Genomic DNA, 72,089 nt, shown 5'->3' with positions numbered 1-72,089 from the left:
GATAAATCCATGCACCTATGGACAACTTATCTTTGACAAAGGAGGCAAGAATATACAATGGAGAAAAGACAATCTCTTTAACAAGTGGTGCTGGGAAAACTGGTCAACCACTTGTAAAAGAATGAAACTAGAACACTTTCTAACACCATACACAAAAATAAACTCAAAGTGGATTAAAGATCTAAATGTAAGACCAGAAACTATAAAACTCCCAGAGGAGAACATAGGCAAAACACTCTCCGACATAAATCACAGCAGGATCCTCTAGAACCCACCTCCCAGCATATTGGAAATAAAAGCAAAAGTAAAGAAACAGGACCTAATTAAAAGCTTCTGCACAACAAAGGAAACTATAAGCAAGGTGAAAAGACAGCCTTCAGGATGAGAGAAAATAATAGCAAATGAAGCAACTGACAAAGAATTAATCTCAAAAATATACAAGCAACTCCTGCAGTTCAATTCCAGAAAAATAGACGACCCAATCAAAAAATGGGCCAAAGACCCAGAGAGATGTTGTGGGGAGGGAGGTGGGAGGGGGGTTCATGTTTGGGAACACATGTAAGAATTAAAGATTTTAAAATTTAAAAAATAAAAAAATAAAAATTAAAAAAAAAAAGAACTAAATAGACATTTCTCCAAAGAAGACATACTGATGGCTAACAAACACATGAAAAGATGCTCAACATCACTCATTATCAGATAAATGAAAATCAAAACTACAGTGAGGTACCATTTCACACCGGTCAGAATGGCTGCTATGCAAAAGTCTGCAAGCAATAAATGCTGGACAGGGTATGGAGAAAAGAGAACCCTCTTACACTGTTGTTGGGAATGCAAACTAGTAGAGCCACTATGGAGAACAGTGTGGAGATTCCTTTACAAACTGGAAATAGAATTGTCATATGACCCAGCAAACCCACTGCTGGGCATTCACACTGAGGAAACCAGAATTGAAAGAGACACATGTATCCCAATGTTCATCACAGCACTGTTTATAATAGCCAGGACATGGAAGCAACCTAGATGTCCATCAGCAGATGAATGGATAAGAAAGCTGTGGTACATATACACAATGGAGTATTACTCAGCCATTAAAAAGAATACATTTGAATCAGTTCTAATGAGGTGGATGAAACTGGGACTGATTATACAGAGTGAAGTAATCCAGAAAGAAAAAAACACCAATACAGTATACTAATGCATATATATGGAATTTAGAAAGATGGTAATGATAACCCTGTATCAAGACAGCAAAAGAACACAGATGTATAGAACAGTCTTATGGACTCTGTGGGAGAGGGCGAGGGAGTGATGATTTGGGAGAATGGCATTGAAACATGTATAATATGATATGTGAAACGAATCACCAGTCCAGGTTCGATGTATGATACAGGATGCTCAGGGCTGGTGCACTGGGATGACCCAGAGGGATGGTATGGGGAGGGAGGAGAGAGGGAGGGAGTTTCAGGATGGGGAACATGTGTACACCTGTGGCAGATTCATGTCAATGTATGGCAAAACCAATACAATATTGTAAAATAATTAGCCTCCAATTAAATAAATTTTTAAAATAAATAAATAAATATATGTGCATAGTCATCTATAGATATGCATCCATAACTATCTATCAAACTTTAAAAAACATCTTTACAGTTAGAAGAACAGAATTTGTTTTACACATTTACTAATGGGTTCATAAAATACTCATGAAATATGAGTTATAGACTATACATTGAGATGGTTACTGGTAGGTACAAAGGTAACCTACAATACATTTTAGGAAAAGATTATCAACTACACTTACTGACCTGAGATATTTCTTTATGTATTATATCTGGCAATGACTAAGGGACCTACTTTATTAATGTAGCTTGTCTTTTTTTCTTGTTTTTGAACAAACAGTCCTAAATATGGAAATAAGAGAGAAAAAAACCCATATATCCTTTATTGCACAAAAATCTCAAGATGTTTCACAATGAGTACTCCCTACAATAAAAACAAATTGACTCAAGCTAAGTTATAATATCGATTATACTCCTTTATTTTTATACAGTTAACACTTCTTTAACTCTAGAGTCAAGCTATTGAAATAACTAATCAAAATATTATTAAATTGGGTCAGTAAGGAATGGTATATAGATCTAATTGACTTTTAATAATCTTGGATTTTTGTTTTATTTTCTTGAGCAATAAAAAGTGAAAATGTGAATTAAATTAAGTGTACTCATACACTCTACAGTGCAGAGAGCTGGGATTAGATAAGTTATGAAAGCAATCTAACTTTATATAAATAAAAACAATAACAATGATGAGTTCTTTAAAAAGAATGAATCAGACAGATAATCACAATTTAGTATTCAGAAATGTAAGCCATAAAAGGAATCAAGTGGATAAAATAGTCTCCCCACTGAGCATCATATTTTGTATTATCTTGTACTGGAGATGAAATTTACAGAAGAAACATTTTACCTTTAATGAACTCTAATTTTGATAATCGAGTTGCCAATTAACAGAGTAATTGCACGGGTAGATTAATGTCACAATTCTCATTCAGTTATCTCACAGCCACTCTCTATGTATGTACGTTGTAAATATTCAGAGCACTCTTTTTTTTCCTTTAGCATTTCTTCAACTCAGATTTTACCTCAACATAATTGACAAATTTAGAGAGCACATTTTACTACAAGAGCCTGAGGACCTGATCCTATCATTAAAAGCACCCCAGGAAGAAAAATTCAAATGCAAATTTCAACTGACCTTTGCAGAAACAACTCATATTATTTTGCATCAGTAGCCACTAGAGATTTGTCTGGCTATATATGGATTTCCACATCTGTCAGCTATAAGTGCACTTCATCTGTCTGCTAAATCAGAGAGCCAGAAATAGATGACAGTGATCAAGCCTTTGAGCTTCTCCTAAATTAGCCACATCATGAGGTAAAGTTAGTTTCTCCATTGGGCTTTCATTCTAAAGGTTTACTGGTAAGAAAGTTGGAGAAAAGACTACATTAGGAAATAAATGGAGTCTTACCTCTTCCTTTCTGTGATTTTTTTTTCTTGGAATGGAGTACTGACCAGACAGTCTGTCTCAGGGTAGGTCTTGCTGGGAGAACTGAACATAAATTACTCTTGTTTGCAGCTACCTAAGCTCTGCTACAAAAAAAAAAAAAAAAAGCACAGAGCAGCAAGGAGCTATAATGAACTTCACCTGTGCCCAGGTTCCCCCTACAGACCCCTGTTTCTAACCCCTTACTGTTCCCTTCCTTTGTGAACTGATTAAAAATAATAACAATAAATAAATAAATAAAACCTTACCCAATGTTGGACATGAGTCCAGGTAATATGCATACCAGTTGCTGGTGTGGAAAATGCATTGATTTCTTTCCCTTCTTCCTTTCCATCTCCACTCTTCATTAAATCCAGGGTCATTGTGGTGAGATAGTAATGTACAACTGCCTGTATAAGAGAGCACACTTATGCTTGATATTTGGCCTCCCACTTTGACACTATTAGATTTAAGCAAATATTTTCTAAGCTAAGGTTAAGGAAAAGCAAGACATCCCTGAATCATTCTTGGTATCATCCGTGTATTATTTTCCAGTGTGTTCACATGGAAAGAGATGATAGGAAGAAAAGTATGTAGAGAAATATCTTTCTGTAGAAATTAAAGGGTTTTGCCCTTAGCCTGATAACTAGATTCCTCTTCCCCTCTCTGAAACTATTAACAAGGTAGAGCTGTTATTATCAGACACAGATGAAAGCAAAATAATTTTAAAATGTGCATCCATGATTCAAAACTCCATCCCTACCAATGGGTTCCCAGTTGCTCAGGTACAGGAACAGCACCCCAACAGCGAGAGTGTGTTCCCTTGTGTCATGTGACACCTAGAGGTGCTCAGTGTTAAATAATACTTGGTCAATTATGTACAGGACATTTTTGCTAGAAGCTCCACATTTTATCCTATGTGTATGGAACTGGAAATTACAGTACATAAAGAGTTTGATCTTCAGTCTCCCAAAGATGTTAAAGATATTCCTAATGGGCTTGATTTTATGGTTCGTTTGAGGAGTTTCAAGTAGAAATATGGGCATGTAGCACATAACCAGCTTATTATAATTCATTATATGGGTGTTAACATTGCACTTCTTGGCAGACCATGGAGTTCCTGATGCATGCCAAGTGTCATTTTCTAGCCAAAAACTTTTAAGGTAATATCATCAACTCCTCTATTAAGGTTAATAATTAAGTAGGGCTTCCAGACTCATGCTAATGTATTTAATATGAGTAATCAGAGCAATTGAATATGAACTACAACTCGGTACCTATTGCCCTTACAAAGTTAATATCTATATTAGTAATATTTCTACCATTCCTCTAGCTGTGAAATAATCCAATTTTAGTCTAGTTTCTAAGAAATATAATGTAGTTTCCAAAAGTCCAAGAGACACTGTTCAGTTTCTTATACAAGTCTGTCTTTACCTAGGAGAGCTGGCAACAGGTGATTAGTTGTCCTAGAATAATCAAGAAGGACCTGATTACAATTTCATTTACTTTAGTTACATGAGTGAGAAAAGCATAGACATATACCATAATTCTGACAAACACATTTTACACTTAAATTTAAATAAAATATATGCTTTATAGCTTCATTTTGTACTTAATAAACAATATGTTCAAAATTAATATCACCAGGTAGAGTCAGGCTGACTATGGAAGAGTCTATTTTTCAAGATCATAGACAGGAAACGAAGGTATCTCTGTGACTTTTAGCAAATTATTTTAACTGTGTTTCTCGCCTATAGAACAGAGAAGTGATATCTTTTCCATATTACTATGGAAATGAAATAAAGCTTATAAGTACTTAGCATACTGTGGGCAATTAATATGAGCAAGTATGTAAAAAGCAAAGCCTATGAATAATTATTTTCCAGTTCATTAATTTCTTCTCTTTTTCCTAATTATATACTGTATTCTTCCTAGCTACAGATTTTTCTCAGGTGGCCCCATCATTTTCAGTGTGCATTGCTGTTATTGTCACAAGCATTATCTACTTATCACTGTCACTTACTCTGACTGCTGTGTCAAAAAGCAGTTGCAACCTCCCTTCCCTTGCATTGACATTTCTCTCCTGTCGCCTCTCTTTTTGTGGATTCTTATGGTCTGATACATTTATTTTTCTAAGGTTAAAATATAAATTTCTTTTTAAAGTAGACTTGTATTATTTTTGAATAGCATATTTATAGGAGGGAAAACACAGCATCTCTTAATTTTCCAAGAAAAACAAAAAACCCTGAGAATCCAGAAAGAAAGTTAAATGCATACTTTTAAAACTGTGTTAACACTTATGTTCCGAGGAGATGGATGAAACATCTAATGCCACAATCTGGAGCAATTGTAGAACTGTATCTAAACCCACCTATATTCATCATTTCAGAGTCTCTGGAGGTAACTCCAAGGGTGAGATGGAGAAAAAGTACTGGGAATCCCAAACTGCATCCTCTGAGGGTGCTTCTCATGGAGACCAACAGTAAAGAAAGCTTATGGTAGAATGGAGCTGCCTTGAATGCAGTGCATTCTGGGAGTAGACCAAGACCTGTGCACATTACACTCTATTCCGACTCTTAATCCTAAAATATATGACAGCCACTCAAGTCAACAAACCAGACAGTATACCACATCTGGTTCAAGTACCTAGCTGACACAAAAATTATTTACCTACGAACTTATAAACAGAAAAATAAAGTGAAGCAAATATTAACAAACATAGAAAGAAACATAACTTTTATAACTAAGCCCACAGAAAATAGATTGTTCATATACATTTCTTTAAAACAATTTCTTAAAATTACAATAGAAGCTAAGCTAACAAGATGTAGAGTAAAATTAGTAGTTCAAAAGTGAGGAACATGTATTCACCACTGGTAAGCACTGAAACCAAGTTTTACATTTTAATACTGAATAGGAATCAGACTCGGAGAAGGCAATGTCACCCCACTCCTGGAAAATCCCATGGACAGAGGAGCCTGGTGGGCTGCAGTCTATGAGGTCGCCAAGAGTCTGACACGACTGAGCGACTTAGCTTTCACTTTTCAATTTCATGCATTGGAGAAGGAAATGGCAACCCACTCCAGTGTTCTTGCCTGGAGAATCCCAGGGACTGGGGAGCCTGGTGGGCTGCTGTCTATGGGGTCACTCAGAGTCGGACACGACTGAAGAGACTTAGCAGCAGCAGCAACAGCGACCACTTATAGATTTTAAATAGGACCTAGAACTTCCAGAGCATTACAAAATATAAAAGTGAAAAAGAGGAGTAATTTTTTCAAAAGATAAAGCTAAATAATAGAAATCAAAAGGAAAGTTAAAATAAAAAAAATATGCTAGGAAAATGTAAACTAAAATAAATCAGGAATTACTACTGAACAAAATACTATTAAGCAGTTAAGCAGACAAGAAAAAACAGGCTAATATACACCAAAAATAAAATAATCATAAACAACTTGAATGTATCAAATAACAACACAGCACTGGAAGACATAAAGGCAAAGCTGTCAGGAGGGAGAAAATATGGAATAAAGATTAGAAGCAGAATAAGCATAGAGGGTTTTAATAAGTTCAGTCCTAAGCAGGTTAAGCTAGTAGAAGTAATTAAGGATATCCAGGATTTGGAAAATAACATTATTAGTTCTATTTTAACAGTCAAAAATTAAAATCTTTGCTCCTAAGTCTAAAAAAAAATTACTTATTTAAAATATGAAGGCCGTTTAGTTTGAAGTATAAACTCATAAATTCACAAAAGGAATGTAAAACCCAATGGTTTATCCCACATCCATGGCACCAGGGCCAGGCTAAACAGTATAAGCTTCTTAGTACCCCTGAAGCCCATTTATGTTGCCCTGTAGTCATTACTTTCTTTTTCCTCCCCAAGTAGAACTATTATTATGACTTCAAATACTATTGATCTATTTTCCTTGTTTTTGAATAGCAAAAATCCACCATAACAGCACAAAAAAATGAAAAAAAGTATACAACCTTAACCAAATTAAAAATGTGTAAGCACAAACATGAAAACAAAATCCTAGTAGTCAAGTTTTGGTGAAGAGGGACAAGCCTTTGTGTGAGAAATGCACAAATAATGGGGTGAAGGAAAATCCTAGCAAACTGCCATTGTTCCTCCCCACCCCCTGCCCTGCAAGGCAACAGAAAGTGAATTTATACTTACACCTGCTCCTTCCCAAACAATATTTTAATACAGCTCTTACATGATATAGGTCAAAGAAAATCCACAAATATCTCTGTGAAAAAATAAAGATTTTAGCATATCTGCTTATCAAGCAAAATAAGGAATGGGAGAAACATGATGTTGCAGTTTTATAAATATATGGAATATACAAAGAAAAAATCTTAAAAATATAATGCAAATAACAGAAAAGTAAGCTTCTATAACCTTTGTGCTAAGAAGAGTCTAATTTTAAAGATGGAAATTCAATAAAACAGGAAGATTACAAAGCAACTAATCTTGATGAAAAATTAGAATACAACACTCTGATTATAAAACTAATTAATAATTGGAGACAGAACTAGAATAGATATGGTTAAAAATCAAATTATACAAGTAGGTGAAAGGCTTGAGGTAATCACAATGAGCGTAGAAGAAAAATAAAAATAAATATTTTCAGACAATCATTGACACATTCATATGTATATTGTTCATGTGCATATGTATGAACATTTGCATGTATATAAATATGTTTAAATGTGGAGAGAAAAAGACAGATATAATGATAAAATCAACAGGAAACAGCATTTTGAACAGAAAATATATTTAGAGACATAATAAGGTGACATTTCTCTTAAACAGATAAAGAATGAAATATGCCAATTTGAACATGTAAAGAATACCTTGCATTCAAGCAGAAATGAAAAAATATAAAACTATTAATGAGAGATAACCTGTTTCTTTTTCAAATTCAACACTGAAGAAAATTACCTAGAGATCTGAGTAGAAAGAATAAAGATCAACTACAAGAAGGAGAAAAATAAAGAAAGCTTCATACTTTGGTATAGGAGCTCTGTATGCCAAAGAAAATTGAACAATGTCTCCCAGTTTTGAGAAGAAGACAATTTGATCCATGAGTATTATAGTCAAATTGTCACTCAGGATATAAATCAACAGATAGACATTCTAAAGTTGAAATAACTCGAAGAAATACGACCCAGGGGTCCCTACTGAAAAATCACTTGGCAAAAATAAGTCAGTTAAATAGATGAATCAAAGTATATAATTCAGGAAAGAAGAAACCATGGTATAAAAGCTGAGTGTGAAACCAGGAACCATTTTAAAATAGAACTTAAATAAAACTACAGATGTTTGTGTTTGAATAATAAAATCTAGATGTGATATATTTTGAAATATTGTGCTATACCTGGAGTGAGGAATGATGGAGGGAAATGTGTCTGAGAACTACTTTGGGAACAAGTAGAAAAAGTATGTTAAAAGGGTACATGTAATAAAGTGAAAACCAGAATGATCTCAAATTCTTTATGTTCTTAATATTATTTTACTTACCCTAAGATAAATATTTTAGACAGCAATATATTTCCTTGGTAAAACACAGTCTAGGTTGTTTGTTTGAAGATTTGATGCTTTTGAGTTGTGGTGCTGGAGAGGATTCCTGAGGCTCTCTTGGACTGCAGGGAGATTGGGCTGGTCAATCCTAGGGGAGATCGGCCCTGAATGTTTACTGGAGGGTCTGAGTGAGGCTGAAGCTTCAGTGCTTTGTCCACCTGATGCAAAGAGCCAACTCACTGGAAAGGTCCCTGAAGCTGGAGAAGATTGAAGGCAAAAGGAGAAGGGGGCAGCAGAGGATGTGATGGTTAGATAGCATCACCAATTCAATGGACATGAATTTGAGCAAACTTGGGAGATAGTGAAGGACAGAGGAACATGGTGTCCTACAGTCTTTGGGGCTGCAGAGTCAGACAAAGCTTAGCAACTAAACAACAACAGGTTCTTTGAGTTTCACATCTGCATGTTTTTCTCTTTCAAATACAAATTAAATTTAATAATATTTTCATTAAAATCCATTAAAGCATGCTCTCATTTTTATGTTGTTAACTTGGTTTTCATGTCTGCCTGTCTGTACTTCAGTGTGTAAGTTGTGGAGATAAGCGAGGGAAACATTGCTTCACTAAATATTAGGCATGGTTATTATTTGTGGTAAGGTAGTAATGTCTGCCTTTGCTTTTTAACACTTTTCCTGCATTGTTTAAATTTTAATAGTGCGCATTTGTCACTTCATAAAAATACCTTTAGGATAATATATCCAAAAACATTTGGTCATAAAGAATGATATAAAATTGTTAGTGACATGAAAAATATTTTTTAAAAAGTAGAATTTTACCATAGAAAAAAAACACAAAGAAGCATATCATTTTATCAGATGGGAAGGCTTAAAATGCAATAGCTTAGAGAGCTTCCCTAGAAAGATGTAGTGATCAGTACCATATTCCCAGATGATAATGAGGCTGAACACTGAGGAAATCTTGAATATTTCCAGTCCAAAGACTGGCAGGTCTTGGAAGACAGAAAAAAAGTTTCACCAATTTGTTCGAAGTGGAAGTGAGATTCTAGGAATCTGAGAGTTAATTAATGAAGAAGCAAATGTAGTAGTAGGTTTCACTCCTGACATGTGACCAGGTTATAAGCTGCTTGGGAACAGATATTGTCTTATTCACTAAGAATTTAGTTCTTAGCCATTTCCTGGCACATAGCAAATTCTCAGTAATATTTTATGAATTAATCAATTTAAAGAAATAAAAGAAGATTATCTGTACTTACTTTCTTTTTCTCTGCAGCTCATTCTTTTGCCTCCATCAACAGTTTTTTGCCCAACCAATCTTCTGTACCAGTGGGCTTCCCTGGTGACTCAGTTGGTAAAGAACCTGCCTGCAATGCAGGAGACCTGGGTTCGATCCCTGGGTTGGGAAGATCCCCTGGTGAAGGGAATGGCAACCCACTCCTGTATTCTTGCCTGGAGAATCCCATGGATAGAGGAGCCTGGCAGGCTACAGTCCATGGGGTTACAAAGAGTCAGACATGACTGAGCAACTTTCACAACCTTCTGTACCAAGATTTTGCTATAGCTTCCATTGACTCTCAGATCTCTCCAATGTATTGTTCCATCTTTTTCTCAACCTTTCAGCAGCTTGCCAACCTTTGAACACTCACTCCTTGACACAACCTCTTTTCTTGGTTTTCAAGGTACAACGCTCTCTTAGTTTTCTTCTTCTGATCATTTTTTCTGTTTCCTTCACATGACCAACCTCCTCTTCTAAACTGTTAAATTTGCAGTTCCTCAAGTCTATGGTGCTAAACTTTACACTAAGCCCTAGATCAACTCTTTATTTGATATCTCATTTGGGATTATATAAAAGAACTTCAAAAATATATTAAAATTTGAACTTTAGTGCAATACAAACTGTTTCTCTTCCAGAGGTCCTTATCCCAGTGAATGGCATAATCTTTGTCAAGCAACTGAGTAAGACAGAAACTTGAATATGTCCCTGTCAACTCTCACTATTACAACCATGTCAATCCTTCTCAAGCCCTTTGAATTTTGCTTCCCAAATATCTCTCTATTACTTCCACTTCACTCCAACTTTACCAGCTCCATATAGGTTCAAGATAATATCTTCTCTCAGCCTAGACTGGTGCATGTTGTTGTTGTTTAGTTGCTAGGTTATGTCCAACTCTTTCCAATCCTATGGACTGTAGCCCACCAGGCTTTTCTGTCCCTGGGATTTCCCAGGCAAGAATACTGGAATGGGTTGCCGTTTCCTTCTCTAGAGGTTCTTTCCAGTGCAGGGATTGAACTCGAGCCTCCTGCATTGCAGGTAGATTCCTCAGCTCCTGCACTGCAGGTAGATTCTTTATTGCTGAGCCACAGGGCCAGCCCCAGGCTGTTGCATGTGCTTGTGCTCGTGCTCAGTCACATTAGTTGTGTCCAACTATTTGTGACTCTAAGGACTACAGCCCACCAGACTCCTCTGTCCATAGGATTCTCCAGGCAAGAATACTGCAGTGGGTTGCCATGGGGTCTTCCTGACCCAGGGATTGAACTCGCATCTCCTAAGTCTCCTGCATTGCAGGCATATTGCACAGTATCTCCTAATCATTCTAACTGATCTATCTGCCACACACTCTAATCCATTCTTTCCATTATAATCACAGTGAATCTTTTCTAAAAATACAAATCTAATCAGCTTATCTATATACAATATTTCAGTGGCTTCCTCCAATCTGTTTTAACAACAATGAAAAAAAAAGGTAATAGATTTTTAACTGAACTGAGCTTTGTGGTCTCTTTCTCAGTTTAGTCTCATCTGTTCTTTCTGTCCATTCTTTATATTCTCCACACTTGGTCACATTTGCCCATATGTTGAAGGGCTCTTTCTGATAGATCAATTTTTTTTCTTTAATCATTGAGGTCATATCTTCCATCAGCTATTATTTCAACCTTTATTTCTCATTTTATAGGTGCTCAGAGTACACAAATTCTCAATTGAAGTGAACATAGTTATAATATGTCATTGGCTTATATAATTATCTAATTACACAGTTGTTCAATTAGACCATAAATTCCATGAGGGCAGAAGCAGCATTTATTTGCTCACCACTATATCTCTAGTACCTGGAACAAAATATATATTTGATAAGTGTTCATTGAGTGAATATGATATTTGCTAAATGAAATAAAAGTTGCTTTAAAAAATCAATTGGGCAGCTGAAGGATTAATCACTATGTAAAAAACATACACAAGTTAGTAGAAAGACAAAAAGATTATGTGAGAAGATGTTAAAGAAGACCAAGACAGAGACAGGGAACACAGGAGGAAGGCACGAATGAACAAATCATAGAAGGGAGGCACACACAGTGCGTGGCACACTGTGTTAATTCAACGCCTCTTTGAAGATCAAATGAATGCCAGCATTGGAGACTAGAAATAGTGCATTTTTCTTTGGAGATAAGATGAAAGAATAATTATCAAGACAATTTCTAGTTTGAAGTTTAACAAATTACTTTAGCATGGTTTTGTCTTTAGAAGTAAAAAGTCTTGCTGTCCTAATAGCAGGGCTATCCTCTGCTATTTATCCTCACAAAATAATTAGTCTAAAATGTTAGCAATTTTAAAACTCCATTATGTGTAGACTGATTGTTACTCCTGGTTTGCCCAGGACTGTCCTAGTTTAAGATTCTTATTTCTGTATAATTATGAAAGGTGTCTTCTACCCTCAAAAGGTTGCATGATAAGTTGTACGGTCACCTAGTTATGAGCCTTAGATGACTAGCACAAATGTAGCAAAGCAACTTGCAGGAACAGTGCTCTAAAACCCATATGTTTAAAAGTACAATATTTACCTATCTCAAGGCATGCAATGTGTTTGTCTACTCAAAGAACACTTTTAAAAGGAAAAAAAAAAAAGTCTCCCAGCAGAGGCCCTGGGTATGAATATTTAGAATCCATGATTAGATTCCTTTGAAAATGTCACATTAGTTATTACCACTGCACTGTGCAAATTGCATTCATCTCCCTAGTGGTCATGAAACAAGAGGAACAATAGTTTATCATTCACTTCACAAATAGATGTAGTACCCAGCTAACAATTTCCTAGGGAATCTTTTCACATACTTGGTGTGGAAAGGACTGACGCATGTCAACCCTTGTCACCTCTCTTGTGTTTGAGAACAAAGTGTAGCAAACTAAATCTTTATTTTTTCTAGGGACAAATAAATAGTGCATTTGTAGATTAATGAAAAGACATTTAACTTCTAGTTAAATGACAAAAAAAATATATCTGTAGCAAATTCTACCACAATGATATTTAAACCATATGTTAATGGCTTGAAACATCTGTAATACTGTAACTAGTTCTAACAACCCTGCTGGTTTTAAGCACTGATGGGAAACAGCACATAAGCTCCAGGGAATACTGCTCTTTGACAAATATCACCTCTCCCTCGTACCAGTTCACCCACTCCCCACTTCAGAAAACCCATTCAAAGTACTGCTAGAGAGGAAAGCCTGACTCTTCTCAGAGTTTTCAACTCATTAAGGATCTAATTTGTACCAGCTAGTCACTAAAATGAAAAAAAAGTCTAACACAAGGAATTCAGTTCAGTTCAGTTCAGTTGCTCAGTCATGCCCAACTCTTTGTGACCCCGTGGACTGTAGCATGCCAGGCTTCCCTGTCCATCAACAACTCCTGAAGGTTGCTCAACCTCATGTCCATCAAGTCAGTGATGCCATCCACAAGGAAGAGTAAAATCTAAGATAATCTCAAGAGTAAAAATACAGTTTATCCTATTTTTGTAATTGAGTCATTACTGCACAATATGTTATGATATCAATGTTTTTCTCCAATAAGAAATGAATTATACTTAAATGGATTTGCATAGGCAGAGAAATCACATTTAGATGAGCATAGAGAACTTCAAAAAGTGTTAATAGTGTGTATTATATTTTTATATAAAATGAAAGGATACTCTATGTAGAGAACTGAACATGATTTCTTAACTAAATGGTCTATGTAGAAACTAGGTCGCATGAGTTTATATGGATATAATCTAGACATTAGAGCACACAAAAGAAGAAATGTAAAAACAAGGTAGAAATGAGACCATAAAGGAGTCATTTGAACACTTCAAATAATTCTGTGGTGTCAGGTCTACTCTATCTCCCAGGGACTTTTACAGAGTCTATGAATAAACTGCTTATGAAATGGAGACATGCCAGAGGACTGGAAACATTCATGTGTGCTCTGCTTTTTCAAAGGCAGCAAAGGATCAACTCTGGAAACTGCCAAAAACTGCTTGATTAAAGCTCCTGGCAAAATTCTACACTGAGCTATTTCACATGCACAAAATTAAAAAAACACACACACATACACAAATATCAATGTCAAGGATGGCCTAGGGTCCTCTCTTTTATGAGTCAAAACAAACTTGAAGCTCGGCAAAATAAAATTAGACTGCTGAGCAACTTTGTGCTTTTATTTGTAAGGTGCATCTTCAGTCTACAAAGTGTTATTTTGCTTCCCATGTTCCCCTTAATCTTCCTGTGATCTGGAGTTTCTTCTAGGGAATATGGTGCGAAAGAGAAGACATACTGTAATAGGCCAAGCCAAGAATCATTCCATCTTCACATTTGGTTTTCAACTTGTCTATCCCACTCATTGCATCTCTCATAAAAGAAATGTAAGGCATTTTTACATCATGGCATATGAAAAGTCTCCTTGAGGGTCAATTATCTCGCTGACAACTCAAAACCTGGCTATTAATCAATCTATAAATCCCTGATATTTCCCAAGACCAGCTCTGTGCTTGCAAGGAATCCCCTAGGTCAAGATTTTTTCATGTTCCTTTTGGTACTAGAAGTTTGAAGCATACCTTAATGGATTCCTTGTTTGTCTAATCCCTAAATTCTTGCTTCTGTGTTATGGACCATGCTCTGGAGGACTTGGAAACTTTATTTCCTGCAGCCCTGTGAATCCATGTCTCCTGCATTGGCAAGCAGATTCTTTACCACTAGCGCCTCCTGAAAAGCCCCAGAATTCCAGAAGAAGTCCTCTAATGTCTGTTTCTTATGCTTCCCAGTTACACAGATCCATCCGGTTTTTGAAGTGAATAAAATCAAGTAGAGATGTTAGGTTTTTTGGTTGTTGTTGTTCACACTTTTCACTTTCTCCCTTCTCTTCTTTTTTTGTCCATGAAGAAAACTTTCCCCTAAAGTGTTCTTCATTCAGTCAATACTATAAAACTAAAAGTCAATCACAAGAAAAAAGTGGTAAAAAAAAAACACAAAAAAGTGGAGATTAAATACCATGCTACTGAACAACAAAAGGGCCATCAAAGAAATAAAAAGATAAATAAAAAATACCTAGAGACAAATGAAAACAGAAAGATGACATACCAAAATCTATGAGTTGCAGCAAAAGCAGTTCTAAGAGGGACATTTGTAGTAATAGAGACCTACCTCAAGAAAGAAGAAAGAAGAAAAATTAAAAATCAGACTTTTACCTAAAGTAACTAGATGAAGAAGTAAAAAATGTACCTCAAAATTAATAGGAGAAAAAAAAATAATAGAGATCACAGTGTAAGCAGTTTAAACAAAGACTAAAAAAAGAAGCAAGAGAAAAGATCGCCAAAGCTAAGAGCTTGTTCTTTTTGAACAGACAAACAAAATTGACAAATGTTAGTTAGATTATCCAATAACAGAAAGAGAAGACTCAAAATCAAAAATGAAAAAGTATGAGAGACAGCAAAAGAGACACAGATGTGTAGAGTGGACTTTTGGACTCCGAGGGAGAGGGAGAGGGTGGGATGATTTGGGAGAATGGCATTGAAACATGTAAACTATCATGTAAGAAACGAATCACCAGTCTATGTTCGAAGCAGGATACAGGATGCTTGGGGCTGGTGCACGGGGATGATCCAGAGAGATGATATCAGGTGGGAGGTGGGAGGGGGGTTCATGTTTGGGAATTCATGTACACCCATGGCAGATTCATGTCAATGTATGGCAAAACCAATACAGTATTGTAAAGTAAAATAAAGTAAAAATAAAAATTAAAATAATTAAAATAAAAAAATAATAAAAAAAGAAGTTACAACTGATACCATAGAAACACAAAGCATTATAAGAAAACTACAAAAATTATACATAAACAAATCAAATAACCTAGAAATAATGGCTACATTTCTAGAAACATACAATCTTCCAAGACTGAACTGTGAATAAATAGAAAATTTGAATAGAATGAATGCTAGTAAAGTGATTTGATAGAGAATTGAAGATCAAAACCGCAAAAAATCACCTTACACATGTCAGAATGACTTACCAAGACAACAAATGTGTTGGTAAAGATGTGAAGGAGAGGAATGCACACGCACCATTGGTGGAATATAAACCAACAGCAGCCACTATGGAAAACAGTTTAGAGACTCCTCAAAAAACTAAAAATTGAAGTATCGTATAGCCCAATTATTTCACTTCAGGATATGTGTCCAAAGAACGTGAAAACACTAATTCAAAAAGATGTATGCACCCCCACAGTCATTGCAATATTGTTTACAATAGACAAAAATATGAAAACAAGTGTCCATTGATGGATGAACTGTTAAAGAAGATGTCATAAACATACACAATGGAAAATTATGAAAAGGAATATTATGCCATTTGTAACAATGTGGATGGACTGAAATGTATTGTACCAAGTGAAATAAGTCAGAGAAAGAAAGACAAATATAGTATGTATATGTATAATCTATAAAGCTGAAGAAGTAAAATAAAATAAAAACAAACTCATAGATACAGCAATTAGATTAGTGGTTACCAGAGGGGAAGAGTGTTGGAAGGGTGTGCAAAATCATTAAGGAGATTCACTGTATGATGATGGATGGTGACTAGACCTGCGGTGGTAATCACTTTGTAGTGCATACAGATATCACTGTGTAGTGTATACAGATATACCTGAAACTTGCAGTAAAATGTTCCAGACAGTGTGCCTTGATCTTGTAGCTACACTGCTGCTGCTGCTGCTGCCGCTGCTGCTGCTGCATCGCATCAGTTGTGTCTGACTCTGTGTGACCCCATGGACTGCAGCCTACCAGGCTCCTCTGTCCATGGGATTTTCCAGGCAAGAGAACTGGAGTGGGTTGCCAGTGCCTTCTCCAGTAGTTACATTAGAAATGCTCAAAATAGGCCATGGCCAGTGCAGAGGAGTAAAAATCTCTGAGTGAAGCTATACCTGGGAAATCAATGCAGCAGTTTGCAGTGACTATGCCAAAAGTCAAAGCAATGAAAGAAAATCCCTGAGCTTGATGCCCCAGATGGTCTTCTGTTGTTGTGGAATTTGGGCTGTAAAGCATGAGAGCTCTAGCTGCAGTGCTTGAGTTTAGTTGTTCCAGGCATGTAGAATCTTAGTTTCCCAACCAGGGATCAAATCTATATTCCATGCATTGAAAGGTGGATTTTTAACCACTGGACCACCAAGAAAGTACCCTCTCTAGCCGCTTTGAATGATAAAATTATGAGGAATAAAGATATATATGAAAGAAGATGTAGAAGTTCCAAATAAGAAGAGGCTCAGAGACAGACACAAGTTGTGCAGAATTAAGAGAGAAACAAAGTATCTAGTAGCAATAGAAGTGATAAAGAATACGGAAACTGTATAAAGGGTATGTGATTCATAAGGATGGCCATGTTTGAATCTTTCATGGGTCCTACACTTTCTGTGGCCTGATGTTATTGCATTTCTAGCCATCCTTGAATATTTATAATTTATTTTATTTTTATGAGGCTTCCCTGTTGGCTCAGTCAGTAAAGAATCCACCTACAGTGCAGGAGACTGCCTACAATGCAGGAGACCTGGGTTCAATCCCTGGGTCTAGAAGATCCCCTGGAGAGTGAAATGGCAACCCACTCCAGTATCCTTGCCTGGGAAATTTCATGGACAGAGGAGCCTGGTGGGCTACAGTCCATGGTGTCTCAAGAGCTGGATATGACTTAGAGATTAAACACCACCACCACAGCTTCTGTGGCCTGGCATTATTGCATTTCTAACCATCTCTGAATATTTATGTGCTTAGTCACTCAGTCATGTCCAACTCTTTGCAACCGCATGGACTGTAGCCCACCAGGCTCCTCTGTCCATGGGGATTCTCCAGGCAAGAATATTGGCGTGGTTTAGCCATGCCCTCCTCCAGGGGACCTTTCCAACCCAGATTGAACCCAGGTCTCCTGCATTGAGGGCGGATTCTTTAACATCTAAGCCACCACAGAAGCAATTTCTTTTATTTTCATGCATATGAACCCTACAACGGAAACTTTACTGAAATAATAGTTTTGAACAATTATTAAGCAACTTTAATGAACCATATAGGAACTGTGTGCTTTCTATATATTATTTACCTTAAATTTAAAATATAGTCAATATTGTGGTTCCCATTTTTTGAAGTGAGAAATTGAAGGCCAGACTGTCTAAAAATAGTGTAGTGCTTAAACAGAACAGTACTTTAAACAGTTTTTATACTGTTTTTATACTGTTTGTTTTTATACTGTTTAAATATATGTATAAAATTATAAATTTTCACTCAATTTAATGAAATATTGGTTCATATTATATTTAGCTATATTCTTTCTTTTCCCTATTTATTTAAATTTTCTTTATCCAAATGCATGAATCACATTTGTCCTTTTCTAAACATATATTGGAAATTTAAATCTACCTAATCTTTTAGAGTCTATAAAGTTTATGGAACAGAATAAAACTGAATATAAATTTCATTGACTTTTCTAGTTCTTTATCATCTAATAGGAAATTGAACTACCAGTAAACAGACTTGGGTGAATTTTTTTTATATTAAAGATACTCATTTTAACCTGTGCATGGCATCTTGAACCTGCCTTATTGAATAAAGGAAAGAGAGTGGGACAATTCTCAAAGGAAAAGCAGAGAATGAAATGGTAGTCAGGAGGCTGGTAGGGAAGAACACTTAGTGAAATTATAGACCCATTTCCATAAAATTTGAAGTTTCTCTTTTTTGAAGCTCCTTACTGATGAGGAAATAATTATCCTTTCATTCGGACTATAACATCTGATGCTTTCCTGAGAGAACTTTGTAAGTGCATGTATGCTCTATGCTCAGTTGTGTCTGACTCTTTGCAACTCCATGGAATGTAGCTTGCCAGGCTCCTGTGTTCATGGGATTCTCCAGGCAAGAATACTGGAGTGGGTTGCCATTTCCTTCTCCAGGGGATCTTCCCGACTCTGGGTTCAAACCCACGCCTCTTGTACCTCCTGCACTGGCAAGTGGATTCTTTACCACTGCACCACCTGGAAAGCCCAGGAACTTGAAGTGTTAGTCATTCAGTCATGTCTGACTGACTGTAGCTCACCAGGCCCCCCTGTCCATGGAATTCTCAAGAATATGGCACTGGGTAGCCATTCCCTTCCCCAAGGGATCTTCCTGGCCCAAGGATTAAACCAAGTCTCCTGCATTGCAGGCAAATTCTTTACTGTCTGAGCCACTCCTCCTGCTGCTGCTGAGTCACTTCATGTGTGCGACCCCATAGACATCAGCCAAAAGGCTCCCCCGTCCCTGGGATTCTCCAGGCAAGAACATGGGGTTGCCATTTCCTTCTCCAATGCATGAAAGTGAAAAGTCAAAGTGAAGTTGGTCTGAGCCACTAGGGAAGCCCAAGTGAAAGGGAAGTGTTCATTGCTCAGTCCTGTCAGATTCTTTGTGACCCCATGGACTGTAACTCGCCAGGCTCTTCTGTCCATGGAATTCTCCAGCTAAGAATACTGGATAGGTAGCCATTCCCTTCTCCTGGGGATCTTCTCTACCCAGGGATCAAACCCGGGTCTCTTGCTCTAAAGGCATATTCCTTTGGTCAATTCATTGGTCATATTCATTGGTCAATCTCCTCTTCTATTTGTCCATATCCAAGATGAGGGATGTTCTATCTCTGAGCTCTGGAATGAGGAGTTGAACTGATACATGATGAATAGCAGAATGAGTGAGAAATAAATAGCTATTGTTGAGCCACTGAGATTTGGGGTGTCATTTATTGCCACAGTCTAATTAATCTAAGGTGATGAAACAGAAAGTGATGCTCAAAAGTGAAATGCTGCTCTAATGTAAGAAAGATACAAAATATTGGCTTTGGAGTATCCCATAGTGATATTGAGAAAACTATTATGAAGGCTGGAAAGATGTTAACATATGATTGCAGTGGCAAAACAACTGGGAAAACTATCATCTGCTGTTTCTTAGAAAGCCAATAATGTACCTAATGTACATTTTGGCTTTGGTTGCAGAATTGGGAAAATAGGATATTAATAGCTTGAGTTGTTAGCCTTTGACAAGACAAAATGAAATGAGTTCAGAAAAGACTTGAACAGATTGCAAATACATTTGAAAGACAATTGAAAAAGTCTGAAATTCCAGGAAGATGTAACCAGTTGTCATCTCCTACCAGTGAAGGTTATAAAATAAGAAGGCCTTTGAAAAGCAATGGCTGATTAAAACTCAGTCTTGCTGGAAATATGCAGCAAATCAAGGCATACATATAACTCCTAGAAAGAAAAGAAAAAGTACTAAAAAAGGAAGAGAGGGAGAATGAAAACAATTCATGCGACGCTAGACACCCAGAGAATCCTTTCAAAGGGTTAAAATGTCGCCAGTAAGAAACTGAAAATGTTGCTATCTTAGGAAAATTGACATGGTCAAAAGAACCATTAAACTAAAAGACCTACTAAATCACAAAAGAACTTTTGCGTTTCCAATCTGTACTGGGTTAAAGCAGGCCGAGATATCTCAGCCCCCAAGGGAGACATATTTTCTAGTTTCCCTTCATACTTAACCAAGAAGACAAACTGAAAACCCAGAAACTTCCAGTGAGCAGAACCCAGAGCCATGGGGAGCAATTGACAGGGGGGCTCGTCCCAGGGAGCAGAACCCAAGCTAGGCCAGGAGGGTGTCTGCCAACTTTGAGTGTCTAAAATGATTACGCCCTCAACCATGCAACTCCAATTCAGAAAAGCCTTCCTAGAGCACTAGATTTGGTCTGGACTTTCCCTTATTGTTCTCACAAGACTGTGCACTACTGTTTGTAACTTTTAATCTCATTTTTTAAGACTATATTTACATCTGTGGTTATCTCATTAATTCATATATTACTAACAAAATTACAATCTCTGTGAAGGCAAGGATGCCACAGATATTCCTAGTCTTATGATGACATTTTGTCCTGATAAACCCCCAGTAAATTAAATATATTTTAAGTCAGAAAAGCATCCCCCAGTGGCCCAGACAGTAAAGAGTCTGCCTGCAATGAGGGAGACATGGGTCCGATTCCTAGGTTTGGAAGATCCTCTGGAGAAGGGAATGGCAACCCACTCCAGTATTCTTGCCTGGAGAATTCCATGGATAGAGGAGTCTGGTGGGGTACAGTCCATGGGGTCGCAAAGAGTCGAACATGACTGAGCGACTAAACATACAACACAATACAACCTTCTGAGGATCATTGTTTCACCTACCTTAAACGTGCTCAGAACACTTGAGTAGCCTACAAAATCATCTAACATAAAGCCTAACAAAGTATTATATTTTGTTATACTTTATTATATTTTTAACAGACCGTTGTTTTTTTAGTTTTAGAACCCATGGATTGTAACCAGGCTCCTTTGTCCATGGGATGTCCTTCCAGGCAAGAATACTAGAGTGAGCTGCCATTTCCCTCTTCAGGGGATTCTCCTGATCCAGGGATCGTACCTGCATATCCTGCACTGGGAGGTGGATCCTTTACTACTGAGCCACAAGGGAAGCCCATAACAAACTGTTGAACATCTCATAATTTTTTGAATACTGTACCAAACATGAAGAACAAAATGGTAGCATGGATAAAGAATGACTGTGAATGTATCACTTTTCTACCCTCAAGACCACGTGGCTGACTAGGAGCTGTGGCTTACTGGCAATGCTCAGCATCATGAGAGAGTGTCATACCACATATGGATACCCTATAAAGACCAAAATTCAGATTAGAAGTACAGATTCTACTGAAAGCTTATTCCTTTAACATCATTGTAAATTCAAAAAATTATGTCAAACCATCTGTATTTTGGCTCACTGTTATATTTCCAGAACCTAGTCCCATACCTAGCATATGATAAGTAACTGATAAATATTTGTTAAATGAATGTGTTTTCTCTTTTTGTTTCTATAAACCGAGAGTGTTTGGAAAATAGAATTCCATGTTCCTTTGCCCTGTAGGAGCGGGTTGATAAGTAGTGTGGATAATAATTCCTCCATCTCCCTGTCTTTTCCTTATACCCTTTAATCCAGCTGAGAACTGAGCATCATGATATTCTAGAGGTTCTCAAGTGTGACCACAAATCCTAGTTTGCCTGGAATGAATTTGGTTTGCACTGGATGTCCAAACATAATTATTAAAAGCACTCCCTTTCCCTCTGAATAATAACCAGGGTTAGATAACAAATTATACAGTGCCCCTACTCTTGGTTGAGGCCACCATGCTTGAACTTTTTCACACCCTGTATAAAATGTCAGGGTTCTCCAAGTTCAAAATAAAGAAATGAAATTTACCCTTTTTAGGGACAAGTGTCAAGCAGGCAGAAGTCCAATTACAGCTTTTTTCCCCCTCTGATGAGTTATTATGGTCATTTAACCTGGTCTATTAAATAAAACTATTTGGACATAACTTCCTCAACTGAACAACAACAACAATAACAAAAAAAAAAAAAACAAAGGAGGTGGATATCAGTAATAAATTGTAACAAGTGCCAAATTGCTCTCCATTTTTAGAATCCAAAGACTGAAAAGATTCCATACAAGAGCAAAAGATATATGGGAATTTCTCTGCCTTGGAGAGACTCCCACACTGAGTTCAATTGTGATGTCTCTATATTAGAGGTCTTTATTGCTAGAGCAAATGAAAATGCAATCCAAGGGGAGTGAACAACCTGGAAAATCCCACACTGTTAGTAAATTAGGTCTTTTAAAAAAGGAACATCCTGGCAAGCTCAAATAAATCAGTGTGACTCTAAGAAACAACACTGAAAGGTAAGTGCAGTTTCAGGGTTACATCTTTGTTCCACTGCTTTCTTAGCTATTTGACTCATGTGGTGAAGTAAATTTCTCTTGATTTTTTTGCTTTCACGATCTCTAAGTTACTGGGCCTGACCGACTTAACTCACCAGAGTTTTAATTACCAAGTGACAGAGTTGCTGCATAGAATGGCAACATCACATTACTGAACCAACTGGGCCCAAGATATGTGGCTGGAATCCTGTATTTCCTTCATTTTATATAGATGAGAGACTGGCCAGATGCTTAACAGCAGGGCTTCTTTTTGATAAAAGGTAATTAAACCTTACAGACAAATGCAGTGATTTGAGTGCTTACAGAAGCAAACCAGTCAACATGGCTGGAAAAAACACCAGCACAGTGACACACAAAAACTCAAGTCACTCTGATGGGATTTTTAAATATGTCTCTTCCTTCTCATTATCTCTTCAAAGTGAATAATCACCTGCTCTACGTTTTTCCTTTGGTCCGAATGAAATAATAGCTTAGAATTAGAAAGAAAAAAAAAAACATACTCATTAAATTATGTGAGAAAAACAGATCCCAGGGTTTCAAAATGCTCAGATCTGTTTAGGGGGGTTAACTTACTCAGTTTGCCCAAGGATTGTTCCAGTTGTAATGTAATTAATTTAAGCATAAATATACCAAACAAAACTTGACTGTTAAATTCAGTTCAGTTCAGTTCAGTTACTCAGTCATGTCCAACTCTTTATGACCCCATGAACCGCAGCATGCCAGGCCTCCCTGTCTATCACCAACTCTGAGAGTCCACCCAAACCCATGGCCATTGAGTCGGTGAAACCATCTAACTATCTCATCCTCTGTCATCCCCTTCTCCCCCTGCCCCTAATCTTTCCCAGCATTAGGGTCATTTCCAGTGAGTCAGCTCTTTGCATCAGGTGGCCAAAGTATTGGAGTTTCAGCTTCAGCATCAGTTCTTCCAATGAACACTCAGGACTGATCTCCTTTAGGATGGACTGGTTGGATCTCCTTGCAGTCCAAGGGACTCTCAAGAGTCTTCTCCAACACCACAGTTCAAAAGCATCAATTCTTCAGTGCTCTGCTTTCTTTATAGCCCAAATCTCACATCCATACATAATTAAGTCCTAATGTCAATATATTTTTCCCAGTCACTCACTAAAAAAATTGAATAACTCACTAACATTAGGAATATTCTTTCCATTCTTATTCCAGGAATAGTCCTCCACTTCTTCCAAGTTATGCTGTTTTCTCTCTGTGTCTCACATTGCTTTCATCTCTGCTGGTTTGTGCTTTTCCGTTTCTGTTTATGGGGCACAATGGCTTCTTGCCTATCTCCCTGCAGTGTCTCCTATTCGATGATTCTGATAAGACTACAGAGAAAGGATCTATGTTTTATAATATTTTGAGAAGCAACTAACTTCCTGATTGGCATCCAAATTTAAATCTGATTTTCCCCAGTGGCCAGAATCAAGGAAACCATTGCAAGTTTTATGGAATTTGCATGATAACATTAAACAGACTTTTGGCCTCAACAATTCTGGATGAAACTCTTTTTAGTGATTTCCACCTCAGCATCATGTGTGACACATATACAATGCTAGCCTCTAAATATACATTGTTTAAAACCTCCATGTACTTGTGTTCATGTTTTGTGTTTTCTTTTTAAACCAGCTTTTGTAATGCATATATGAGTGGTTATTCAAATTTTTAGTTAAATTTTATAACTTTCAATTTCTTTCTCTGAAAGTATCTTTGCCCTTTCTCTCTCTCATAAAAGAAATGACCATTTTATGCAATAAAAGCCTTATGTTTTATGACTTGTAGAGCATACTCAGCATTTGAATTTCTTTCTTTTTTTATCTTCACCTGACTTCATCAAAATAAAACTCCCCTCTAGATACATATTCCTTTATTATCAAAGTGAATTAATTATATGGTTACTTTAGAATTTATGGGTATTTAAAACTTTATTTTAATAAAACTAATTTTAAGTAAAGCTACATCTAGCTATTTTTTGCTGTTCTGTGTCCTGTTGGTTTTTCAGGATGACTATTTGTAACATAACAGAATACTTTGAGTTGGGTTTTGAACTATATTTTGGCAAGACAAGTAACTTCTTGATATGTACCTGGATATTTGGTACATATGAAAGAAAACAGCTTGATTATGTGAAATTTGGTTTCAGGCATAAAAGTTTTAAAGTAAATTCAGTTTTCCATATAGCTAAAGATCAGTTAAGTAAAAATCATGAAAAAAAAAAACAAAACAAAAGAAATCTATTTGTCTCTGTACATATTCAGTATCATTGTAAGACTGTATAAAGGGCATGGAATAAACTGAGTCATTTTTCTGTTTCATTTGGGAAGATTTTGCCAAATCTGGGAAATCTTTCTTTATAATTTGTTTAGTATTATTTTGGCTGTGCTGGGTCTTCACTGCAGTGTTCAGGCTTTCTCTAGCTGCAGAGCAGGGCTGGGGGGAGGGGGTGAGTTGCTCTGCAGCATGTTGGATCTTAGTTTTGGGATCTAGGATTGAACCCACATCCCCAGCATCAGAATGTGGACTCCTAATCACTGGACCACCAAGGAAGTCCCTAGAAAACCTTCCTTTAAACAAATAAACAAACGAAATTATATTTTAAATGTTTTCTGCACCAAATATATACTGACCTGTATCAACAAATGATCTGTATGTCCTACCCACACACAGACCAACATGTTCAGGGTATGTGTACCTCAGGGTACATTGGTGACAAGAAAGGTAAAAAAAGGGCAACCATGTTTCCTTGATTAACTTACCATATTGAAGTTTTATGACTTCTTTTGTTTATGCCTGAAGATTTTTCAGCCTCTATAGGAACATAGTCAATAGGACATAGAGTTGTTATAGAAATAGTTGTAGCTCACATTGCCAGTTTTAAGGTGAGTTACCAGAACAGACAAGACATCAGTGGTGTTTATAACTATGGAGAAAATGACCTACAGGAACTTTTTTTTTTTTCTTTCTTAATGTATTGTGCCCCCTCCCCCACCAAAATCACATGAGATCTACCTTCAACAAATTTTAAGTGTTCAGTATAACATTGTTGGACTTTGCAGGTGGCTCAGTGGTTGAGAATCCGTCTGCCAATGCAGGATCCACAGGAGATTCAGGTTTGATCCCTGGATCAGGAAGATCCCTTGGAGGAGGAAATAGCAACAAACTCCAGTATTCTTGCCTGAAAAAAATCCCATGAACAGAGGAGCCTAGACAACTATAGTTCATGGGGTCATAAAGAGTCAGACATGACTAGGAATACATACAGAGTATTGTTAACTATAAGCTGATCTCTGAAACTTTTTCATCTTGCATTAACTGAAACATTATACCCCTTGACCAGCATCTAATTTTAACCACTGAGACCTCAGAGAACCTTTTAAATCTAATGGTTAAAAATGTATTCCATAAACCATCAGCTCCAAAATCACCTGGGAACTTATAAAAATGCAGGATCTCAGCCCCACCTTCAGAACTACCTAGTCATAATCAACTGGGCATATTAAAAAGATCTCTATCTGAAGGTATATTAAAGTTTGAAAACCATGGCTCTAAAACACTACTTTGTTCAATGTTTCTGAGAAAAAAAAAACCTTAAGAGAGAGTAAACATATTTTGTCTGTTGTAGAGAATTTTGAATGAAATTTATTAAAACAATGCTTAATTTTTTTGTAAATTTGAGGTTTGGGGTTACTATTCTCTTTAGTGGGTCACTTGAAGTTGACACACAAACATTGCCTTTAAAAGAGGAAGGTGTTTGCTTTCAGAATACCTTGCAATTGTTGGCTCCTAAAGAGCCTGTGTATTTGTGGAAATGATTCTGTTTCCATGCCTTCACCTGCAGAGCCTGCCAGTGTTCCAAAATGTATCAGTGCTATTCAGCGTGGCCATGCAGTTCTGCCTCTTTTTCATTATTTTTGTTGCTTTTGGCTTCACCGCCATCTATGTCCTATGTCCTGTAATACGAAGCAATCCAGTGTGCAATTCTAAAAGCATCATTCACAACAAATAACTGCCTTAGTCCGATTTGAGGAAAATACCATAAATGTGTTCTTTTATTCCCCAAAAGAACTACAAGATAGAAAACACCCCCAAAAGTCATTTTCTTCAGGAATCGTTTATACACAGATTTAGGGAGCTTTTTGGCAGAGATAACTAGCTGGAATATGAATGTCAGACCATTCTCTAAAGTGAGCACGTGGAAAACACAAGGCAAATACATTCTCCTCTTAACATAGCATCAAACTTACCTGGTTTCTCATTCTTCTGATGGTACTTGGATTAGGAAGTTTAGGACAAAATGTAACAAACCTGGGTATTAAACCTGAAAAAAAAAAGTGTAACTTAGATGGAACTTTTCCCCCAGTTATTTTTTTACTTCTTTCCTATATCTATTTTTAATATCCTACAGGAAATCCCATGGACAGAGGAGCCTGGCGGGTTACAATCCATGAGGTCATAAGAGTTGGACAGGGCTTAGCGTCTAAACAACAAAGTAATATTTGAGAATAAAATGCAGAAGTTCTGAGAACTGATGGCACGTTATTACTCTATGATATCTACCACAATTATGCTTTATTACTGAATCTCTTGTTAATCTTTTTCATTAAAAAATAAAATTATCCCTATAATCACTATTTGGAGGAGCATGCTTTAGATTTTAACCACATTATTTAAACTGAAAATTGAACATACAAATGAATGGTGAGGTCTGTTTCTGCCTCTGTTTAATGAGGAAAGAGAGAACCCAAAAAGTTAATGGTTTCTGAACCCTGACACCTAGGGAAAGGATCCATGTCCTAGATAATCCATTCAGCTTTGTGAGAATGTGATCACATACTATGTACATTTTCTCCTTACCTGGTGAGACTGTAGCAAGCCTAGACTCCTATTCTAATCTCAGGCAGCTAGATTCCTGGAAGCTTTGCAATGTCCCCATGAACCTCACACACCTAGTAACAGGAAATGACCTCTAACCTGTGTTATAAACATCAAAAACTGTCAATAATTGCATCTCCCTAGGACAGTTTTTTCTTGTTGTTCAAATGAGCAAAAAATGTAAAATATGTGTCCAGATAATCATAGCAATTGAATAAGCAAAACTTAATTTGCATAGTTAAGAATACATTAGCCACAATAAGTTGAAATCATTAGAATTGCATTAATACTCGCAGTTTAAAGTATTGGCATGGAGACATTGCATCTAACCTCTCCAAATTGCTAACATGTTCACATGGTAAGTAAAAATGGTGTAACTTCAAGTCAAAGACTCCTATAGAAAATGTTCTAGGGTTGGAGCCATGACCTCTCTCTCTCCCATTCTGGATGCAACTTCTCCCGCTGTGAGCATCATGTGTGAACTTTCATCGCTTACAATGTTAGAAAGGCTATATGCATGTAATATCCACAGTGAGGGCTTTCTTGTGTTTTTAATAAAAGAATTAAACTTTGCTGGAAAGTGAAAGGAAAAGTTGTTCTTTAAAAAAAAATAATAAAACATCACAGTATAGGTAAAACCTGTGGGGATTCAACAGTACTTGAAAGGCTACTTTTAAGTATTCTTGATCTAAGTGATCTAAGGGGATTGTGAGAATTAATGAATAGTGGGTTGCAGACTAGGTCAAAACAGAACTTCTCTACCCTGTTACCCCAAAAGTTTTTATTAGAGAAGCACATTCTTCTCTCACCAATTGTATTTAGTCAGTGAGATATTTGCATTTCAAATAGTTATTTAAATACCAGATAGTTTATGGAAATCTAATGAAATTACAGAAATAAAGCATTTATTTTCAAAATATGCCAGAATTCCATCTATCAAGAAATCAATTTAAAATGTAAATGACATAACTTTAATACATGTTAATTGAGTTCCTATTACATATAAAATGCAAGATTAGGCACTGGAGGGAGGGTGACAAAGTTTAAGGCCATTGCTATTCTTCACATGAACATCACCCAATCAGCAAGAAAAACTATCATGAATTATTTTATTTAAACTTATAAGCAATGAATAATAATAAATCTATGATATAATAATAAATGTACAATACTAAATGTACCCCAATCAGTATAGTGAAATAAAAGGAACCAGTAGTATCATACGGAGAAGGCAATGGCACCCCACTCCAGTACTCTTGCCTGGAAAACCCCATGGACGGAGGAGCCTGGTGGGCTGCAGTCCATGGGGTCATTAAGAGTTGGGCACGACTGAGCAACTTTACTTTCACTTTTCACTTTCACGCATTGGAGAAGGAAATCGCAACCCACTCCAGTGTTCTTGCATGGAGAATCCCAGGGACAGAGGAGCGTAGTGGGCTTCTGTCTATGGGGTCGCACAGAGTCGGACACAACTGAAGCGACTTAGCAGGAGCAGCAGCAGTAGTATCATAAGAACATAAAATTTTTGAAATCTGTTTTTACTCTTTCCCTTTTTTTTTAGTTAAAATTGATTTTATTATGTTTAATTTGGAATACTATATTATTTTCAGGTGATTTAGTACAGCAGAGTGGAGATTCAGTATTTATATGCTATTAAAAGTTTCTATAAAATAATGGCTGTAACTCCCTGTGCTATACACTATATCTGTTGTTTATCTGTTCTATATATAGTAGTATGTATGTATATCTCAATGTTATACTCCTAATTTGCCCCTCTCCCTTCTCTCTCCCAGAGAAGGCAACGGCACCCCATTCCAGTACTCTTGCCTGGAAAATCCCATGGATGGAGGAGCCTGGTAGGCTGCAGTCCATGGGGTCATTAAGAGTTGGGCACGACTGAGCAACTTCACTTTCACTTTTCACTTTCACGCATTGGAGAAGGAAATGGCAACCCACTCCAGTGTTCTTGCCTGGAGAATCCCAGGGACAGGGGAGCCTGGTGGGCCGCCGTCTATGGGGTCACATAGAGTCGGACACGACTGAAGTGACTTAGCAGCAGCAGCTTCTCTCTCCCCTCTTGTAACCACTAGCGTTACAAAAATACACAGCAAGACCAGATTTGGCCATTGGCCATAGCTGGCCAACCCCTGCTCTACACAGGTTTATATTACTTCTTGAAAAGCAAATTCCTGTTTGAGAGTTTTGTTGGCTGTAGTATTTGTATATGTGATAAACCAACAACCTGAAAGTGTCCCTAAAGACTATAACTCTGTCACGTGTGATTTTTGTGCTGAGTCAAGTTTTGCAATTACTCAGAACATATATTTAACAGGGGCCATTAAACGGTTTAATATGAGGGAGATAAAGCACTAGAGGATGTATTTCATGCAACAATTTTATTACAGCCTCAGGGGATAGACTAGATAAGTTGCAGGTTTTTCCCATTTTCCATTCTCTGCATTTTTATGATTTATTCAAGATGAATTAATGCAAGTTTTTTTACTTTAGATTCCATGTATTGAAGTTTAATAAGCTACAAACACTAGTCAGTATAAACTACTTCCTTCAAATGAAAAAAATTATATTTTCACATTTGCTTAAAGGAGATGTATTACAAACAAATACATACAGAAAAATCAAGCTAGAGGTGCTATAACCTATTGCAAATACCAACAGGTTCTCTAAATTAGAAGATATATGTGGCATCTCTAATTTAATTCAGAGTTTACCACATTGACTACATTTTTTATTCCCTAGGAAATTGCAAGAATAAAATATTGTAGCTTTTATTCAAAGATGAATGATCATGAAGGGTGAAAAGAAAACTGTGTAAAATACTTGTAATAAAGAACTCAATATCTATCCTGTAAGTATAGTAATAAAATTGTGCTTTGCATTGCAAATGGTAACTGCATTTCTTACTAGTCAGTTTTCAAATGTTGAAAAGAAGATGTTCCACACTAAGTCTATAACACCTGATTATCTAAAATGTAATTTTTAGGTTGACAACAATAAATGTTTAGGACATAAAAATTTTACAAATAAATACTACAAGTGTAATTTATAAACTGATGAGATTTTTGTCTATTTAGATTTACTTTCTTTGAAGTTTTAGAATTTATGCTGCTGCTGCTGCTAAGTCGCGTGGCCGACTCTGTGCAATCCCATAGATGGAAGCCAACCAGGCTCCCCCATCCCTGGGATTCTTTAGGCACGAGTACTGGAGTGGGTTGCCATTTCCTTCTCCAATGCATGAAAGTGAAGTTGCTCAGCCATGTCCAACTCTTAGCGACCCCATGGACTGCAGCCTACCAGGCTCCTCCATCCGTGGGATTTTCCAGGCAAGAGTACTGGAGTTAGAATAGGCAAATTTATAGGAGAATGAAACTATTTGAAGCTCTTCACTGAAATATCTTAGAGCTTTTTAAAGTAAGTTTAAGAAAGAAATTTTTAAAATGTATTCTCCTATATATGTTGAATTTTTAAAAATTCAATAATGTGCATAATCTTTAAGGAATTTTTAATAGTTTTTTACATTTACAAATGTTCATAAGTGATCCATTCATATAGACTTGTAATTCTATATATATTACAATGTAGTCTTTCTTGAATATTGTTCTGTTCGGACATTACTCAATGAGGACTCTGCATTTTGTTTCAATCAGAATTGTGTCATTGATATTCTCAACATTTAAACTACCCCAGAACAAATACTTGGGTAGGAGGACTCACTGAGATCGTGTTAGGGGTTAGCATTGTTCAGGCTTCTAGTGGATTTTTCATGATAAAGTAATAATTATCTTGATTTTATTCAGAGCAATCTATAGACCTATTTTATATTTGTGTTTATAAAATCATCATGACCTGAGCTGAGATAGGGAAAGAATATAGTTAGAAGGCAAACAGAAATAATATCTTTGAAATCTTATGCAGAACTGTTTTTCCAGAAGGTGTTCCCAGATAGTCTCTAATTAGAGACAATTTGGCTACCTTTCTCTGTTTTTATTGACTGAATTTTCCCTCCAATATCTGTCAACGTCTAACAGAAAACCACCTTTTGAATGGAATAGCCACATTTTTTTATTGTTAGATTTTGTAATAGTGATAATTTTGTGTCAGACTAGAAAGAAATGGACAGATTGCTTTGTATTTAAACTTATCAAAATGTGTCTATTTCAAATGTATCTTCAATATTGATATTAATCATAAATAAAAAATAAAAAGACTAGACTATTTTAAAGAGTCATAAAATTGTTACACTTTTCTTTTTCAAAGTATTTTTCTTTTAATTTCATTTTCTATGGAAGGTTTGTTTATGAGTTTACATGTGTTATGAAACATCCAGTGGCCAAATATGGTGAATATACATTAAAAAAATTGAGTGTGTCATTTGCTCCTGTGAACAATTTTAGATTTCATTTTTTTAAATTAATTTCACAATGTCAAAATTTACCATTAATGATGAATGTCTATTTACTAGGCAGAATTTTATGACTTTTGGATACCTCCAGAATTATCAGTTATATGAGGGAAGCAAAGTGAATTATTGCAATTTTACAGTTAATCATATTCAATAATGTCAAGAGTTTGAATCCAAATCCCCTACTCATATTTAATTCTTAGATAAACTTCTAGGTCCAGATTTCTTCATTTGACCAAATGGAGAAACAAGCTGGATAAATTTTGGTAATTTCTGATACTGTCTCAAAATTCAATGCTGTTATGGATTGTCATTTCAGCATCTGGTTATGTGTTATATCTTCACATAATGAAGGTATATATGCTTTATTTTTAAGGTTTTATTATTTAATTTTTTGCCAATGACCTCCAAGTAAATCACAAAATATTTTTTTAAGTGAATCTTAATATAATAAAACTAATTATCATTAAGAAATCAGTTAATACCTATCATACAAAGCCAAACCATTAGTGAAATGTCATAGGAAAAAATTAATATAAAATAGATATAGGGCTTATATTGGCAAGTACATTGAAATATGGCAAAAACCTTTGCTTAATCTGGACATTTAAATACATAGTTTTAATTTTAATACATTATAAATAGTTATAGAACTAGAGATAATTTATTGGATAAAATAATCATTAAAATACTGACATATGATATATAATATTGGAGAAAAACTATTATACATAGAATTATCTGAATCTATAAAAAAGAAATGAGTTACTTCTATTCTTATCTTTTAAACCTCAGCTAACAGAGTACTGTTGAACAGAAACACCAGAAGTCTGGTTTTAGGCTCACTCAGTTAATTTTATTTCTATTACCATTTCATGCTGATTTATAAGAGCTCACCAGCAGTTTATTTTGGCTGAACTTAAGAAAACTGTCTTTCTAGTTTAGAATTGTACCATTACTTTTCATTATTATTATACCAGCACTGGTAGGTGTGGTTCTTGAATTGATCAGAACAAATATATCCTAATTATATAGAAATCATCTCAGAATAGAAAACATTCATTAAAAATATCTGTAAAAAAAATTGTATTACAAAGTCAGAGGAAAGAGAGGTCCAGAGCATAAGGTATTTACAAGAGTTTTAGTTTCATGGTTATTAAATTTGGTGTGTGTTTGTACACAAACAAGAAAATAATTTGTTGTACAATAGCCAAGAGCAGCTTTAACTACTTTTAAACTATCTGAAAATCCCCCCCTTTTTCCACACCTGTAAATTTTTATTAAATTGAGTCAAATGTGAATATGATTTATTCAGTGGGGAACAGAATAATAAAGATTAAGAGAAAGCATCATTGTATTATTTCAATGATTATCGAGATTTCATCATTCTCCATCGTCTACAACACCTATGCTATGGGATTTATTTCCTATGTTCTGCCAAATATGATTTCTTTTAGAAATAAATTATTGTATTTTAAACCTAGTTCAAGAAATATGATTTTCCTAAATATAAAATAATGAAATGATCAGGTTTTTAACAATAAAATTGGAAATCATGAAATCCATTTATAATATGAATGACTAGAGAGAGAGAGATGATCCCAGTGATTCTTTAGTTGAAAACTATCTTAGTAGTCAAGCTGACCTGCCACTCTCCTTGTGAGAGAGACAGCTTACAGCTGTGTGTCACGAGCATGAGGACCACACATACCAAAGGCAAACTGACAAATATCTGATTCACTCATATTGAAACTAAACGTGGCATCTGGAAATAGCTTATAAAGTATGCTGTGATTTTGGTATGGGGAAGGCTTTAATTCAAACCGAGTTAAAGTAGAGACAGATAGAACGCAGTTGTTTTGTTATTCCACTTCCTGTTGATGATGACGCTATCTTAGGATGTAAATTCAGAGCACAGAGGCAGCATTGTTCTAATAGAGTTTCCAATATGTTTGTCATTTGTCACATGTATGCTACAGTCAAACTATGGCAAATTGATGCTCCCCACTTCATTAGGGACGAGGGTAGAGGAAGGTGATCTGCGTATTATCATGAATAGCAACGGTGTTGTATTTCATGGATTCCAATCACCAAACAAGGAAATGTTCTGAGAATAATTCTGTCTACCTGGTCCCTACACAGTTCAAAACATGAGCAGATCACACGTCCTGATAGATACCAGTGGACTGGGGTACACTGTATGGCACTGCCATTTGTATAAGTCAAATATCAGCATTTTCTTTTTTTTTTTTTCACTTTTTTTTTTTATTTTAAAATCTTTAATTCTTACATGCGTTCCCAAACATGACCCCCCCTCCCACCTCCCTCCCCACAACAACTCTCTGGGTCATCCCCATGCACCAGCCCCAAGCATGCTGCACCCTATGTCAGACATGGACTGGCGATTCAATTCTTACATGATAGTTTACATCTTAGAATTCCCATTCTCCCAAATCATCCCACCCTCTCCCTCTCCCTCTGAGTCCAAAAGTCCGTTATACACATCTGTGTCTTTTTTCCTGTCTTGCATACAGGGTCGTCATTGCCATCTTCCTAAATTCCATATATATGTGTTAGTATACTGTATTGGTGTTTTTCTTTCTGGCTTACTTCACTCTGTATAATTGGCTCCAGTTTCATCCATCTCATCAGAACTGATTCAAATGAATTCTTTTTAACAGCTGAGTAATACTCCATTGTGTATATGTACCACAGCTTTCTTATCCATTCATCTGCAAATATCAGCATTTTCTTGTGTTCAAATTTAACATGAATCATGCTTAATTCTAAATGGGATCCTCTTTTCAAGAATCACTGCTCAGAGATCATAGCTGAGAACAGGCAGCCCGAGGAACACCAAAGTCCAAGATAGATCTGAGACTGACTAACCTTTGCTGAGAGCCCAGGACCATCAAGAGATGAGCACTGTCCCCCAGCTCACCACACTCTCTGGGCAGCACAGGACAGGACTGAGGAGAACACGGGAGAGTAATCTCACATTTTAAGCAAATGTAGTGCTTTTGAAAAGAGAATGTTCTCTCCTCATATGCCTGATGAAGAAGGGAAATGTGGTGCATCCTCTCCCTATAAGAGAGTCAGGTACAGAGCCCAGAAGAAAAATGAACTGCTCACAAAATTAGGAAATAATTATGGCGAAACCTATTGACTTTTTGTTGCCTGAGTGGATGTCGCTAAGGCACCCACACTGCTCCTGGCAGTGTGCTGGTGGACTGGATTGTGTCCTCCCAGATTTGTATGTTGAGGTTCTAATACCCACCATGCAGAGGTCAGGCCTTTGGACAGTAATTAGGTTTAGATGAGGTCATGAATCTTAGACCTTCATGATGGAACTGGTAGCTTTCTAAGAGATACCAAAGACAGATCATGTGTTCTCTCTCTCTTCGCACTTCTCTCTCTCTCTCTCACTCTTTCTCTCTCTGCTATATGAGGACTCAGAGAAAAGGTGGCCTTCAGCAAGCCAGGATGGCAGTTCTCACCAGAACTCAACTATGCAGGCATCCAAATCTTGGCCGTGAGCCTCCAGAAAGGTGAGAAAATTTCTGTTGGATTAGTACAAAGAGAAATGGCCTTGGGAACAGATGATGACATGGAAGAAAGGGTGGCTGGCCAAAAAGAAATACAGAGACACCCTCTCCATTTTTCAGTTTCCAAATGATATCTAAGATGAGCTGTATTTGTGCTCATTGTATGTAAATTTTGGTGCTGTGGAAGGTGAATAAGATTGGAGGCTCCAGTCTTGCCTGGAATCTCAATCCCATGAGGCCACCAGGTATGAGGTTCCTAAGTGAGTTTCAGTCCATAAATGTAGTCCCAGGACCACCAGTGTTGGAGAGGAGCCCTTGACAGGAGATATTTTTCACTGGCAAAAAAAAAATTAAAATTAAACAAATAGATAATTATTCTGGATGATGCTAACACAGGGGAGGAGATATGTCTCAGGGAAGAAGTCCTACCCAGTGCCAAGCTGTCGAAGCTCTGAGTCTGGTGTGATTCAGATATTAGGTTGATGATTTTAAATGACTAAAAACAGTTATAAAAGTGTATTATACTGATCTAGTAAATGAAGAATATGAAAAGTTAGAGTCAGAAATGGATACATTCATTATTAATGAAGTCTGCTACTCAGAGTGAAAGGGGAGTAGCCATAAGCACTTGATGGCAATTATTAGGAAAAATAAAATTGCTCCATATTATTAGCTCAACTCTTTGACTCTCCACTATAGTATTCATACTGGTGTTTTAGAACATAACTACATTTTCATACTATGGATACTTCTAGCAATATTCGTTGTTTATCATTCTTTTCATGGACTCCAAATTACCGTGAAATTATGTCTCAGGAGATTTATGCTAGGCGTATAAAAACGTCTTTGAATGTTTTGCATCAAAAAGTATCACTGAGTCAGTTCCCGTGACCAACAAGCATTTAGTACTTATTATAAGCTGAAATTTCAAGGAAGGAAAACCACATATTTCCTAAAATCAGTAAGCTCAAGGCCCAATAAGAGAGACCAGTATATATTCAAACTACATTTTAACAATTAGAGACTTTATAATGTACATTTCATTTTTTTCTGATTAAATATATTTTTGCTACCATCCAATAGTGTGCATGCATGCTAAGTCATTTCAGGCATCCCTGACTCTGTGCGGCTGTGTGGAATGTAGCCCACCAGGCTCTTCTGTCCATAAGATTCTCCAAGCAGGAATACTAGAGTGAGTTGCCATGCCCTCCTCCAGCAGCTCTTTTCAACCTAGGGATCAAACCATGTCTCTTATGTCTCCTGCATTGGCAGGCAGGTTCATTACTGCTAATGCCACTTGGGAACCAACCAATTAGTATTACACTAAAGAATTCACTTTATTTAAATTGTTTATGCAGGCTCATAACAATAACATATATATTCCAGAAGAGAAATTATATTCCAATCAATTGATTATTTTAGAAAATCAATGCTCTGTACATATATAATAAATTTTGATTTAATATCTCACTTCAGATATTTTCTAAATGAAATTATGGGAATCATTAGGCACAGAACCCATGATCAACATCTTCATAATCAATTACTTTCATGTCCATTTGGGTCTATCTTTCCTGTTTATTTCACTACAAATAGTTCATAAATGACTGATAGCTCAAAATTTTTAAGTGACAATTTGTGATATTTACTAAGGATGTTTATGTACTTCTTTGTGTGTGTGAAGTCACTTCAGACTTTTTGCAATCCTGTGGACTGTAGCCTGCAAGGCTCCTCTGTCCATGGAATTCTCCAGGGAGGAATACTGGAGTGGGTTACCATGCCCTCCTCCAGGGGGTCTTCCCAATCCAGGAATCAAACCCAGGTCTCCTGCATTGCAGAAGCCCAATAATTTACCTAAATGTGTTCTATTGTCAATATACACAATGATTTGTAAGTATCCTTAAATTTACAAAGATAGGGCTTTTAAAATCATATGCGTTTAGTTAATGATTTCCCTCTGCTACCTTTCTAACATAATTAACACCTACCCAGTCAACAGAGCAAGAAATTATAGACACTATTTTTGTTCATTTCTCAGTTCTCTGGTTTCATATAAATCTAACCAGCATATTCCACTAATATTTTGAAAATTTTGTAATTATTCTCCTCCTATATCCCTTTACATTCCAATATCTGCATTACTGTCCATCACAAAAGCTTCTTTCTGACTCTAGATTTTATGTGCCACATATCATCCTTATAAATCTATTATGTCATCATCTCAATTAAAAATGCATGGGGTTTATCAGAAGTTTTTGTGTTGCCTATAAGAAAAAATTCTGTACTCTTTATAATTATGTTTTAGATTATTTATAGTTGATGACAGTCTTATTCCCATCTATTTTCTAATCTCTTTACCTCATATTCTAATCACATCTACTCCTCAAATGTATCAGGCTTTATCAGTCAGGATTGAATAGGATATGTTATAGTAACAAACAACTCACTTTGCTACACAGTAGAAATACATACACACACACACACACACATATATATTATTTTCTATTATGGTTTATCTTAGGATATTGAATATAGTTCCTTGTGCTGTACAGTAAGACCTTGTTTTTTATCCATTCTCTGTATAATAGTTTGCATCTGCTAAAACCTAAACTCCTAGTCCATTCCCGCCCTACTCCTCCTGTCCCTTGGCAACCATAAGTTGTTCTCTGTCTGTGAGTATATTTGTCTCATAGATCATTTGTATCATGTTTTAGATTTCACATATAAAGTATATCATAAGGTATTTGTCTTTCTCTTTCTGATTTCACTTAGTATGAGAGTCTCTAGCTCCATTATTTTTTCTGCAATTGGCATTATTTCATTCTCTTTATGGCTGAGTCGTTTTCCATTGTTGTATGTATGACATCTTCCTTATCCATTTATCTGTCAGTAGACATTTAGTTTGGTTCTATGTCTTGGCTATTGTAAACAGTTCTGCAATCAGGGTGTATGTGTCCTCTTTAACTGTGTTTTTCTCTGGATATATACTCAGGAGTGGGATTACTGGATTATATGGTAACTCTATTTTTAATTTTAAAGGAATCTCCATACTATCCTCTACAATGGCTGGACAAATTTACATTCCCATCACCAATGTAGAAATGTTTCCTTTTTTTCACAACATCTCCAGCATTTGTTATCTGTAGACTCTTTAATGGTGGCCATTCTGACTGGTGTGAGGTGGTACCTCATGATAGGTTTGATTTGTGTTTGTCTTATAATTAATAATTAGCAAACACCCTCTTCCAACAACACAAGAGAAGACTCTACACATGGACATCATCAGATGGTCAACACCAAAATGAGACTGATTATATTCTTTGCAGCCAAAGATGGAGAAGCTCTATACAGTTACCAAAAACAAGACCGGGAGCTGACTGTAGCTCAGATCATGAACTCCTTATTGCCAAATTCAGACTTAAATTGAAGAAAGTAGGGAAAACCACTAGACCATTCAGGTATAACCTAAATCAAATTCCTTATGATTATACAGTGGAAGTGAGAAATAGATTTAAGGGACTAGATCTGATAGATAGAGTACTTGATGAACTATGGAAGGAGGTTCCTGACATTGTACAGGAGACAGGGATCAAGACTATCCCCATGGAAAAAAAATGCAAAAAAGCAAAATGGCTGTCTGGGGAGGACTTACAAATAGCTGTGAAAAGAAGAGAAGTGAAAAGCAAAGGAGAAAAGGAAAGATATTCCCATTTGAATGCAGAGTATCAAAGAATAGCAAGGAGAGAGAAGAAAACCTTCCTCGGTGATCAATGCAAAGAAATAGAGGAAAAGAACAGAATGGGAAAGAATAGAGATCTCTTCAAGAAAATTAGAGATACCAAGGGAATATTTCATGCAAAGATGGACTCGATAAAGGACAGAAATGGTATGGACCTAACAGAAGCAGAAGATATTAAAAAGTGGTGGCAAGAATACACAGAAGAACTGTACAAAAAAAATCTTCATCACCAAGATAATCACAATGGTGTGATCACTCACCTAGAGCCAGACATCCTGGAATGTGAAGTCAAGTGGGCCTTAGAAAGCATCACTACAAACAAAGCTAGTGAAGGTGATAAAATTCTAGTTGAGCTATTTCAAATCCTGAAAATGATGCTGTGAAAGTGCTGCACTCAATATGCCAGCAAATTTGGAAAACTCAACAGTGGCCACAGGACTGGAAAAGGTCAGTTTTCATTCCAATCCCAAAGAAAGGCAATGCCAAAGAATGCTCAAACTACTGCACAATTGAACTCATCTCACATGCTAATAGAGTAATGCTCAAAATTCTTCAGGCCAGACTTCAGCAATATATGAACCATGAAATTCCAGATGTTCAAGCTGATTTTATAAAAGGCAGAGGAACCAGAGATCAAATTGCCAACATCCACTGGATCATCAAAAAAGCAAGAGATTTCCAGGAAAATATCTATTTCTGCTTTATTGACTATGCCAAAGTCTTTGACTGTGTGGATCACAATAAACTGTGGAAAATTCTGAAGGAGATGGGAATACCAGATCACCTGACCTGCCTCTTGGGAAACCTATATGCAGGTCAGGAAGCAATAGTTAGAACTGGACATGGAACAACAGGCTGGTTCCAAATAGGAAAAGGAGTACGCCAAGGCTGTATATTGTCGCCCTGCTTATTTATCTTATATGCAGAGTACATCATGAGAAATGCTGGGCTGGAAGAAGCACAAGGTGGAATCAAGATTGCCGGGAGAAATATCAATAACCTCAGATACACAGACGACACCACCCTTATGGCAGAAAGTGAAGAGGAACTAAAAAGCCTGTTGATGAAAGTGAAAGAGGAGAGTGGAAAAGTTGGCTTAAAGCTCAACGTTCAGAAAACTAAGATCACGGCACCTGGTCCCATCACTTCATGAGAAATAGATGGGGAAAAGTGGAAAGAGTGTCAGACTTTATTTTTTGGGGCTCCAAAAGCACTGCAGATGGTGATCACAGCCATGAAATTAAAAGATGCTTACTCCTTGGAAGGAAAGTTGTGACCAACCTAGATAGTATATTCAAAAGCAGAGACATTACTTTGCCAACAAAGGTCCATCTAGTCAAGGCTAAGATTTTTCCAGTGGTCATGGATGGATGTGAGAGTTGGACTGTAAAGAAGGCTGAGCACCAAAGAATTGATGCTTTTGAACTGTGGTGTTGGGGAAGACTCTTGAGAGTCCCTTGGACTGCAAGGAGGTCCAACCACTCCATCCTAAAGGAGATCAGTCTTGGATGTTCATTGGAAGAACTGATGCTGAGGCTGAAACTCCAATACTTTGGCCACCTCATGTGAAGACTGACTCATTGGAAAAGACTATGATGCTGGGAGGGACTGGGGGCAGGAGGTGAAGGGGACGACAGAGGATGAGATGGCTGGATGGCATCACCAACTCGATATACATGAGTCTGGGTGAACTCCGAGAGTTGGTGATGGACAGGGAGGCCTGGCATGCTGCGCTTCATGGGGTCTCAAAGAGTTGGACACAACTGAGTGACTTTTTAAATGAGCATCTTTTTAAGTGCTTATTGGCCATCTGTATGTCTTCCCTGGAGAAATGTTTGTTCAGGTCTTCTGCCCATTTTTTTTATTGAGTTGTTTGCTTTTTGTTGGTGTTGAATTGTAGGAACTGAACAAACAACTCCTTAATCTCAGTGACTTAAAACAACAAAGATTTATTTCACAAGCGTCAGAAGTTGACAGAGGACTCTACTTCATGTCCTCCTGACTCAGGCATGCAGGTTGACCACACCCATAAGGAACAGCTGGGAGCAGGGAACATTTGTGTTGACTCTGGCATGTGTTTATTCTGTAGTGATATATACAAGTTATTCTCCCATTGTTTCGATGAAGCACACTGCATGATCATACCCATGTGGGAAAGCCAGAATGCATGCAAAGGTGCACGTTTTCATAACTCTTCTTATTCTACTTGAACGTCTCCTTTCTCGATTTTATCCTTTTCATAGGATAAAGCTTTTTTCATTCTTTGTGGATGAACCTTACACTTCTACTGGTATCATGTTCATGAGCATTGATCTCATTAAACTCACATCAAAAGCAGCACTTTTTCAGCATCCACTCTGTGACAAGCACTGTGTTATATAGTCTATAAATATTACCGTGTACAATTCAGACCAAAATCTTGCAATTAGGGTTTTGTCCTCTGGAAAGAGAAGCAAGCTTGGAATCTGGAAGGCTAAAACACTTAGCTGAATACATCTATACATTTCACAAATGCTCAAATCAAGACTTGAGCCTTTGTCTGCAGAGACTAGCTGCTTTATAACCTTCCGCAATCTCTAATTTCCATAAAAGAGTCCATTCTGATTCTTCAGGTTCACAGGTGTCTTTCTTCCATATAAGGAGCTCTCAGTAAATAATTGGTGAATTATTTAATGTTTGTAGCAGATTATCCAATAACTACATGGTCCTCTGCTTTCTTGTAAGGAGTGGTAATAGTCCTCTAAATAAATGGGTTAGTTCACTTACATAGGGAACAGGCTCTAAGAAGCCTGGATCCAGATTTATTGTAGAAATCATGTTAGGCTTCATTTGCAATTAAGTAATATCTGAATCTATTGGTCACTGCTCTGGATTCCAATTTGCCAATGCTGAAAATACAAAGTAGTAATGTTAATTCAAAAAGGATTCTGAAACCTCCATGGAATACCATTTTAGAGTTGAGTACACAATACAATTCTGCCTCTATGAGGCAAGTTGGTGGAAATATTTGAAATATATCTAGTTTCACTGTGTTTTAATAGCTCATTTACATGTTATGAACTTTGACTACATTAATTACAGTTGCCACTTTCCATAAATAAATATCAGTAGCAAACAAAACTAGTATTCAATATTGTTTTGTACTTCTTCGGAATGCCTGTCAGTAAATGGATTAGAGTCTTTGATAGTCATTTTACACTGAACTTGCTTAGTGCCAGTATAATTGGTGTGAAAGTAATGAAATTACATCATAATTTGAGAAGCAATATAGCTACCATATGCTTCCATTATAATATAACTGTTGGTTTTGTTTGCAGATTACATATGCTGCAGGCATCCTATAGAGTTGTTTTAGTTTACTTAGAGACACTTCTTTATGCAATCCCCAGAAATGATGCTCAGTGAAAAATTTAGAGGAAAATAATTACTTAATCAAAAATATATATCTGTGTTTACATCTGTAAATTATCAGAAAAAGCAAAGTCCATTAAGTTTTTATGATGAAATTATGGATAGAAGATTCTTCATATTGAATATAGCAGAAATGTAGAAAATATTTATATTTTTTCTATGGTGGCCATTTTTATGATAACAGAAATCAGTTTTAAAGTTACAACAATTCACTAGATTACACCAAATATCACTAGAACATTTTTTAAACCTTTTTTTCTTTATAACATCAGGCTTCCTCTGAAAAAGCGTCAAACCAAGATTGGCCATAAAGACTATGATAAAATTAAAATAAGGGAAATTGAGTGTTGACACATCAGTGGCAAAAAACAGTAACTATGAATCAAAATATGGAGAAGTGGTTGACCCTTTGACCCTCATTTATAAATATACAGTTACAGAATCTTTGAAAGAATCGTAGCAAATATTGTGGCATAAAAACACAGTGGGATTTTTCTGTTAACTTAATTTTTACTTTGTTAAGATAGGATTTTTCAAAGCGTCAAAATACATAGCCACTGAAAATTCATTAAACACATTTTAATAAATATTCAATAATTCAGAAAATAGTTCATGTCTTTGCTACCTCGCAACTAGCTCTATAGGAGTCATCCATCGTGGGCCCAGAGTGAAACAGGGTTGTCTTACTACTACTGTGATTTCAGAGGCATCCCTCCTAGGCTACACCTGGCTGCTCAGAAACCTTTGAAGTGATTTTACCAGGGGACAGATATTTTTTAATGTACTAATACAGATAAAGCTTAACATGTAAATATTCATGGTTGAGGGAATATATTAGATGAGATTTTTGATAAGGGATACATGATGGTTCTCAAATTTTCCCCCCAAGAATTTGGTTTCCTAGTTGAAGAGAGTGGTGGTGGATTCAGAATGTGCCCAAGAGCAGCTTGGGCTCCAGTCCGTGTCAGGATGCAGCACTGTGTAAAATAACACCAGGGAAGAAGAAAGGATCATGAACCCTGGAATCTAGAGTTAAATAGGCACATCAAAATTTATACACTTTTTTGACTTCAATTATCACCTTTATTTAGGTCACTGGCAAATTTAGGTAAAATTCATTATCTCATATGTGTATTCCAGTGCTATTGAATATGTCTACCATCATCTCCAATTCAGTAGACTTTGAAGGGCATTTTGGTCCTAAAATTGTGATGAACAAAGAATTTCTTCAACTCTTGAAAACCACCTTTTATCTCAGAAGAAACATCCATTCTTTCATTTTAATTAAGAATTCCTAGTTTATCTCCTTTGCACCTTAATCGCTTACATGTATAGAAACAGAGTCTTACATTTATTTATCTTAAATTATGCATTCCATTTTTTGTCATCTTATTTCTGTCTATTGTTGCCCCATTCTTCATCACCACATTTTCAAATCAGTTGGTGTTCTCCTATTTACTCTTCTTAAATTCAGTATCCTGAAATCACTTATCTCTAAATTTCTCACTTAAGCAAGCTTTCTTAAAAAATTTATTTTTAATGGATCAATTCTCTGCTCAAGAATGTGTGATGATTTTACATTGTTGGTTTTCCTGACATTAATATTATTTTTCATTATTACTCCCTAATATAAAGATTATTGGAGAAGGAAATGGCAACCCACTCCAGTATTCTTGCCTGGAGAGTTCCATGGAGAGAGGAGAGTTGTGGGTTACAGTCCATAGGATCGCAAAGAGTCAGACACCATTGAGCAATTAATACTATACAGATTGTCCTTTTACTATGGGGCTTCCCAGGTGGCTCAGTGGTAAAGAATTCACCTATAACGCAGGAACACAGGAGATGCAGCTTCCATACTTGGGTCAGGAAAATCCTCAGGAGGAGGAAATGGCAACCCACTCCAGTAATCTTGCCTGTAAAGTTCCATGGACAGATGAGCCTCATGGCTAGAGCCCATGGGGTGGCAAAGAGTCGGGCACAACTGAGCGTGCACATATGTATGCACTTTTACTACCAGCTGTGTATGATGCACGATACATGGCATATATAAAACCTATTTCACTCACTTGGCTAGAAAAATTACTTCCTATCACCCACTTATCTACCAAAATTTTCCAGTCCATAAAATAACAGTTTATGTCTTCCTTCTTCCATGATATTATGTTCCACTTAGATTTTCCCTTTCTAGTATTCTCTATTTGCTATGAGTATATAAGCCAACTCTTTCTCTAATGGCTTGAAATGCAAAAGTTTTCTTTTTGTTTGTTTGATTGCTTTCCTTGAGGATAAGGTGATACGCATACTATTTTTTTTATTACTTACACTACATATTCATTCATGGCTATATATCAGGTGCTGATCTTAATCATCTTATGTACTGATTTCCACTGAATCTAGGGCTAACTTACTCTCCTAGGCAAAAATAAGTAATCAAATAGCTTAACAATTTTTTGACATCCATATTTATGGAAATCCCAATAGGCAGATATATCTTGTCATTAATTTAGAATTTATACCCTCACTTCCACTCTCTTTTCTCCCCAAAATAGTTCACTGAACTAGATGACAACTAAATTCACTTCCATTCTGAAATGCTATGATTCTGAAGGTACATGACTTATTTGAGAAAGAAAAATTGAAATTAAATCAGCTTGTATAAAGCTAAGATGATCCACATAGAAAAAAGTGCTGAGGCAAGTTGCTTGAAAATTCACAAGACAAACAAATTATAAATTATATGTATAACATATATATTCTATATAGCCATCTGAAACAAAATGATATATTAGCAAAATGCTGATAAGAATGATCATTATGAGCTAGATTCTTGATGCTATGTGAGGATGGACTTAGGTATTAAAAATAGAGAAAAATGTTTAATAGAAGTATATAAAAATGTGATTTAAAAATTATAAGTAAAGCATTATTTTTACTATTACAGCTTTGTATCATTTCAGAATTGTATGTGCTGCAGTCACTACTCTTTGCTTTTAAAGTTAAAAAGAGTATATTTTAGTAGAGGCTCAACTCACTGTAATGGAATATAAATGGCAAGTCAGGTAAGTTGTCAAACTTACATGGGCTGCTTTAATCTAGAGAATTGTAGAAACACTTTCTCAAGAATTTTAAAGTGGGGTGGTCATAACTGGTAAGATCCCAGTTACAACTTTTAGGACCAGACTCTGAAGAAGGCATGTGCTTCAAATCTACATCTGGAATTGGCCCTCATTCTGGGACCAGGCAGCTGGCTGAAGAACTACAACAGAGCCTTCCTCTAAAGTGATGGATTTTAGGAAACCAGTTTCTACCTGTCTAGATTCATCCAGTAGCTGGTTAGTAGAGATTCCAGGACAATAGAAGTGCCAGGTAATAGAATATCAATCTGTTTCTTCTTAACAGAAAAAAATTAAAGTGTCTGATTTCTCCCTTTAAAATATTTTTTTTAATTTACTTATTTAATTTTTGGCTACACTGGTCTTCACTGCTGTCCATAGGCTTTCTCTAGTTGTCGTGAGTGGGGGCTACTCGTTGCAGTGCTGAGACTCTAGGTGTGCCCACTCAGTAGTTGTGACTCACATACACTAGAGCACAGGCTTCAATAGCTGTGGTGCATGGGCTAAGTTGCTCTATGTCATGTGGGATCTGCCCAGATCAGGGGTCAAACCCATGTCCCCTGCATTGGCAGGCATATTCTTAACCATTAAACCGTAAGGGAAGTCCTGTTTTCTCTCTTTATGTAACACTGGACCAGGCCTCACCTGTCTTCCTCCTTTACCCCACCCACCCTGCTCTGACTTATCTTCCCATTTTAAAGTTGCCTATGTAGGTCTTCAATCTGTGGGGAAAAGTTAAAATCTTTAAAATAAATGCTTGTATTTCTACCCAGTTTGGGATAATAGGAAGTAAAAGGAAATCATAGCCTTAGTATTTCCATCCTAAACCTGGTTCATAAAAGTGCTATTGGGATAGTTAACACTGGAAATTTATGGGAAACATTTTGGAGATGGACATCTAATGTAGGAATTATTACTATTTAGTAATAAAAGTGCTTTTAAAAACCCCAAAATGACTGGAGAAAATAGTCAATCAAACACAGAGGAAAACACTATAGATATACTGTTATTAATTTTTAAGGCCTTCTGGAATTTTTTATAACTAGATTTTTTGGATTACTTCCAAGGAGGAAAGAACTCATACCAAGTTCTGAACGAGCAAGTCTCAAGGGCAGTTTGGGTAAAGTAAGCTTCTGTTTCAGAAAGGAACAGATACATGCATATGGATGTCGGATTATTTTCTTTGTGGCTGGATTTATCCTTCTTCAGTGATGGATGTTAGGGAGATCCTCTGTTAGCTAGACTGTAGACTAGGTGTAAAATGCAGGTTCTGCATTCACGCATGTAATTACATTCACGTTCATACATTCACACATGTAATTACTTACATAGCGAATGAAAAAAGCCATTCATGGAGGACAGTGTTGTTTTCTACCGCAAAGAGATAATGCAATGAACAGCTGGATTTTTAAAAATCAGACTTGAAATAAAAAAATTTTAATGTTTAACATATATTAAAAAGTTAGCTTTTTCTGGAAGCTTCTCTCTTTACTTACCTTTTTTTTTTTTCAAATGACAGGTCTACATGGCGGAAGTATGGAAAATACTATTATTTAATTCTATTTCAGAAGGAGAATAGAATTAACTGGGATTGATGAAAGAAAGGGAATGATATCTCAGGGGATAACAAAGTGTTGGCCTCCCTTTCTTATATAGGTTTGAACCAAAGCATACAGTTTTATACAGTATTTTATTATTTTGTGCATGCTGAGTCACTTCAGTCATGTCTGACTCTTTGCGACCCTAAGGATTGAAATCTGGCAGGCTCCTCTCTCCATAGGTTTTCCAGGCAAGAATACTGGAGTGGGTTACCATGCCCTCCTCCAGGGGAACTTCCCAACCCAGGGATCAAACCCGAGTCTCCTGAATTGCAGGAGGATTCTTTACCCACTGAGCACTAGGAAGCCCCATTTTATTATTTCACTATGACTCATTCTGTCACCCAATGTAATAATCATGACAGCAATCATTATTGAGAGCATTTACTGTATAGCATGTACTTTCTTCACTTTATTTCATCTAGTGTGTGGAACAGTCCTGAAATGTGGGCCTTATTGTGCCAATTCACAGTCAAAAAAGTTGAGATTTAAAGAGCTTAAATTATGCTCAGATTCAAATATATACCCCGATGCAGTGGCAGAACTAGATTCAAAGCCAGGTATTATGATTCTATAGCTGAAGTTCTTAATACCTTCTGCTCCAATCTCTCACAAAGCTAGAATTTATTGTTTTCAGCCCAGAAATAAAGGAAAAGAATCTATGCTTTGATGGTAATAGAGACACAGAAGTTTAAACACTATGTGAAGAGTTTGGTCTCATCTCACATTCTCATCATTCAAGTTTCCCAAGATTTTCCACCAGAGCATTTTGGGGATTAAGATTTTCAATTTTCCTCCAAACTCTTATTGTCCTTGGAAAAGTATATATGTTAATTTAAAATGTTTGTCAAACCTTTTGCCACCTGGTTTTCTATGGAAATTAAGTGGCAATAAGAAAGCATTTGTAATTTGTTGACCAGAGGACATGCCATGACATGATAAAGCCTATTTCTACATAATATATGCATAATAGATATAGTTGATTGTATACATATGCATTACAAATATTATAGATACTATATATATATATATGAAGTACCCTAGAATACTTTTAAAGACTGTGTATTCCCACTTTTGAGTTGAGTATTGCCATATGGACATGTTGTTTAGTTGCTAAGTCATGTCTGACTGTTTGAGACCCCATGGACTACAGCCCACCAGGCTCCTTTGTCCATGAGATTTTCCAGGCAGGAATACTGGAATGGGTTGCCATTTCCCTCTCCAGGAGATCGTCCCAAATCAGGGATGGAACCTGCATCTCCAGCATTGGCAGGCTAGACTCTTTACCACTGAGCTATCTGGGACACCCATGGATACATTATCAGAGTTCATTGAACTAGAGATTGAAAATTGCCAGGAATTGTCCTCAGTTAAGTACCTTCCAACAGAAATTTGGATTTGAAGTTCTAAAATGAAGGCACCTTCACTAAGAGTAGACGCGAGTCACTTGTCATGGGTGCTGAGTCTATGGTGTATGACCATTAGCTGTTGTTCAGTTGCTCAGGCATGTCTGACTCATTAGTAAGGACAGCCAGTTTGCAATACATATTAAGAGGCTTTGTGTAGAAACAGCCACATGGTGGTGAACTGGAGTAGGTATTATTGCATTCTGATATTAAATTATACTTTACAGTGTATCTGTAGGGTTGCCTCTAATCCAACAATATAACATTTGCTAAGCAAAAGTACTTTAATGTCTTTCCTAGGCAAGTAAATAGCAGAGCAAGTGTACATTATTCTCAACAGGGAAATTCAAGCATATTTTGCTGCTGCCGACGAAAAGATTAAATAAAGAAAATCCAATTTAATATATCAATGTTCCTGTTCTAACCTGTAGTGAAAACAGAATTCTGAAATCAGAAATTCATCACTGTCTCAAGGAATATGGAGTTGCACAATTTAAGACAGTCAAAATATCATGTCCCTTTTCATTTTTTTAAAAAGTTATCAGCACCAAATCAAACAAGTACAATTTCACCCATAAAGAATAGATGTGGAAAGAAGAATGCTTCTGCTTCTAAGGGCAGAAATAACATTATTTGATTACCTACTAGATACAAGATACAAGAATAAATATTCAACAGGCATTATCTAATTAAAACCTCTCAACAGCGTTATACGACGCAATGTTATTTGGTGAGGAGTATACAGAGGACAACAGTAGAGTCAGAGAGTTTGAACAGATAATGCAGTGTTGCATGACTAGTAAATTTCAGAGCCAAAATTCAAACCTCTGTGCCCACAGTTATAAGGAGAAAGCAATGCCTTTATCTAGATGCTGCATTTTACTTGTGCCATAATTTCCATTCACCCTGTCCAGCACTTTTTATATAATAATTATGTTAAATAATTAATAATATTCTAAGGACAAATTTTAAATGAATCTCTTCTGTAGTTTAAAATAAAGTTTCATTGGAGAAATGTCTATTTAGTTCTTTGGCCCATTTTTTGATTGGGTCGTTTATTTTTCTGGAATTGAGCTGCATTCGTTGCTTGTATATTTTTGAGATTAGTTGTTTGTCAGTTGCTTCATTAGCTATTATTTTCTCCCATTCAGAAGGCTGTCTTTTCACCTTGCTTATATTTTCCTTTGTTGTGCAGAAGCTTTTAATTTTAATTAGATCCCATTTGTTTATTTTTGCTTTTATTTCCAGAATTCTGGGAGGTGGATCATAGAGGATCCTGCTGTGATTTATGTCAGAGAGTGTTTTGCCTATGTTCTCCTCTAGGAGTTTTATAGTTTCTGGTCTTACATTTAGATCTTTAATCCATTTTGAGTTTATTTTTGTGTGCGGTGTTAGAAAGTGATCTAGTTTCATTCTTACAAGTGGTTGACCAGTTTTCCCAGCACCACTTGTTAAAGAGATTGTCTTTACTCCATTGTATATTCTTGCCTTCTTTATCAAAGATAAGGTGTCCATATGTGTGTGAATCTGCGATCCAAAAATCTGCAAGCAATAAATGCTGGAGAGGGTGTGGAGAAAAGGGAACCCTCCTACACTGTTGGTGGGAATGCAAACTAGTACAGCCACTATGGAGAACAGTGTGGAGATTCCTTAAAAAATTGCAAATAGAACTGCCTTATGACCCAGCAATCCCACTGCTGGGCATACACACAGAGGAAACCAGAATTGAAAGAGACACATGTACCCCAATGTTCATCGCAGCACTGTTTATAATAGCCAGGACATGGAAACAACCTAGATGTCCATCAGCAGATGAATGGATAAGAAAGCTGTGGTACATATACACAATGGAATATTACTCAGCCATTAAAAAGAATACATTTGAATCAGTTCTAATGAGGTGGATGAAACTGGAGCTGATTATACAGAGTGAAGTAAGCCAGAAAGAAAAACACCAATACAGTATACTAACACATATATATGGAATTTAGAAAGATGGTAATGATGACCCTGTATGCAAGACAGCAAAACAGACACAGATGTGTAGAGCGGACTTTTGGACTCAGAGGGAGAGGGAGAGGGTGGGATGATTTGGGAGAATGGCATTGAAACATGTATACTATCATGTAAGAAGCGAATCGCCAGTCTATGTCCGACGCAGGATACAGCATGCTTGGGGCTGGTGCACGGTGATGACCCAGAGAGATGTTATGGGGAGGGAGGTGGGAGGGGGGTTCATGTTTGGGAACGCATGTACACCCGTGGTGGATTCATGTCAATGTATGGCAAAACCAATACAGTATTGTAAAGTAAAATAAAGTAAAAATAAATTTTTTTTTAAACTAAAAAAAATAAATAAATAAATAAATAAAATGAAGTTTCAGTAGCCAAAATGTGGTGGTCTTAACTTAGGAAATACCCTTTCATGTTATGAATGCTTCAATGACAATAAGAGAAGCATAGCAGCAGAGGTAAAGAAAGAAATATAACTTACTCCCATTTTACCTCTTCGGGTCATTAGTGACATTGCAATATGTTCTTATGTAAATGCATATATGTGTGTATATATATATATCTATGTATATGTATACACATTTTAAACAGGCTAATGACTAGACTAATCAATATTTTGAATAATTACCTTATAGTTGAAAAATCTGCATATTAAAAGAAATATTTTAAATATTTATCTTTCAGTTGCTAAAATCATTTTATCTTCAGTTCTGTCATTAAAATATAATATATATGAAATTGGAAGTGATTTGGAAATAAACTTGTTCATCTCTAGTTATTAATTTTGAAAAATATTTAGCTGTCCTAGATATGTAAGAACATATTAAATTAGAATAATTTATTTCCTAAAAAATGAATGCAATTCAACTTACCAAACAAACAAAAACAGCTCATCTAATCAATCTCTGTATTAAGACTTCCAATTGTTTCTTTAATACCTTAGTATTTCTTTCACACCTTGTAGGAAATCAGATGCAATCAGTTTGTGGTAAGTGTTAATCAAAAGATGATAGCAATAGAATTCCTGTGAGTGACTTATTACAATTCCCTCATAAGCTATGTAACATTTTTGTCTGAACATTCAAGCATTCAACTTTACCTAAACCTTGTAGAAGATTCTATAAATGTCTTTCTCATCAATTTCTAACACAAAGCTGGAAACTCAGGCTTAAGCCAGGAGGCTGATTTCTCCTACACAAGAAACAGCATGAATTTTTTTCCCCCACCCATGCCAGAGGTTATTATGGTTGCTTTTAATTCCTAAATGCACACGTCTTTGAACTCTCATTCACAGTCTCAGAGAGGAAAAATAATGCAATTTGCATCAAAATACACTATCTGTTTTATCTTACCAAGACTTACTTTTTTTAGATCAGTTTTAGGTTTACAGCAAAACTGAGAGGAAGATACAGAGATTTCCCACATAGCCCCTGCCCTGCACATGCATAACCTGCCCCACTATCAACATCTCTCACCAGAGTAGTGCGTTTGTTAAAATTGATGAGCGTACACTGACACATCATAATCACCCAAAGACCATAGTTTACACCATGTTTCACTCTTAATATCATACAGTGAGTGGGTTTGAAGAAATGAATAATGACAGGTATTCATCATTATGGTGTCATGCAAGGTATTTTCACTGCTCTAAAAATCCTCCAAGCTTTATTGTTCATCCTTCCTCCACCCATCAACTTCAAGCAACAACTTTTTTTTTTTTAACATAGCCATAGTTTTCCTTTTCCAGAATATGGTTGAGATCATAAAATATGTAGTCTTTTTAAACTGACTGTTTTCACTTAGTAACATGCATTCAAGCTTCTTTCAGGTCTTTTAATGCCTTGATAGGTAGCATCTTTTTAGTGCTGAATAATTTTCCACAGATTATTTATCAGTTCACTTACTGAAGGACATATCAGTTGCTTGCAAATTTTGTCAATTAAGAATAAACTGGCTATAAATATCTGTGTGCAGTTTTTTGGTATGGACCTAGATTTTTAACCTCTTTAGGTAAATAATAAGGAGTGTCATTCCTGGATCATATTGTAAAAGTATATTTAGTTTTGTAAGAAATCTTTTTCCAAAGTGGTGGTACAATTTTGCTTTTCTACCAGCCATGAAAGAGAGTTCTCTTATATGTAACCAGCTGTCTCCTGCTGCATTTGACATTCTCTCTGTAGGTGGCTCAGCTGATAAAGAATCTGCCCCCAAAGCAGGAAACCTGGGTTTGATCCCTGGGTTGGGAAGATCCCCTGGAGAAGGGAACAGCTACCCACTCCAGTAGAATACCCACTCCTGGAGAATTCCATGAACTGTATAGCCCATGTGGTCGCTAAGAGTTGGATATGACTGAGTGACTTTCATTTTCAAGGTGTCCTTAACTTTTGACACTTTAAGATAACATGTCTTAGTGTAAGTCTCTTTCGTTTCACCTTGTTTGGGACTCCCGGTGCTTCCTGGACTCAGATGTCTGTTTTCTTCACCAAGTTAGAAAAGTTTTCAGCCAATAGTTCTTCAAATATGTTCTCTGTCACATTCTCTCTCTTTCCTGCTTCTGGGACCCAATAATGCAAATATGAACAAGCTCGATGTTGTCCCACACATTCTTTAAACGATCCTCATTCCTCTTGTTTCTTTGCTCTTTTAGCTATTCTGATTGGATGATTTTCACAGTTCATTGATTCTTTCTTCTGCATCATCTAATCTGCTATAGGTTCCCTCCAGTGTATTTGTCACTTGCATTATTACATTTTTCACCTCTGGTGAACACTTTTTTTCTAGTTTCCATCTCTTTGTTGAAGTTCTCATTGTGTTATTCCATTCTTCTCCTAAGTTCATTATGTATCTTTGAGACAAATACTTTGAACTCTTTATCTGGACAGTTGTTCATCTCTGTTCCATTTAGTACTTTTCCTGAGGTTTTGTCTCATCCTTTTATTTAAGACCTATTTCTTGGTCTTTTTTGCTTACCTTCTTTGTGTTCATTTTGTCTAACTTTCTGTGTCTGCTCTGTGTGTTAGGTATATCAAGTATGTCTCCTGGTCTTGAAGGAGAGGCTTTGTGTAGACTGTGTCTTCTGTGGCCCAGTAGTGTGGTCTGCCTCAGTCACCAGAGCCAGGTGCTCCAAGATTGTCCCCCGTGTGAGCTGTGTATGTCCTCCTGTTCTGACTGGACTGTGCTTGCTGGTAAAGTTGGCCGCTGGTGCAGCTGGCCATGGGTCTGGTTGTGATTACTACAGGAACTATGATATATAGGGCTAGCCCCTGGGTGGAACTCTCTTTGGAAGAATGAAAGTCTGGCTGAAGGCAACCACTGGGTCTTTTGGGGCAGAAAATCAAAGTGCTCCAGTGGTGGCTGAGGATTTCTGCTGGAATTGGTGTGGTGAGGGGTTGCTTTGGAGGTTCTCTGTGCCAACGAAGGGCATCCACTGGAAGTGGTGAGGCAGTGGCCATGTCAAAGGGCTCTGGTGCCAGCCAAGGGGACCCACCAGGTCTGATGAGCCTAGGGACTACTTTAGGGGATTCTGTTGCTGGCTAAGGGCTATTGCCAAGTCTGGCAGAGAGGGCCATGTACTTAGATATTGGGTCTGCCTGTGAATGCAGGATGGGTCAAGTGATGCTAATAGGTTAGAGATGAAGAGTTAGAAATTGTGCCTGCTAGTACCAGGGTAGTAGAGGGTGAGCCACAAACAAACAGAAAGCTAGCACCCACTAGATTCTCCATAACTAGAAAAAGCTCTGACAGTTCTCTGCCTTTCAGCCACACACTTCAAATATCAGTAAATCTTTCTGCTAGAACTGAAAGCAAGTGAGTTTTTGTGTACACCTTTTTTTCAGAGCAAAGTCCAGGTAATATAAAGACCTCCAACACTCACAGACAGAAGTCCCACTGGTTTTGAAAGCCAGATATTATGTGGCTTTATCTTTCTGATGCAATTTCCCAGGGCTGGGATGCTTGATATGGGTTTCAGAGCTCTCACTCTTCAGGAGAAACTTCCAGGGTTGTGGTATCTTTTCTGCCTTTAGATTGCTGCTCCAGGGGTGTGGGTCCTGGCCAGATTGCATCCCTGCCCCTCCTGCCCATCTCAGTGTGGATTCTCCTTTCTATCTTTAGTTGTGGAAAATCTTGTCTGCTAGTCTTCAGGTCATTCTCAGAGATAGTTTCTTTTTGGATAGTTGCAACTTTGGTATGTCCATTGGAGAAAGTGAGTCCAAAATCTTCCTACTCTGCCATTTCTCCCACCATATTCTGAGATTTCTTCTTTGTCCTATGTGGTATTTAGTAATGTGTTTTTTGGTGTATTTTGATATTTTCCAGTTACCTTTCTATTGTTGATTTCTAGTTTAATCCCATTGTGGTCTGAGAAAAGACACTATGATATCTATTCTTTTGAATTTGTTAAGATGTATTTTATGGCCCAGGATGTACTCTATCTTGGTGAATATTCTATGTGAGCTTGAGAAGAATGATTATTCTTCCGCAGTTGTATGAAGTACTGTGTTGGTTGAGCATATTCATGTCCTACTGATCTGCCTGCTGAATCTGTCTATGATGAAGAGTGTTGAAGTCTTCAGCTGTGCCAGTGGACTCATCTATTTCTTTAGTATCTATATTTTTTTCCAAATAATCTTCTTTTTGCTTCTATACTTTCTAGTCACAAATTAATATGTGAGTAATGATGTATAATGATCTTCCAGTTGACATTTCTCATTCCAAATATATATATATGTAGTAGATCAATACCCTAAAGTTTCCAATTTAACATTTCCGTTTTCTTATATTACAATTTAAGATTTTTAAAATTAAAACTATGGATCTATTTTTATAATTTCTTTTGCATTTCACAAACATAGCAAAGATAAAGCACTCCTTACTTTCATTTTTCATACTTGTCATCTTTGATGTCACCAAATCCACTTATGGATAAAAAATGTGAAGAAAATTTCATACCAAGACAATTCTTTGGCTCATTTCACTCCTCTTGGCATGAACCACTAGTTTCTGTCACTCATTTGCATATGCCTATAAAAAATAACTGGAAATGTTTCTTTCTTCTCTTTCTTCACCTGTATCTTAAATTAGCAGATGGCTTCTCCCCTTACATGATCTGTGTATTTATTCTTATTTAATACTCATTTCAATTTGTTTATATTCAAATAAGTTCAATATATTTAATGTTAAGAAAATTTTTACACCATCAGCAAATCCCTCAGAACTCACAAATACTGAATGTCTAAAGCAGTGTGTGGTTTTGCCAAGTTTTCTCTTTTTTTTTTTCCCATCCCAAATTTTGGTAGTCTCCCAATCTCTTATTTAAATTCTCTTTAAAGTGGTTTTATACTAAGTTGATGTAATACCTAGCATTCTAACTGGCATTCCATTTGCTACACAAAGGAATTGCCAACTGAGTCTGTATTTAAGGTCATTCCTTATGAAATGTGAGCAAAAGAGACGCTCCTCTGCCTCCTTCAAGAGAAAGTGCCCAAAAGAGATGATAGTGAGCAAAATGGTTTGTGAAAGTGAAACCAAAGACCATAATCATAGCTAAGAAAAGGGTAAGTTCATTTTAAGGTTAATATATTTGCTTATCTTCTTATTCTTTATCAGTACTAAAAATTGAATATCTTCACACTATCTCTGTGAACTATAAGCAGAATTTAAAGAAAAAGAGTCAAGAAAACAAGCAAAATACTACCTAATAGTGGAATGTTGGCAAACAGTGGCAAGTTCTATTTTTTGCCCAGTATTAAAGTTGTTGGCTATTGCTCCAAATAGAGTTTTGTCCATGGATATGCTTTCTTGCTGTTTACTTTATAAAATAAAATGACTAAAAATGGCATAAACTGATTAAATGATAACATTCTAAAATAAGGAGGCTGTAGAATATAGCAGTGCAGACATGGTCCTTAGAGAAAGATTATCTAAATTTCAGTCAGTTCAGTTCAGTCACTCAGTCATGCACGACTCTTAGCAACCCCATGGACTGCAGCACACCAGGCCTCCCTGTCCATTACCAACTCCCGGAGTTTATTCAAACTCATGTCCATTGAGTTAGTGATGCCATCCAACCATCTCATCCTCAGTCATCCCCTTCTCCTCCCGCCTTCAATCTTTCACAGCATCAGGGTCTTCTCAAATGAGTCAGTTCTTCACATCAGGTGGCCAAAGTATTGGAGTTTCAGCTTCAGCATCAATTCTTCCAATGAATATTCAGGACTGATTTCCTTTAGGATGGACTGGTTGGACCTCCTTGCAGTCCAAGGGACTCTCAAGAGTCTTCTCCAACACCACAGTTCAAAAGCATCAATTCTTTGGTGCTCAACTTTCTTTATAGTCCAACTCTCATATCCATATGTGACTACTGGCTTATCTACAAAAGGAAGACAACCACAGTACTTACCTCACAGAAGGTTGTAGGGATTCAGTGGGTTCATACTATTGAAGTGTGCTGTACAGTGAATGGAAATATTAAGTGCTCAGTAACTCTCCACTCTCCTTTGAATGCTGCAGACAGTATGGTCAGGGGAGCAAGGAGGAGAGAATCAATAATACCATATCTGCTACCGTGCAATATGGAGATTCTTCAGAACAAGCTCCAAGCACCTTGTTTCTTCCTGCCAATGAGGATTAAAGAAATCAAGAAATCAAAGAGAGAGGTTGTCAATTGTCACAGGAGAAGCTGATTCCAAGCAGGGAGTCAAAACTGACAGCCATGGAGAGCTCATCCTGTGTGCTTCTGGTACCAGATGGAGCATATAAGCAGTCATGTCCGACTCTTAACACCTCCTAGACTGTAGCCAGGCTTCTCTGTTCATGAGATTTTATAGGCAAGAATACTGGAGTGGACTGCCAATCCCTTCTCGAGGTGATCTTCCCCACCCAGGGATTAAACCAACTTTTCTACATTATAGGCAGATTTTTTACTGTCTGAACCACCAGAATACACTGATAAAATATATAATTATCAACTTGTAAAGCAGATTTAAAGCAAATATGGAAATAACAAAGATTTTATCCTAAAAGTTTATGTGTTGGACAAGTGCACAAAAAAGAAAACTTTCTGCAATTAAAAATAAGGACCTGAAATAGAAGGGAGAAAATACAAGCACCATTAATTTTATAGGTGTCGTACATAGAACCGTGGCCCCTAGAGATGGCCATATCCTATTCTCTGAAACTTGTGACTATGTTGCCTTACATAGAAAGAAAAAAAAAAAAAAACTTTGAATATGTGGTTAAATTAAGGATATTGATATGGAGAGATTACCTTGGATTATCTGTGTGAGACTGATGTAATTAATGAATTTAAGGGTCCTTATAAGAGGAGGAAGAAGGGTCAGAGTTAGGGAAAAAGTGGTAGTGATAGAAGAAGAGTAGGAGGATAAGATTTGAAGATGCTATGATTGGCTTTTTTGGTTTGTTTGTTTTTTACTTTATTGAAGTATAGTTGATTTACTATGTTGTATTATCAATGATTTCTTCTATGACTCCATTATACATGTATAAATATATTTTCATATTCTTTTCCATTATAGTTTGTCACAGAATATTGAATTTAGTTACCTGTGTGACTTTGTTGTCTATCCATCCTGCACATAATAGTTTGCCTCTGCTATAGGAGTTTGGGATAGCAGATCCAATTGCCTTTGAAGATAAGGAAGTAGTCATGAGCCAAGGCATGCAGGATTCCCTTAGGAGTTAAAAAAAGTCAAGGAAACATATTGTCCTTTAGAGCCCCACAACGAGCATAGCCTTAACTGACACCGTGGTTTTACAGAAGTGTACAGAGCTAGAATCCATGCTTGATTACACTTTCTACGCCTAAAAACTGGCACAGATTTTTGGCACTGAATGAGTCTCATTCAGAATTTGTGGCATCCCTTTGAACAAGGTAATAGAAACTAAGTTAACAATGTTTCTTATATAATTTCTGGTTTGCTCATTCTGTGTGATGTTTTCTGACATGTATGCCTACATGAATGGGTGTGAATGTATATGTGTGTCCACTCTCTATCAGCAGAGGGTGTTTGTATTTTTTCCTTCTGCAATAGTAAAAGATTTCTTGCTTTAGGCCAATATTTCATATTTATTTGAAGCCTGACCAGAAGTATAAATGAGGCCTCTGTTCGTGATCTAGGGGACATAAAAAATAAAGCATCTGTAGACGCTCACACAGCAGCCAGAACAATAGAGTAATATCCATGCTTATGGTAAATTAAATGAGAACATGCGACAATGACGCTGATGATGATATAATAAAATTATTCTTCTCAGTTGGGTTTTTCTAAAGTGTCTTGGACAAAAGTCAAAGCCTAAATGTGACTTACAAGTATAAAAAAATTCATGAATTAAGAAAGAATTGATTAAATCCATTAATATTCAGCTGAAATATAGTCTAATCCACACTAAACTCATAAACACAAATGCCTGGGTTATTAAAACCGCATGGTGGTAAACTATGCATGATTACTGTCTGGTAATCTAGCTGCCCCAAATAGCTTTAAAATGGAATGTAACAAATGGGATTAGCATTCTCATCTGAGCACTGAATGTCTCATTGCAAACTACAGCAGCCAAGGAAACCTCAAGGTCTCCTGGAGCTGGGAGTTGAGAGGAAGGAGACAAATCCAAAACATTTACATCTTTAGTGCATCGTTTCTCCCCTACTAAGAACTGTCCAACTGTTCTTTCATTTTCTCCATTAAAAAGCCCAGTTCTGGTCACTATACTGTCTCTAGCAATAAGCCAATAATTAATCAAACCCCAAGGAACAGTTTAAAGAAGTCCCTTTATAAGTCTGTGTCTGTAGCATAATTATATGTCTTCCCTGTCCTGCCATTTCTCTGCAGCCCTGTGTACTCACATATGTGCAGGGACAGTAACTGCTCTCAGGAAGGAGCTGGAACAGGTTTCTGAAAAGATTCCAAGACATTCTGCCCTCCCAGACCTCTTCTAGCTCTATGGCCCTTCTTGAAATTCTGTTTTTTTCCACCTTGTATTCTTTCTCCTTATCCTTTGGAGTGAAGAATGATAAAACATTTTCTAGATGTCATGACCTCTCTGCACTGCAAAATTCTGGAGCAAAGGTTCAAAAGAAAGGAAGAATTGGGGTTGCTGTTGCTCTTTTTTGTTTGAATTTATAGCAGTTTTACAGCAAGGTATTATTCAAATAGTTTGCATACAAATATATAAGCCATTAAAAATGTTGCAAATGGGAATAAAGCTTATTTTTAAAAAGGTAGAATTGAAGCATAATACAAATAAGAGAGAATAAAGTTATAGCCAAAGGTAAAAAATTCTATTTCCCATTTTAATCTGCATTGACAATTTTTTTAAATAGTGCATAATTTATTTAATCTGAACTCTGAAATGTAGGTTTTATTGATGAAAGTTACCTACAGACCTGCAAGTCAAAGGCTATCAAAATGAATTGACCTGTATGGCAGGAAGCAGGCAGATGGCTCCGATCACATGCATCAGCCCCGACCTACACCCCCTGCTCACACATGGATGTGTCAGTGGGTTTTTACTTTTTACTTATTTCTTCATCTAATTAGCCTACCTAAGCACAAAAGCCAAATCTCATCTTATGCAGTACTCCCAAGAGAGCTAAAACAAGAAACTTTTGCTACTATTTATGTGTCAAAATGGCTACCCAGCATATTTAGAGGAAAAGACATTTCTTAAAAATTCAGTTTAAAAAATGGTTCCATCTCAGGGAGCAAGACTTATCCCTCTACATAGTTATAAACGCATGCATGTGTGATATCTAATTCACATATATTCAATATATTTAAATTTTATAGAAGAAATTAAACACTAGGTATATTCCCAGCCATCACCCCTAGCCATTCTATTCCACAAGCATATGTCCCAATATCAGTGAAAACAACTTGCCACTCTGGAGATGAACCTAATGTTTAAATTACCTCTTTGCCTTAAAGCATGGCTTCTACACACCACCCAACTGCTTCTTTCGATGTTCAGTGAAGGAATAGTGATCGATTCTACAGTAGGACTTTTCAAAGTGTCTTGAAGGCAAGGTAGTTGCTAGCATAGCTCAGGAGGGTCACCGTATCTCCCCTGAGATTCCGTGGACCTGGCTGACAAGGTTCCTACACAAACTCCCTTCCTAGAGTTGCCCACAGATCCCCATGTTTCCACAGAGCCACTTAAGACAATTTCTGGAACTACTAAAGAACCACTGAAAAGGAGCCACAAAGTTGAGGGTGAACTGGACTGCCTGTTTGGGCTGCCAATTCCATAGTGCTATCAAGTTTGAACAGTAGAGAAAACCCTTCTGGTTTTTCCAGGAGAGATTTCTCCAAGACACTTTGCTCACTTTACTCTGTAACTCTGCAGCTTTGCAATCTTTTCATTCCATTTGTCAGGAAAAAAAAAAAGTTCTATGGCTATAACATAATACATTTTGTTCTGGGGGGCTTCCCTGATGGCTCAGATGGTAAAGAATCTTCCTGCAATGCTGGAGACCCAGGTTATAGTTCTCATATATTTCTAAAATGCCTACTTGGGACTTCCCTGGTGGTCCAGTGACTAAGACTCCATGCTCACAATGCAGGGGGCCTGGGTTTGATCCCTGGTCTAGGAACTAGATCCCGCATGCCACAACTAAGTGGTCACATGCCACAGTGAAATATCAGAGCTCCCTCGTGATGCAACTAAGACTGTGTACAGCCAAATAAATAAAGGAATATTTAAAATTTTTGCTTAAAGTCCAGATTAAAAGAAAAGAAAAAGATACATAAAGCTGACTGTTGGCTCTATCTATGACTGGCTGAATAAACATCTTGTCTGTGGTGGAATTTCTCCAGGTCAGCTGCAAAAGCCACACATAACCTAACACCGATGATTTGCCCATCAGGGGAAGAAGTGGGGATAGTAGGTGGAGGGAATCCTTAGTGAGTGCCTTCATGGCCTTATATAGAATCACAATCCCTCATAGGACCAGCTAGGGGATGAATTCTAGCTTTACTTATTGGAAAAAAGGTCAACAGCAAAGTCTAAAGGGCTTTCAGATACACGAGCCAGGGCAAATGTCCTCATGGGCTAAATTGATAGTCTGGAAGAATGATAGAAGCTGGATGATCAGAAAGAGGCCATACAAAGGGAAAGCTCAAGGGGTCATGCACAAGTTCTTGACACAAAGAACCATGTGGAAGCTTAGATCAGCTCCAGAAGAGGTCATAGTAACTTGCCCTCTTGATCTCAGATGTGGGCTTTCTGTGGAAAGGACATCTGGATGTGTTAGTTCCAACACTTCTAGAAAGATAAGAGTGAAAAGAGGAATGAAGAATCTAGCTGGATCCAGTCAGAGGCAACAGAGGTGTTGCAAGTTAAACAATAATTCTCATCTGTAAAGGAAGAAAATAATGACCACCTCAGTGAGATAGTCTGAGAACTGGATGACATGATGCCCATAAGTGCTTACCGTAAAATTTACAACATGCTTAGGAATTATAAATTAACCTAAGGTGGTGTATATGCTCCATGATATTGATAGTGTATAGAAAATAATCAGGTACTGAGACAAAAACTTAAGGTTCAAAGAAAATTATAGCTTATTTTAGGAGCTCAGTCTAGTAGGATCATCCCCACACTCATTAACAGGATGGAGGAAAGGGCTAATAAAAATTAAGATTTTCTGGAACAAGAGCAGACCCTGGTAGTTAAGGACTTATTTCTCAGAGTCTGTTCACAATGTATTATTTTATTTTGTTGATTTTAAAATACTATTTTTGCAATAAGTTGAAGAGACTATTCTAAAGGATGTTTCTAAAATATGGCTGTATATTATCAGCTAAGTAACTTCTTAAAAATACCAACATCCAGGCTTCACCCCAAATCAAGCAAATCGAAATATTTGGAGTGAGACTCAGACATTAGGAGTTTTAAAACCTCCCTAGGTGATTTCAACATAGATCTTAAGTTGAGAACCTTTATACTAAGGTGAGAAAAGAGAAAACATTTTCACCAAATGCTATATAGATGTGGGAAATATAGGAAATCAATGAGAAATTAAAACAATTTTCAAAAAAGTCACATGAATTTGAGTTTCAAACTCTAGATGGCCCTGAAAAACAGTAGGACAAGGCTTAGGAAAGCATCACTGTCATGTGATAGTATGGATATTCTGTAAGTATCTGTGCTGGACCTGTTATAATGGCAAAATGGAAGGCTGAAATGTAATTACACTGTCTGCAAATACAAGTGTGACTCCAGTAATTTGAAGTTTCATCTCTGTTTGAAAATCAAATCTGAATCTGCTAAATGTCATAATGGCAATCTTTTCACTTATCTCAGGATTTCTCAACTCCAACACTATGGACATTTGGGACTAGCTAACTCTTTCTGGTTGGTAGCTGTCCTGTGCACTGTAGAATATTCAGCAGCATCTTTGGCTTCTACCAATTAGATGCCAGCGTCACAACCACCCTAGTTCTGACAGTCAAAAGTGTATCCAAAAGTTACCCTATGTCTCCTGGGGGCAGAATCATGCTTGTTAAGAACTTCTGTGTTAAATGAACTATCAAACACATGTAACTTCAATCAATATTTGCCTTCACTGGTTCCATTTAAAAACATTTCCTGGACTCAAAATGAGAAATAGAAAAACAAATAACTGACTTCAATTTAAACATTGTTTGCCTCACGAGAAAAAAAAAAGAAAGAATGTTTAGGAAAATGTTAGAAGCAAGCTGTTCTAAGGAATGAGACTTGCAGACTGCATGAAATGCTTGGCATCGAGTCTCTTTGAAAGAAACAGTATGGGATGTAGGAGAAAGAAAAATGGCTTGGTATGTGGTATAGATCTGAATGGTTAGGGCAGAAACTAAAGAAGGCACTTCAGTCAATTCAGGTCACCTCAGACCAGCCACATGGCTCTTCAATCATGAAGACATTCAGATGCAGATATTACAATACGAAAATAATATCATCTTTTCAATCCTATAATTATGTCAAATTTTGGTTATATCTGCATAGATTATTGAACTCACTTCAACAAACACACAATGAGCATCTATTAAGTGCCAATAATTATACTGCTAGGACTGCCAACATGAATACAAAATATAGCTGAACTTGAAAGACTTCCTATTCTATCAGAGTAAGACCATAATTTAGACTTAAAATCTCTACCACTGTGTAATTTTAAAAGCATTATTAGGTTAAATTAAATTTAAATTGTTAGGTAAAAGTTATTTAAGAGACCTGAGAATTTAATCAATCTTGTGGAAACTAGATTTAATGATGATAGCTATCTGGGAGAGAAATTCGGGCTCTGAGGGAAGGGATAGTCATTGCTGATCACCTATTTGCTACATTTCAAAGAGGAGCTCATTTTATTTCATGATAATATTGGGAAGGGATGCGATTATCTCTGTTTCAAGGAACAGAACATCGATACAGAGAAAATAAAGTAGCTGACTTAAGACCACTCAGGATTCCGACTTGCTTCTTTTTGAGCCAAAACCTTTGATTATTTTTTAAGTATTATTTTGAAGTAGTTGCAAATATATGGAAGGTGGTAAAAATAAGAAGGCACATAGAATACTCAGGTACCCTGTACCCAGACTCAATTCTTGTTAAGTTTATGCCATTTGATTTGCCATGTGCTCTTTCTCTCTCTGCTCATGTAATAAACATATATTAACTTATAACATGTAAGTACTGATTATAAATATTATATGTATATTTATGTTCTATATTAATATAGTATATACTTATATATTAAAGTTAATATATATTATATATAATTTTTTCCTGAACCATTTGAGAGAAAATGGAATTCAATACATACATAATGGCCATTTAATCTAAACTTTTCAGTATGTCTTTTCTAAGAATAAGGATATCCTCTTACAATAACCACAGTACAGATATCTACTTCAGTAAACTTTAACATAATAAAGGTTTATATAAGTTTACAACCATATTCCAGTGTTTTTCTGTTGACTCAGTAATATTCTTTATAGTAAAATTTCTGCCTAATTTAGAATCCGGTATGCCTTTAGTTGGCATGTCTGTATCTTTTCCTTTGATCTAGAACATTTTCCACAGCCTTGTTTTTTATGACATTGGTATTTTTGGGGAATATAGCTTCCGCCTCCCCTTTCTCAGAGTGTTCCTCTTTAGGGGTCTGTCTGAGATTTCTTCATATTTAGACTCAGATGCATATGGGCTGCAATGTTGGAATAGTGAGAGATATCCTCCTTGGAGCATTACATAGGAGGTGCACAGGATTTTGCTGATGCTAATTTGGACAAAATTGTCAAAGTGTCATCCCATTTCTCATACTGTTTTTCCTCTTGAGTTACCGAACAATCTCTGGGAAGATGCCTCACAATGATACAAATATCCTACACCTCCTAAGCATTTGTCTCTCAATTTAGCATACATTAATGCTTTCCCAAACCAGCTCTAGCACTTGTCCATATCTGCCAGTTGGCCCTTGGCATTTTGCAGTAAGGAAAGCCTGTTCTTCTCTCTCAGTTATTTACCTGTCTACTTACTATTGGTTTAGAATCATGAATGCTTACTTTCCAGAAATTATCTAACAGTTCATTACTATCATTAATTATTTTGGGCACAGATTATATTTGGCCGGGTAGTGGGGGAAGTTTTTCAAACTGGCCCAGTGTTTTTGTGATATGCCCATGACTTTTTGAGCACATTCTAATTTTCTTGGCATAACAAGCGATTCCACCCTCATCTTATATCCATCTTGCCCCAGTCTACGAGTCTTGGAGTCCAGGAGTCTTGCTTCCTTTCAGTGGGAGATGGATGCTATTAAAGAGCGAGATGTGGGGCTGTGGGTATACTGATTACTGCTGGGGCATTATTGCTTCTAGACCTAGCTGATAACTAGAGCTATGCATACACAGCTATAGTTATGTAATATATAGAGATATGCATGTATAATTAACATACATAACTATATACTATGGTATCTACATACATGTCACATAAATGCACATAGCGTACATATACACATATTTTAGAAATCATGAACCCATACCAATGCTTTGAATTCCATGCCACCCTCACAAAATTATTTTTTGTTTTTCCCCTATTTCTTATTTAGGTGCTCCTTTTCCCATAGTGAGAACTCTAAAACATCAACATATTTACTTATTTGTGTAACCCTATATCTTACAGTTTCAGAGTTGCTATGCCCATACCATTAAAAAAGAGAAAAAAAAGTCTCTACTGTAAAAGAGGTCAGGATTTGCTTGCAATTTTCCCCAAAAAGACACCACTAAAGGTTGAAATATATTCATAACCTACTTGGATTTATTTTTTCCCTTTTCTTTCAGTTTGCGTAAGATTTATTTGAAATAAACTTGCATTTGCTTCAGTTTTCTTTCAGTTTTACTTTATATTTCTTTTCCAAAAACAGACACAGGAACTAATCTAAAATTACTTAACTATAAAAAACTTTTTGCAATATAAAGAAATATATTGTTTTTACAAGACCGCTGGGTCTTATCTTTTTAAATAAAACAAAAGAAAATGATCTCTCATATTATAAATATGCTTTTTGATTTTAGAAATGAGAAGGGGCTTTCATCCTTGCTATTGAATGTCTCAGCTACATGGATCCAGATAATATTTAATTGATGGGCTATTCAATAAGATAGGGTCATCTGAGACACCCTCTCTCTGAATGGAAGTATTCTACACAAACTGCACTTTTCAACCAGGACACATGGAGGTCTGACCCAGAACTGTTTTCTGACAGGCTCAGCATCTCACTGGCCCTACAGGTTCTTCTGATTCCGAAACTATTAGAAATGCAAAATTAATTAAACTGATGGAACATCTGAAGTACAGCTTTTGTGGTTTCTGGGTCTATTTGGAATGTCAGGTAGTGTGGTATAATTATAAAAAGTTTTAGATTGGCATTTGAGATGCTTGGATTAAATTTTTATCTCTAGGTCTTTAGGAAATGCATATTTCTGAATCTATGTAATTAGCATTATTGCATATATGAGAAAATATGTGTCTTTCCCCACATTCTTACTAATGTGTATATGTATCTATTAGACATTCATTGGTGCTATCTTCTTTCTTCCCATCATCATCTTTACACTAATCTTAATCTCTCTTTGCTAAATTTGTAGACCAAAAAATAAAAAAATTAAATGCCAAACCCTGTAAACCTATATCCATACAGAAGTAGTTACCTGTGTTTAATCCCAGAATTCTACAATATGGACAGATTTCACATTACCACTAATATTTAATTTCTAGAAATCGCATCATTAAGACTTAGGAAATCTCACCTAGTTTCTTCCTAGAAACTTCCAAGTCCCATGATGATTAATTATGGGAACACCATTTTTTTTCAGAACCAATTGCAAATTCTATCAAGAAGGATGTGGCCTATTCCCCAGATGCTGTCTAAGTTAATACAGCCCTTCTTGAAAATGGTGCTATTTTCTCCCTGGCACTCACCTGATTCTCAGTTTGCTGATGAGGACTTCCCTGGTGGCTCAGTGGTAAAGAATCCGCCTACGAATGCAGGAGACGCGGGTTCAATCCCTGGGTTGACAATATCTCCTAGAGAAGGATAATGACAACCTACTCCAGAATTCTTGCCTGGAGAATCCCATGGACAGAGGAGCCTGGCAAGCTACAGTGCCATGGCACTGCAAAAGAGTCAGACACGACTTTGCTAAACAATAAAAACTGTTTGCTGATACTGGGACAGACCTGCTTGGCACCGTAATCCCTACTCTGGGAGTTTCCACCCAAAGCAGAGTCACGCACAGTGGAGATCTCACATACAAAGCAGAAGCACCTGGACACCACCATCTCAAAGTGAACACTGCACAGTCGACCATCTCCAGCTAACTCCAAGCTTAAATAATGAACAAACTCTAGTACAACTGGCCCCTCAGCCACAGTCAGAGACTCTGCTTCCCTAATATGGGACAGAAACAGTCTGGAATTTTGAGGTTTAAAAGACCCATCCCACTTCCACCCTGTTCCTTCTCTTCAGAATTCTTCCTGAACTCCATATTAGATGAGGTTTTCTGCTTGGCAGTAAAACTTTTTTTTTTTTTTTTTCCTATCGATTCAGTCTTTGGTATCTCTAGTTTTTATTTTTCTTGAGTACACATCTGCATACTAAAGACTGCTCCCTGTGAGTACCATGATTCTTTTGGCTTGAAGGCTTTTTCTCAGCCATAAAGCATGTTCAACTCACATGCAAGGTGAGCTGAAAATACCAAAGAGTTAATATTCCCAAACTTCCCCTAGACTGTTAACAGACAAGATGTTAACGGTAAACATCCAAACATCCACCTACTTAGGTAACTCAGGCATTGTCTCTACTCTCTCACATTTTGCCAGCAGGGTTGAGCTTTACTTGCCCTCTGTGTTCACTGGCTTCCTCATTCAGCCTCTATTTTTCTTGTCTTCCCCCATGCCTCATGTCTACTCTCCTACTGATGTTTTGTCACTCTTGGCATCACTTCCTAAATCAACTACTTGGATTCAAAAATCTTACTTCCAAGTCTGCTTCAAGGGGAACCCAAACCAACACAGTTCTTTTCATGGGCTTTTCTGAAGGATGAGATTAAAAAGTTTAATCCTCACTAGTATTTCTGGTTCTAGCTTCCAATCTCTGACAACTAAGGGCAAAAGTTTTAAAGTATATTCTAAGAATAAAAGTCTTTAGACACTGGGAAGTCTAATTCCAAATATAAAAAATGAAAATCATTCTAAATCATTAGAAGCCCCCAATTCACCTTATGAAGCTGAACTTATTTTTCAGTATCTGCACTTGGGAAGACCTCCCTGGTGGCTCAGAGGTTAAAGCGTCTGCCTGCAATGCGGGAGACCTGGGTTCGATCCCTGGGTCTGGAAGATACCCTGGAGAAAGAAATGGCAACCCACTCCAGTATTCTTGCCTGGAGAATCCCATGTACAGAGGAGCCTGGTGGGCTACAGTCCACGGGGTCGCAAAGAGTCGGACATGACTGAGCGACTTCACTCACCCACTCACTCAGGAAAAATGAGATGTCTTCTCTACAGCTACATGAGTAACAGGGCCCCACAGTTTTGTCGACTTTGAAGGAGCTCTGTTCCAAAGGTAAATTCCAATCTCTATTTCTAGAGACAGAAGATTGCTTCAGCTTTTAAATAATAGTTCTACAGCATCATACTTTTCTTTTAAAATTACTGTTTAAAATATGTTTATAGACAGGAATTAAAATTTACCCATCTTTATTCACCTAGCCTCTGGAAGACTCTGGAATACTAAAGTAACATTTGTTAAGATTGATCAAATTGAGTTGAAATGGCTTCTTTTAAAAGCCTGTAGTTTCAATTTGCTACATGAACCAGTCCTTATGGTAAAACAACAGTTGAGTGGTGTTCAACTAATTTTGAAGTCAGTCAACAATTGATGAATATATAGATTTCAGATATAAGATATACTAGATTTAAAATCAATTATAAAGGTTAAAAATCCAATTGAACAGTGTAGTGATTTGTGAAACAATATAAGTGAAAATCACATATAGTTTCAAATATCAGATTCTGGAAGTATGCATAGATGATTTTTACCAGATCTCATTTTAGTTGGATTAATTGGTTAATAGAGTAAATATCTAGTGTAGATAGTGATTTCAATAAGTGGAAATCTGATAGTTTTGCATAAATACACAATTAATGCATATTTGTAAATCATTATTAAGTATATTTTTGCTTTATTTATAAAACCTATTATAAAGTATAGTACAGAATATATACACAGATCACACCAGCCTATTTAGAGGAAAGAAATCTCATGGTGATATGTTAAGTGTCTGAATATATTGTAAATATTACTGATAATGAGGTTTCTATCTCTTTGGGGGCATTAATGTGTTGCACAAACATGCTATTTAAAACCATGAATGCATTTTACATCATTATATCTAAGTTTTGCTTTAGCTAATCTCCCCAAAACACATACCTTGTTCATTATTTCGAGACTTTCATGATGTTTATGTATTTTAACTCCATTATTTTCTATGGTTTATTAATTTTCTCAGATAGGAGAATTCCTGGGCACACCACCACAATTTGTTCTGTTACTATGGCTATAATCTGGAATATGTCATATCACTGAGTACTACACATATTATTAATGTTAATAAAGACTTTTTCAAATATGTGGAAATTAGAGACAGGTTATGTTCCCATGAAAGTCTAAGAGCTACCTAGATATGGCTCTAATTCAATGCTTCAGATCCATCATCTCAAATATTATCAATACTGTTTTAAAAGAAGATGTAACCTTTTAAGAACATAAGTATAAAGGAGAGAATCTTATTTCTTGGAAAATATGCATCATGATCAAATTGGAATGAATTCATAGGAAATGTGCCCATACTATAAGACTGCTAAAATGAAACATTTTAACTGGACTTCTGTAAAGAATGGAATAAGCTTTCTAAAACAGAAAAGATCATTAAAAAATAGTGGTAAATTATTAGGAAAGATAAATATCAATATTGAAATAAAAATATTTTCATATGCAAGGTTAATTGTTTGTTAAGAAGTTGGGAAAGTGGGACAACACGTTGTAAGGACATTGGGTGTGCTATGGATAAGGATATGTAAAGACAAGTGTCTCTCCTTTGCCTCTACTCACTGAACACTGTGCCGGTAGGTCTTGTGTGGTTCTCATAACAATAATTTACTCTGGAGAAAAGGCACCTCTCAAGCCTGGGAATCCCTAGGGGCCCATCTCTGCATCTTAGTCCAGGCACACAGACTATACTCAGACTCTCTTGCCTGCTTTGAGCTGGGTTGAACTTCTCTCGGGACTTGGAATATTCGGCCTTCAGAACTCTCAGTGTGTTCTCTAATATTGTTATTGCCAAATGGATGCACACTGTTGTCCTGTTAGTGAAAGCAAAAACTCACTGAAATGAAGTTTCAACAAAAAATAGCAACAATTCTATATTTGCAAACCACAATGTATTAAAATTTACTAATAATGTAGCCTAAAAGTCTGTTTTTTCCTTTTAATTTCAGTCTAATATAAAAACCAACTTCCTGCTAGGCTGTTTTCATTCCTTTCAGGTCTTTTCAGTAGCACAAATGAGTCAGAGTTGGGAAGGAAAAAGGAAATGTATTACCATATATGAGCTTGTATGATGGTTTCCATGGATAATATAAGACAGTTTTTCTCTAATAAGCATATATGGTTCCACCTCTATGTTTATGCCAACTAAATGGGCCAGAGCACAAGAATAACTCTTACTTGGTTCCTACTAGAAAGATCTCATTGTTTATTAACCAACAAATGCAACAGCAATATTGTTTTTGTTCACATGCTCACTTTTCTAACTGCCCTTTTCTAGAATTTTTAATTCCATATTTTTCATTACTTATTCAAGAACATGCAAGTAAAGCACTTCTTATAATGGCTATAGTCTTCCTGAAATCCCACTCTCTTTCAAAGGAAGGAAAACAGATTTCCATTATGTGTTTGATTTCTTAACCTTTTTAAAGTCACAGCATAGAATGAATATGAATTAATAATGATTTTAATTATTATCCCAGTTTCTGTCTTCAAGAGAATGTACATAGAGAAAAGTTAGAAAAAATTGATGTGTCCAATAGATATTTCTGTCTTCAGATGCCATTTGGACTTAACATTTGATAGGTTAGCACTAGCATTTTCATATGAAAAAGAGTTTCTACATTTTGATTGGATTTCCCATTCTCAGTACTGAAAAGGTACATTAATTGTTCCATGAGCGAAAGAGGGTTATATTTTAGAACATCATATTTGTTTTGAAGATGCAGTAAAGAAAATTAAGTGCATTGTTAAGTGTTCTTTCTTTGATATGTTCTAAATGCAAATTGTTGGCATGTAGAGAGAAGTGATGCCACATTGCAGATCATTCTTGCTGGATGAAGCACACACTGAAGTATCACTTTCTAACAATTAAGAAATTAGTACTAACAATTATGTCATTTCCTCTCTAGAGTTCACAGCACGATTAGTTTATGCCTAATTAAGGGCCTAAATCAGCAAAGACTGCCTGGCTTCAGTCTGAGGGTGAATATCTGTAGGCTACTTCCTAAGATTTCTCAACTTCGATTAGAATGTAATTCAATTTGAAGTGATGACCGGAAAGGACTCCTTACTATTTTTACAATTTTATTATTTTTAACAAATTTTTACTTTTATCTCCTTTTTCTATGTTTCCCTTTTAAATTATTAAGAGAGAGAAAGAATAACACCAAG

This window comes from Ovis canadensis, chromosome 8, assembly GCF_042477335.2.
Source record: "Ovis canadensis isolate MfBH-ARS-UI-01 breed Bighorn chromosome 8, ARS-UI_OviCan_v2, whole genome shotgun sequence".
Taxonomy (NCBI): domain Eukaryota; kingdom Metazoa; phylum Chordata; class Mammalia; order Artiodactyla; family Bovidae; genus Ovis; species Ovis canadensis.
This window is presented reverse-complemented; position numbering follows the sequence as displayed.